This window comes from Cajanus cajan, chromosome 2 (assembly GCF_000230855.2).
Source record: "Cajanus cajan strain Asha chromosome 2, NIPB_CcT2T_4, whole genome shotgun sequence".
NCBI lineage: Eukaryota > Viridiplantae > Streptophyta > Magnoliopsida > Fabales > Fabaceae > Cajanus > Cajanus cajan.
This window is the reverse complement of record NC_138518.1, coordinates 28,340,785-28,412,873: the sequence shown is the minus strand read 5'-3', so window position 1 is coordinate 28,412,873 and position 72,089 is coordinate 28,340,785. Positions and strand designations below refer to the sequence as shown.

General features: G+C 32.9%; 4 protein-coding genes, 1 long non-coding RNA gene and 1 pseudogene across 7 annotated transcripts; 3 read left to right on the top strand and 3 right to left on the bottom strand.

The window, feature by feature from the left end:
* Positions 1-20,522: 20,522 nt before the first annotated feature.
* Positions 20,523-21,435, bottom strand: LOC109804363 (ERBB-3 BINDING PROTEIN 1). The gene is made up of 4 exons (XM_083069547.1): positions 21,217-21,435; positions 20,903-21,052; positions 20,625-20,778; positions 20,523-20,528 (listed from the first exon to the last, which is right to left on the bottom strand). The coding sequence occupies exons 1-4, from the start codon at positions 21,249-21,251 to the stop codon at positions 20,523-20,525; spliced, it is 345 nt and encodes a 114-aa protein (XP_082925673.1). The 5' UTR covers positions 21,252-21,435.
* A 594-nt stretch (positions 21,436-22,029) lies between these two features.
* LOC145954860 (two-component response regulator ARR5-like) lies at positions 22,030-24,456 on the bottom strand (annotated as a pseudogene).
* A 12,508-nt stretch (positions 24,457-36,964) lies between these two features.
* Positions 36,965-40,213, top strand: LOC145954216 (uncharacterized). The gene is made up of 4 exons (XM_083068085.1): positions 36,965-37,549; positions 37,635-37,796; positions 37,935-39,490; positions 39,615-40,213. Exons 1-3 carry the CDS (start codon positions 37,442-37,444, stop codon positions 38,004-38,006), a joined length of 342 nt encoding a protein of 113 aa, XP_082924211.1. The 5' UTR covers positions 36,965-37,441; the 3' UTR covers positions 38,007-39,490; positions 39,615-40,213.
* A 6,604-nt stretch (positions 40,214-46,817) lies between these two features.
* On the bottom strand, positions 46,818-47,761 carry LOC109793958 (uncharacterized). Its single transcript, XM_020353431.2, has one exon. It carries the CDS (start codon positions 47,723-47,725, stop codon positions 47,042-47,044), a length of 684 nt encoding a protein of 227 aa, XP_020209020.2. The 5' UTR covers positions 47,726-47,761; the 3' UTR covers positions 46,818-47,041.
* A 14,166-nt stretch (positions 47,762-61,927) lies between these two features.
* Positions 61,928-64,138, top strand: LOC145954215 (uncharacterized). Of its 3 annotated transcripts, none has more exons than XR_014431391.1 (3): positions 61,928-62,379; positions 62,878-62,936; positions 63,294-64,138. It is a non-coding gene; the product is annotated as an uncharacterized LOC145954215 (long non-coding RNA). The 3 variants fall into 3 exon arrangements; XR_014431390.1 differs by having other exon boundaries at positions 61,928-62,414; XR_014431389.1 differs by lacking the exon at positions 61,928-62,379 and having other exon boundaries at positions 62,421-62,936.
* Positions 64,139-64,567: 429 nt separating this feature from the next.
* On the top strand, positions 64,568-69,904 carry LOC145954859 (uncharacterized). Its single transcript, XM_083069546.1, has 7 exons — positions 64,568-64,726; positions 64,768-64,914; positions 65,355-65,474; positions 65,783-65,845; positions 65,958-66,056; positions 66,339-66,407; positions 68,963-69,904. Exons 1-7 carry the CDS (start codon positions 64,568-64,570, stop codon positions 68,981-68,983), a joined length of 678 nt encoding a protein of 225 aa, XP_082925672.1. The 3' UTR covers positions 68,984-69,904.
* Positions 69,905-72,089: the final 2,185 nt, after the last annotated feature.

Sequence of the window (72,089 nt, the reverse complement as noted above, 5' to 3'; positions counted from 1 at the left end):
CTAAAATATAATCTATATTTACAAAATAATAGATAAACTTTTTATGGGAATGTAGAGGTCATCCCTTTTACATGTTCATCTTTGTTATACTTTGTTAAGAAAAGAAAAAATCAATTATTTATTAAAGATGTGAGTAGGATGCGTGACTATGTGTGATAAATGTGTGAGTATGTGCAAAGAATGTGAGTGATTTAATATTAAAAAAAAGCTAAATAAGTTATTAATTATTGCTATATATTAATTTAATTTTACATCATGCACATTATCATCCTTCATCATTGTTTATTTTTTCTTTTTAGTTCTTTCCCATAACATGCATATTCCAAACATATATATTCATTTGTTCTTCTATTTTTTTTTTGTAACTTTTGAGCAAATGATGATGAGTTTAAAGTCCTCTATTAAGTTATACTCCATACCTACAAATACATTAAGTTAGTCTAGAAATGCTTATCACTTTCATCGTATGTTGTAACCAAATTTTTGTAAATTATCCAATCACAAAGACTTGCAGGTAACTTCTTCCAGCCAACCCTACAGGTGGCCAACCTTATATAAGTTATCGAATGAGTCAACAAAATCTTACTAAATATAACATATAAATGATCAACACATAGGAAATCTCAACAATCCAATACATAGAAAATCCTTAAACCGTCTAATTGTGTTATTCTATTTTCATAATATTTCAATAATTTCATTATTGGTGTGTTTTGTGTTTAAATCATCACATAAATCTTAAACTTGATTTGACAGGAAGCGTGCAGAGGGTGATACTTTTCTTCTTGACATCCATTAGTCAACGCATATCTAGTTTGTCATCTCTTCTCATTAAGGTACCTTAGACTCCTTAATTGTTTTTTAAAAAAAAATGTTACATGTCTGATTTGATGAATTTATTATCTAGCTGATGAAATGAGATGAATTATATTTTGATCTTCTACCTACTTAGAGAAATGAAATAATAGCTTCAAATAACATTCACTTAGTATATGATTTGCTATTGTACTATATAGAGGCACCATAAAAATTCAATTGTGTAAATAAATTTGTCCCACTGAAGAAGAAAAATGGACCATAGTTGGATGAATGCAACAAGAATCAGTCCTGAGTATCAAAATGGGGTTGAACAATTTTTGGAATTTGCTCAACGAAATCAAGCAGATTTAAATGGAAATTAAATTTTATTGTCCTTGTGTTAATTGTTTAAATGGGAGACGACATGCAATTGATGAAATACGAGACCATCTTATTTGTGATGGGTTTTTAACGAGCTATACAACATGGATATGACATGGTTAAGATAAAGAAACTTGAACAGTGTCTCGTACTGAGCAAGATGATGTAGAAATGGAAGATGAAATAGAGGACATGATTCGTGACGTGGGACAAGAGTCTTTCCAACAAGCTCATTCACATGTGTATGATACTTTAAAAAGTGACTCAGAGACACCCTTGTTTCCTGATTGTACAACCTTCACACGATTATCAGCGGTCTTAAGATTGATGAATTTGAAGGAAAAAAATGGGTGAAGTGATAAAAGTTTCACAGAGTTGCTTGAGTTGTTGAAGTTAATGCTTCCAAAAGACAACATGTTGCCAGACCGTCATTATGAGGAGAAAAAGGTTTTGTCTTCGATGGGTCTACAGTATAAGAAAATACATGCATGCCCTAATGATTGCATATTGTATATAAAAGAGTTTGAAACATTGCAAAAATGTCCTCGTTGTGGGCTATCACTGTACAAAGTGAAGGATGATGGTGGTAGTAGTGATGAAGTTGTAGTTGATAAGGGGGCCCCAACGAAGGTGTTATGGTATCTAATGCAACTAATGTAATGAACCTTACATGGCATGCAGACAATAGAAATTATGATGGCATGCTTTGCCATCCAGCTGATTCTCCATAATGGAAAAAAATTGATGGTTTGACAGGCCCTACAGACTTTCATTTCATGGACAAGACATTTTGTGAGAGATATTTCAACCACGGTATTGAAGTTAGCGGAAAAACACATAGAAGGGGGGGGGGTTGAATATGTGTGTGTATGAACAAAGGTATTTTAAAACTTTTTCGTGAGATTAGTGCTCTTCGTCCACTGCACTTTTGAATATCAGACGATTATGCAAATCTTTCTTAACTTACGATCAATGCATCTAAAAGGTTTATCGTCCACTAGGAAAATGTCTCATAAAAATATTAATTGAAGTTCTTATATTTTCCTGTTTAAGATAGTTTCGTTTAAGGATAAGTAGCAGATGAACTTTTAGTGTAATAAGTTTGTCAAGCAAAGTTAATCTCTTCATCTAAAATTTGTTTTAAAGATAAATGAACACTGGATGAAGTCTTTCACAAATGTTGAAACAATAAGGAAGATTTGTGTCTAAGTAAGTAAATGAATGAAATCATTTTATACTGGTTCACTCAACTGAGCTATGTCGAGTCTCCTTCAACTTGAAAGGTTCCACCAGATATAAAATGAAGTAAATTGAGTATTATTGTCCACTCCTGAACCTGAGTATTCTCAACCACTCATGGCCTTGAGTATTCTCGATCACTCCTGGTCCGTCGGCTTCACTCACCAACGCTAGTATTCTTAAACCACTTCTGATTCTCCAAGTATTCTCGACCACTCCTTGCCCGTTGGCTTCACTCACCAACGCTAGTATTCTTAAACCACTTTTGGTTCTCCAAGTATTCTCAACCACTCCTAGCCCGTCGGCTTCACTCACCAACGCTAGTATTTCTTATCAGCCACTTCTAGCTAGCAATGAGTATTCTTTGACAAGCCCCTCCAGGCTTTACAAGTATTCTTTCCCTAGCCTCTTTAGGCTTTACAACTGATAAATGTATAGTCGAGTTTGAGTGTATTGGGTTACTCTCACAGAGAGGATTGGGAAATTTCCTACACTCACTAAGGTTTGCTACCTTACTTTTACAGAGATTTTGAGTGTGTGGGTTACTCTCATGGAGAGGATACATAAGTTTATAACACTCACTAAGGTTTAGTTCATCACTAACATTTTCAAACACCTTAGTCTACAGAGATAAAAATACAATATTACATTGTACATATGGCTATGTATGCTCATCTCTAGTCTCTATCTTATGGGCTTGATATCACTCTTGCTTTCAATCCACGAGCCTAGGGCAAGGCATATAATCATTCTTTCATTGCTTCTTGCCTAACCTCTTTCGATTTAATATTGTTTCATATTTATAGGCTTGTAAAATTTTCCCGTTGCATATGTCCGTTGAAGCTAATATAGTCGTTCATGACTAGTTTGATCCTTTCATTTAATGCATTTGGTCTCGTATTAAATGTTGCTTCCTTTTCTTAGACATTGCATGTATTCTTCTCTGTGCTGTTGCTGCAGTGTTTGACTTTAGAAATTAATTCTCTTTTGCTAGTCATGCAACAATATAGTCGTTGTCCTTTTCTGAAAAAGTAATCACTTTTTCTCACACATGTATGCTCTACTTTTGCATGTTTCTCTTTTCTTTTGTTCCTTCGTACACATTTTACGTTGAAAGCTTTGGTATTTTCATAGAAGAACATTTTGTCTTGTTTCTTGAGGCGTGATTCTTTATTTGCTTGCGTGGCAGTCTTCATGTTCGTCTGTTGGTCCTGTGCATTTCAATCTTGACTTTTGCCTCAATGTCTGAGTTTAGTGCTTGAACATTTCTTTGGTCTGATTAACAATGCGAGTAGACAAACATTATTTCCTTTTGGAGTGTCTCTTAGTCTGTGTCGTCCTTCGTCTGATGCATGGTTGACTTTCTTTTAGACATATGTCTCGCCTGATTTGCACTTTATGATATTTGTACCAGACACGTCTTTGTCTGAGTATTTTATGATCGTCTGGCGCATATTCGTGTTCCATCTATTCTTTTCTTGACGTTCGATTTCCTACATCACTTGCTTTATCTGCCTTGACTTTTCTAGTCGTGTCTTACCTTGATTATTCCTCACAGTGATGGAATCATGCCTAAGAAGGCAAGGGGTGATACCTTGAAAGACCCAAGAGGAATGGGCTAGACATGAAGGTTTGGGTTCGGGGGTCGGTTACGTGTAGGGAAGGTATTAAGCACCCCTATAACGCCTTTAATCGGTACCCTATGATGAAGTTAACATTATAAAAAATAATAATATAAATATTGAATCCCCTTTTATTATGACTATTTACATGCTTGAAATTTAAATTACATAATTGACTCTAAAATGTCTACATGATTGCTTTTATTATAAGAATGTTTATCAAAGATAAGAAATAAAAGGATGAGAAGAAGATTGATTGAAATACCTCTTAAATGAGCTCTATTGAATCTTCAAATATGGGGACTTTTAGGTGATTTTTGGCTACCTTTCACACTACAATATGCCTCACAAAACTCAATAAATACAATAGGAGGGAGAGAGAGAAATTTCGAGCTCTAAGGAGTCTTGGACAAAATTTTGTGGCCTGAGAATTGTGCCCAAACTGTCTATTTATAGAAATCAAAAAGTTGTCAGAACGGCCCGTTCCAAAATCGGAAGGGCCCATTCTGGATCCAACCATTTATGTTAATTTTGTAACTGGAACGACTCGTTTTGAAACTATAAAGGCCCTTTCCAATAAGGTTTTAGTCCCTTTGTTAGGAGCTTGGAACGACCCGTTCCAGTTTAGGAACGGCCCATTCCAAATTTGCAACGGCCCTTTCTAGTTTCGCAACAGCCCGTTCTAGGTTACTAAAACCAGATTGTTTGGGTTTTTAGGCCTTCTGATGTCATGTCCTGTTATTTTCAAGCTTGGGAGCTCCATTTCTTTGATGATAGACGTCCATATCATTGGTTTTGTTGGTCTGGACGAAATTGGGTGTCTACAAGTGTTATGGTTGTGTATAATGTTATGAGTGGTAGATCTACAACACAACCAATGAACCTAGATTGGATTTACTGCATGGTAAGTGTGACACCCTCTACCCCAACGTTAATACACAATAAATGTAAGCAATAATTTCTTTTTCTTTTTGAGTAAATAAAATCTTTCATAGTTTAATAACATCTTTCATGTATAAAACAATTGTTTCAAATCTCATAAGGTAGAAGATTCACATTCGTAACTCATCAATCATAAAAAATCAAATATAAGTATTAAACTCAAGAAATCATATAAAGGAGAATATATATTAATTCCAGTAAAGGTGGCAGTGCCTCCTAGTTAGGAATTAATATATCACTTTCAAATCATGTAATAAAATAGTATGACAAAGATGTACATTTTGGTCTTTTCTCAAGAACGTTCAAAATTACAAAGGAAGAGAAAATTAAAGCTTTTAAAATAATAACATCCAAAATAAGCCTAGCTATGCCCGATGTAACATCCTATCAGAGCATGCCCAACTGAAGCCTTAAGCCTCATTACCAACATCCTCATGATGCTGATCACCTACAACATAATTTAAACATATACAAAAATAACAAGGGAGTGAGAAACATCTCACTCAGTTTCAGGTGCAGAAATAAAGGCTAGATAGCACACACACACACAACATATATAGATCACATGTAAACAATACACATAATAATCAATATCACATATATACTCATTTATCATGTTTGTGATGTCATGAACTCGACTCATAAATGCATGCATGTGGCGCCATACAGAAGCTTCACATATCATCACTGGTGACCCTAAGGTACACCTGGTTATATCATTGGTGACCCTAAGGTACACCTTGTTAACATCAACTGTCGGTGACCCTAAGGTACACCTTGTTAGCATCAACTGTCGGTGACCCTAAGGTATACCTGGTTAGCATATCATCAACTGTCGGTGACCCTAAGGTACACCTGGTTAGCATCAACTGTCGGTGACCCTAAGGTACACCTGGTTAACATATCATCAACTGTCAGTGACCCTAAGGTACACCTGGAGTAATATATGCATATGATGCATGTCATACAATCATTATTTCATGAACTCAACATTTAACTTATTACAAGATTTCATCAAGTACATCATGTCATTATTTTTCATATTCTTATTATCACAGCTTGTCTCAATAGTCCATTCTTAGGTCTCATAGTCCATTCTTAGGTCTCATGTCATTGTCCATATTTCCATGGTCATGTCATAAATACTCCTCATAAGGTCCGCATAGGTATTCACAGAGATTCAGAGAGCATTCTTATTCATATTAAAACTCATTTATTATTAACATTAATTTCATACTCATTTATTACTTCAACAAATAACAAGGTAGAGTAAATAGAAAATCAAACAGAACAACGACATCTTCAATAAAGAACAAAGTAGAGTAAATAGAAAATCAAACAGAAGAACGACACCTCCAACAAAGAACAAAGTAGAGTAAATAAAAAATCAAACAGAACAACGACAAGGGATTGGGGGCCAATCCGACAAACAAACTATCCAACAATTATCCCCACACCCTTGAGCGAGGTTTCTCACTCCCCCCTTACCTGGATAAGCGGAGTTGAAACTTGGGCAGAGCCTCCTCTTATGGATTCCCTCTTTCTTTCCCTCTCTTTCTTTCTTTCTTTCTTTCTTTCTTTCTTTTTCTCTCTCTCTCTCTTCTCTTTCTCTCTCTAAAATTTTCACTTCTTACTGAATATAAAATTTTTCACCCCTGGCCCCTATTTATAGGCAACCTGGCGCAACCAGAACGACCCGTACTGGTTTCGGAACGGCCCGTTCCGGATCCTTCAAACATGGGCAAATTTTTCAACTGGAACGGCTCGTTCCAAAATCGGAACGGCCCGTTCCAAAAAAGCAGAACGACCCGTTCCCAAAAAGCAGAACGGCCCGTTCTGAAACCAGAACGGCCCGTTCCAAAACCGAGCAGAACGGCCCGTTCTGCTTTCAGAACAGTATGTTCCAGGCCCGTTCTGGGACAAGAAAAACCACACATTTTTAATTCTTGGAACGGCCCGTTCCACTTTTGGAACAGCCCGTTCCAAGTTACCAAATTACCCCTATAACTTTAATAAATTTACGAAAATACCTTTAATAATAATATTATAATAATAATAATAATAAAATAATAAAAGTTGGGCGTTACAATTCTCCCCTCTTTTTAGAAATTTCGTCCTCGAAATTTACCTGAAAACAGAAATGGATAAACTTCTCGCATCTTGCTTTCTAATTCCCATGTAGCACTTTCTTCAAAATTTCCTCCCCAAACGACCTTAACCAAAGGGATTTCCTTTCCTCTCAGTTGTTTCACCCTCTTGTTATCAATTCTTAAAGGAACCGTTTCATAGGTAAGATTATCCTTCAACTGAATGTTGTCAGACTCAATGATATGGGAAGGATCATGGACATATTTTCTGAGTTGGGAAACAAGAAACACACTATGGAGATTTGAAAGAGATGGAGGCAAGGCAATTTGATGGGCTACATCACCGATCCTTTTAAGAATTTGATAAGGACCAATGAAACGTGGAGTAAGCTTACGGGATTTCAGTGCTCTGCCTACTCCTGTCCAAGGAGTGACTTTAAGGAATACATGATCACCTTCTTTAAACTCAAGGTCTTTTCTCCTCTTGTCATTATAACTCTTTTGCCTACTCTGGGTTGCTCTCATCTTCTCTTGGATCATCCTAACCTGTTCAGTAGTTTGTTGAACTATCTCAGGTCCTAACATAGCATTCTCTCCAGGTTCTACCCAACATAAAGGTGTTCTACATCTCCTACCATACAGAGCCTCATATGGTGCCATCCCAATACTAGAATGGTAGCTATTGTTGTAGGTAAACTCTATCAAAGGTAGGAAACTATCCCAACTACCCCCATGTTCTAAGATGCAAGCCCTCAACAAGTCTTCCAAAGATTGTATGGTCCTCTCAGTTTGACCATCTGTTTGGGGATGGTAGGCTGAACTCAATCTAAGCTTAGTGCCTAAAGCCTTATGCAAACTCTCCCAAAATCTAGAGGTGAACCTAGGATCTCTATCAGACACTATACTATTAGGAACTCCATTCAACCTCACGATCTCACTGATGTACAACTTGGTTAACCTCTCCAAAGGATACCTAATATTAATGGGAATAAAATGGGAAGACTTAGTCAATCTATCCACAATGACCCATATAGCATCCAAGTTCTTCACAGTCTTAGGTAATCCAACTACAAAATCCATAGAGATGCTATCCCACTTCCACACAGGCACATCTAAAAGTTGCATCAGACCTGAAGGTTTTTGGTGTTCTACCTTAGCTTTCTGACATACTAAGCAAGCATACACAAATTCCTCCACTTCCCTCTTCATCTTAGGCCACCAAAACATCTTCTTAAGGTATTGGTACATCTTAGTGGCTCCTGGATGAATACTAAGGCTACTCTTATGACCTTCTTCTAGGATTGCTCTCTTAAGCTCTAGCACACTAGGAATGCACAACCTATCCTTAAATCTCAAAACTCCATCCACTCCAATTCTAAACTCACTTTTCACACCTTCATTCAATTTCTCTACTTGACTCAATAAGAAAGGATCTGTCTTCTGACCTTCTCTAATATCATCTATCAAGCTATTAGTCACTCTCAAAGCTCCCAACTTAATACTCTTAGAAGTCAACTCACACCCTAAGCTCATATCCCTAAACTCCTCAATCATTTGCAATTCCCTAATCATCAAAGAAGACACTTTCAAAGATTTTCTACTCAAAGCATCAGCTACAACATTAGCTTTGCCAGGGTGATAATTCAATTGAAAGTCATAATCCTTAAGGAACTCTAACCATCTCCTCTGCCTCATATTCAATTCCTTTTGATCAAACAAGTACTTAAGGCTTTTATGGTCACTAAAAACCTCAAATCTAGACCCAAACAAGTAATGTCTCCACAACTTAAGCACAAATACTATTGCAGCTAACTCAAGGTCATGGGTAGGATAGTTTTGCTCATGAGTTTTAAGTTGTCTAGAAGCATAGGCTACTACCTTACCCTCCTGCATAATTACTCCTCCTAAACCCATTTTAGAAGCATCACAAAATACCTCAAAAGTCTTACTAGGATCAGGCAACACTAACACAGGGGCACTAGTTAACCTTCTCTTAAGCTCTTGAAAACTTTCCTCACACTTAGAATCCCACACAAAAGGTTGGTCTTTCTTTGTCAGCTTAGTCAAAGGAAGAGCTAGCCTAGAAAAATTTTCTATGAACCTTCTGTAATAACCGGCTAGTCCTAGGAAACTCCTAATCTCAAATACTGATTTAGGTGTTCTCCACTCTAACACAGCTTCTACCTTAGCAGGATCTACAGCTATCCCACCCTTGGATATCACATGTCCTAAAAAGTTCACATTATCCAACCAAAATTCACATTTTGACAATTTAGCATACAACTGTTTCTCCTTAAGGGTTTGAAGAACGATCCTAAGGTGCTCAACATGCTCTTCCCTAGTCTTGGAATACACTAGGATATCATCTATGAAGACCACTACAAATCTTTCCAAGTAAGGGTGAAAGATCCTATTCATGTAGTCCATAAAAACACCAGGTGCATTAGTCACACCAAAAGGCATAACTAAATACTCATAGTGCCCATAGCGGGTCCTAAAGGCAGTCTTAGGAACATCCTCAAATCTCACTCTAATCTGATGGTATCCTAACCTTAAATCTATCTTACTGAACACACAAGCTCCAACTAGTTAATCCATAAGGTCATCTATCCTAGGCAAAGGATACTTATTCTTAATGGTCACTTTATTCAGTTGTCTATAATCTATGCACAATCTCATGCTCCCATCTTTCTTCTTAACCAATAAAACAGGCGCTCCCCAAGGCGAAACACTAGGCCTAATGAATTGTTTTCCTTGCAGTTCCTCTATTTGTTTCTTAAGCTCAACTAACTCTGTTGGGGACATCCTATAGGGTGCGATAGATATAGGTGAGGTACCTGGTACTAAATCTATGCTAAACTCAATCTCTCTCTCAGGTGGTAAACTAGACACATCCTTAGGAAATACTTCTGGAAATTCTCTCACTAAAGGAATCTCATCTAGCTTACTATCAGTCTCAAGTGTTAAGGAAGCGAAGATCATGTACACTCTTTCATTGTCTTTTAAACAAGTTTTAATGTCGGCAACACTAAGAAATTCCGTACTCTTACATTCACCAAAAGAAATAGATTTCTCGAAGCAGTTTAAAAGGACATGGTGAGAAGATAACCAATCCATACCAAGAATTACATCTAATTGACTAAGAGGCAAACAAATTAAGTAAACTAGAAACTGCTTATCAGAAACTATCAAAGGACATTTCAAACACACTAGGGATGTAGTCACAGGACCATTAGTAGGGGTTTCAACAACTAAATCAAAATCTAGCAAAGACACAGGCAAATTCAATTTTTGGACACAAGAGACAGAAATAAAGGAATGGGTTGCACCAGAATCAAATAGTACAAAAAAAGGAATCTCAGCTATGAAACAAGTACCTTGTATCAAATTTTCTGACCGAGAAACTTCAGCACCACTAAGAGCAAATACTCTCCCTACAGTCTTTGGACGCTCAGTTTGCGAACCCGATCCAATAACACGTGTTTTTGGTGGTTCAGGACAATGGGTGCTGATGTGACCCTTACCCCTGCAATTGAAGCAAGTAACCTCCTTGTCATTACACTCAGACTGATTATGACCAACACGTCCACACTTCCAGCATCTTACTAAAGGAGTGGACACAGACCCTCCAACACTTCCAGTAGCACTAACAGTGGATCCTTTTGTAAATGACTTGCTTTTAGTAGCAATAGCTTTATTCCCTTGAAATCTAGTAGGAGCGGAGTAAGGCTTACTCCTACCCGAAGTACTAGAACTCACAGTACGGATAGGACCTCCAACACCTTTATAAAAAGCAGCACGATCACGGTTATCACGATCATAAATAATGCACTTATTAACTAGAGTGGGAAAGTGATATATCTCCTGATAGTTAATTGCAGTCTTTACCTCAGGACGCAGACCATTTACAAATTTTATGCATTTAGCCCTTTCACCACCCTCACCATGGTAGTGTGTACAATAACGAACCAAGGCATCAAATTTGGCAGCATACACTGCCACTGTATCATTCCCTTGATTCAGCTCAAGGAATTCCATTTCTTTCCTACTCCTCACATCATCTGGGAAATACTTCTCAAGAAAAGCCTTCTTGAAACTGTCCAAATTCAAGTGTACCCCTCTATCAATCATCCTCCGAAGTGCTCCTTCCCACCAAAAGTGAGCATCAGCAGTCAACATGAAAGTGGCCAACTTCACCTTCTGAGTAAGGGGGCAATCCATGACATTGAAGATCTTCTCAATCTCCGTTAGCCAATTCATAGCAGCATCTGGGTCATATCCTCCTTTAAAGGTAGGTGGGTGATTTCGTTGAAATTGCTCCAACAGTTAGGAGCGTCCTCAGCCCTATTGTTATTATTCATAGCTTGTGCTAATGCTTGAAGAGCATCAGCAATCGCACGATCATTTCTACCAGTCATAGTCTAAGAAAATAATACAATTAATAAACATAATCAATCATCATACTAGCATACCAACAAGTTCCACAATCAGTTCAATCCATCATTCATGAACCAAATAAGCATAGTAAACCAAATAAGCATAGTAAACTCAAAACTCATGGTCGATTGGATCGACCTGCTCTGATACCACTAAATGTGACACCCTCTACCCCAACGTTAATACACAATAAATGTAAACAATAATTTCTTTTTCTTTTTGAGTAAATAAAATCTTTCATAGTTTAATAACATCTTTCATGTATAAAAAAAATTGTTTCAAATCTCATAAGGTAGAAGATTCACATTCGTAACTCATCAATCATAAAAAATCAAATATAAGTATTAAACTCAAGAAATCATATAAAGGAGAATATATATTAATTCCAGTAAAGGTGGCAGTGCCTCCTAGTTAGGAATTAATATATCACTTTCAAATCATGTAATAAAATAGTATGACAAAGATGTACATTTTGGTCTTTTCTCAAGAACGTTCAAAATTACAAAGGAAGAGAAAATTAAAGCTTTTAAAATAATAACATCCAAAATAAGCCTAGCTATGCCCGATGTCACATCCTATCAGAGCATGCCCAACTGAAGCCTTAAGCCTCATTACCAACATCCTCATGATGCTGATCACCTACAACATAATTTAAACATATACAAAAACAACAAGGGAGTGAGAAACATCTCACTCAGTTTCAGGTGCAGAAATAAAGGCTAGATAGCACACACACACACAACATATATAGATCACATGTAAACAATACACATAATAATCAATATCACATATATACTCATTTATCATGTTTGTGATGTCATGAACTCGACTCATAAATGCATGCATGTGGTGCCATACAGAAGCTTCACATATCATCACTGGTGACCCTAAGGTACACCTGGTTACATCACTGGTGACCCTAAGGTACACCTTGTTAACATCAACTGTCGGTGATCCTAAGGTACACCTTGTTAGCATCAACTGTCGGTGACCCTAAGGTACACCTGGTTAGCATATCATCAACTGTCGGTGACCCTAAGGTACACCTGGTTAGCATCAACTGTCGGTGACCCTAAGGTACACCTGGTTAGCATATCATCAACTGTCGGTGACCTTAAGGTACACCTGGAGTAATATATGCATATGATGCATGTCATACAATCATTATTTCTTGAACTCAACATTTAACTTATTACAAGATTTCATCAAGTACATCATGTCATTATTTTTCATATTCTTATTATCACAGCTTGTCTCAATAGTCCATTCTTAGGTCTCATGTCATTGTCCATATTTCCATGGTCATGTCATTTATACTCCTCATAAGGTCCGCATAGGTATTCACAGAGATTCAGAGAGCATTCTTATTCATATTAAAACTCATTTATTATTAACATTAATTTCATACTCATTTATTACTTCAACAAATAACAATGTAGAGTAAATAGAAAATCAAACAGAACAACGACATCTTCAATAAAGAACAAAGTAGAGTAAATAGAAAATCAAACAGAACAACGACACCTTCAACAAAGAACAAAGTAGAGTAAATAGAAAATCAAACAGAACAACGACAAGGGATTGGGGGCCAATCCGACAAACAAACTATCCAACAATTATCCCCACACCCCTGAGCGAGGTTTCTCACTCCCCCCCTTACCTGGATAAGCGGAGTTGAAACTTGGGCAGAGCCTCCTCTTCTGGATTCCCTCTTTCTTTCCCTTTCTTTCCCTTTCTTTCTTTCTTTCTTTCTTTCTTTCTTTCTTTCTTTCTTTCTTTCTTTCTTTCTTTCTTTCTTTCTCTCTCTCTCTCTCTCTTCTCTTTCTCTCTCTCTCTTCTCTTTCTCTCTCTAAAATTTTCACTTCTTACTGAATATAAAATTTTTCACCCCTGGCCCCTATTTATAGGCAACCTGGCGCAACCGGAACGACCCGTACTGGTTTCGGAACGGCCCGTTCCCAAAAAGCAGAACGACCCGTTCTGAAACCAGAACGACCCGTTCCAAAACCCATCAGAACGGCCCCTTCTGCTTTCAGAACGGCTCGTTCTCCTTTCCAGAACGGTCCGTTCCAGACCCGTTCTGGGACAACAAAAACAACACATTTTTAATTCTTGGAACGGCCCGTTCCACTTTTGGAACAGCCCATTCCAAGTTACCAAATTACCCCTATAACTTTAATAAATTTACGAAAATACCTTTAATAATAATATTATAATAATAGTAATAATAAAATAATAAAAGTTGGGCGTTACAGTAAGTGGTTTGTAACCTTAATATGCCTAAAAATAACTTTTTATTAGCTTAATTAAAAAATTATTTATACAACCGAAATTGATATTCATTTTAGAGTAATCTGCAACAAGGAGATTACAAATGTGGATATTACGTGATGAATTGGATGTTAGACAAAATTGAAGGGGAAGTAACAAGTGATTGGATCGAGGTAATATAATTCTTTTATTTTTAACAATATTGATTAATTTATTTTATTGATTATGGTGTAACTAATATCATGATGTATGTTACAGATTTTTTTGACGATGTTGTACCATTGCCAAAAACAAAATTGGAAGACATTCGGAGTCAATGGGCAAAGTTCTTTTTAGAAAAATTTAAAAATAGTCATGATTTTTGACGATGCTGTATTTTGGTTTCTGGTTACGTGGAGGGTTAGATCACATTTTAGTTTCTATTTCTGGCTGATTTGGTGTTGTATTGCTACAGTTATTCATTACTATGTTGTACTGGATCAAATTTTAGTTTCTATTTTTGATTTGGTGTTCTACTAGATGTTCAATTTTATCAAGTCGTTTCTACTAAGCTGGCTGATTTTCTTGGTTGCACAATCTACCTTATTTTTTTTACTAGCATTCTCCTTAGCATGATTTTGCTGCAGGTTCATATTTTATTTTTTACTGATTGCATAAACTGCAAGTTTAACTAGTTGATGTTGGATGATTGGAGAAATTGGCCACATTTATTTTGATTTGTTTGTGGGTTTGGTTTAATCTTTTGATTTCATGCACATCTTCCAAAATCTATCAGAGAATTATATATGTGTTTATCACAAGTTAAATTAGAAAGAACCTAAAATCAAACGAATTTTTCAAAAAAAATAAAAAAACAATCTATATCAGTTCAGATATGAACAGATGTAGATGAGGGTTTAATTTTACATCAGTTCAACAAAAACAGATGTAAATTTATATACAATTTTGCATCGATTATGAGAGAAACTGATGTAGAAATGTATATAAATTTACATCAGTTATAATAAAAACTGATGTAGATTGACGTACAAATTTACATCGGTAAATACAAAGAACCGATGTAGATTTTATGATTAATCAACATGGGTTTTAAAACTGATGTAAAATTGTATACATTTTCTAAGTCACTCTCTTCTACATCGATTTTAGAACTAATGTAGATGGTGTTAAAGAACCGATGTAGATAACGTGTCTTGTAGTAGTGTATTACCCATCTTAATCCACTCAAGTCTGATCATGCTCCCATTTTATTGCGTTTTCATGCTAGTGCAACTAGAAGAACCAACAAACATCCATTCAGGTTTGAAGCAACTTGGATAGCATGAAGGATTTAATGATTTCATGCAAAAGGAATGGCAAGTGAACATACCCTGGGATCAGAAATTAGATCATATCAAAAGTGGTTGAAGAACTAGTACACTCACATCTTTGGTAATGTTTTTTGTGAGAAATGTCGTATTCTTAAGAGACTTCATGATTGTTGAAACTGGGATCGCAATGGGACGATGAAAATAAATTAAATACATGAAGTCGCCACCAATGTTTATTTTTAGGAAAAAACATTGAAAAAACCTTAAAATGGAAAATGGTCTACGAAATCAGATTTTGAGCAAACTATTATAACTTTTAAAATATTTATCTCACTCCAAATTAATAAAAATTAATGATGATAATCAAATATATTTTATTTAACAAGTGTATTTATTTTTTATAAAAATTAAAATTATTATTAGTGTTATAATAAAAATGAAAGATAATATCATTTTTTTTTATTTTTTTGGCTCGACAAAATTTATTTCTTGCTCCTACGTATCTTCATGTGTAATAGAGAATCAGAGTCACGTAACTCTTATTAGAAAATATTTGTGTGTTATAATTTTTATTAATTTTTGTTTATTATTAAATTTTTTTTATTAAATTTAGGATTACTGAACTGTTTCAGCTCATTTGTCCTAAAATATATAATTGACAGAGGTGTACACTAAAGTCAATTCAATAAAATATTTGATCTTGATTATGATTATTGTTATTGATATTATTATTATTGTGATACATATTAAAAAAAATTTGGTTAGATATTTTTTATTTTGGAGAAAAAAATTAAAGATATCAAGTTGTCACAACTTATATATTAAATTTAAAGGTTAAAAAGATGTCACATCTAATCAACCATTTCTCCAATAAAATCTTCAAATAATGACTTCAAATATTTATATTAAAAATTGTGATAATATTTTTGATATTTGATTATATTTTCAATAAGGAGAAATTTAAGATAACAAATTGTCATAAGCTGCACATTTAAGCTTTAAAATTAAGAGAATGTCGCATTCCAATAATCCTTTTTAAATGGTAGATATTATTAATGTCAATATTGATAAGAGAATATCACAGTAATTATTATTATTATTATTATTATTATTATTATTATTATTATTGTTTAAATGAATTAAAATTACATAAACATCTAACACATTTGTATTAAGAAACAACTTAATCAAACAAAATCAATTAAACTAATTTTGTTAAAAAAATAAACAAATACTATCATCTAAGATTAAGGAAATGCCTCATAATCTTATTATTATTATTATTATTTTAAAACAAATAGATATTATTAATTTAATATTGATAAAAATAATAATAATAATAATAATAATATTATTATTATTATTATTATTATCATAGTATATATTTTAGAAAGATTTGATTTGATATTCTCTATTGGAGTAAAATTTAAAGATATAAAGTTGTCTCAACTTGTATCTTAAACTCATAGATTAAAAATATGTCACATTTAATTAACTATTTTCCCACTAAAATCTTTAAATAATGACTTCAAATATTTTTATTAAAAATTATAATATTCTAATGATTAATCATATATGTTAAATTTAGTTAAAATCTTTAAGATAACAAGTTGTTACAACTTGCATCTATTAGCCCTATGATTAAGAGAATGTACATTCAAATAATCCTTTCTTTAAATGATATATATTTTATCAATATTCATAAAAGATATTATTCTCAATATTTTGTGAAATAATTATTAATTTTTATCATTATCATTATTATCATTATTATGTGAGAATCTAACATATTTAATAACTTAAATAATAAAATAAAATCAATTACATTAATTTTTTGTTGTATATAATTGTTAGCCTTAATTAGAATATTAATTTAACAGGTTGTAAGTTATACACCTAAAACCTTCTTTTCTTTTAAAAAAATGAATAAATAAATAAATGGGCTAGGCCTATACGTGAATTGAAAGAAAAAGGAAGAAGAAAATTTGGCCACCCAAGGAACACCATTTCAAATGGGTTTAGCCTACACATGAAATAATAATTAAAAAACAAAAGTAAAGAGAAGAAAAAAGAAAATATTAGAATCCTACCACATGTACCCAAACCGTGAAATAGAAAAAGGAATTAGGAAAACCATGAGAAACCCTTACCTTAGGGTTATGAGAAGAAGATGACGCACTAATGTTGGTCAGAAGAAGATTGACGCACAATACCACTGTGGTTGGTCAAGCGTGTGAAGCAAAAAGGGAAAATGGTAGTAAAAGAGAGAAACTCAAAGGAGAGAAGAGGGTCACCATTGGAAATTGCTTTTGACGGTGACACACGATGATTCTTATGGTGATTTGTTTGGGAAAAAAGAATAAGCAAACCCCACTATTGAAAATCGTTTTCTGTGGTGGTGGCTCAAGGTGGTTTTTGCGTTTTGGCCACAAACTCACGAAGCATGGTAGAGAGATGGTAGAGTGAGTGAGAGGGAGAAGAGAAAAAGAGAGAAAAAAAGGGAAGAACGCACTACGGCTGCTAGAAATTGGCACGTACAACAAATTGTAGAAGTTAGTATTCTTTTCTTTTAATTTGTCTTTATTTGCAATAAACCTAAATAATAAAAAAATCGATGACGCGCACACACAATTATTACTATATGCACGAAAGAAAATGTTAAATCATAGTGAGTGAAGATGATACCACAATTGTGAGGTTCTGGCTTGTGTTCCTTGTCTGAGCTTTTTCCTTTTGATTATATTCCAGTTAGAATTGTTTCTCTATTCTTTTTTTTGTTAATTTTTTTCATCCCCTTGTTCATCTTGTGTGCTGGTATTTATAGACATATGATTCTTTCAATTTGATTAATCTGATATATTTCTCTACCAAAATCCTTAAATTTAGGAATATGGCTTGTAAATTTGGAAATCATTCTAATTCTTGCTTGAGCAATGCTTTTCCTTCTTTACGGGTTGATGAAGTTAAAGAAATAGGAAGACCTATTGGTAATGATGAAATATACCAGGCTATTAAAAAGATGGGTAGTTACAAAGCTCTTGGGCCGGACAGGCTTCAGGCTATCTTTTACCAAAATCAATGGAACCTTATTGGATGTAATGTTTGCAACATGATTCATGAGATTGAGGATCAACCAGACAAAGTCACTGAGATAAATAACACACTACTGGTTCTGATTCCAAAAACAAAAGTGGTAACACATTTGAAACAATTGAGGCCAATTAGCCTATGTAATGTTTCATATAAAATAATAACTAAGATTATTGCTAATCGGCTTAGAAAGTGATGGGGTGGGTAAAATAAATGGACTTATTTTTTAAGTCTGTATCCGGTTCACCAAAATCCACGAATAATGGACCGGTTTGAGGGTCTAAATAATGATTATAAATAAATAAATTTTTAAAAAATAAAAATACATAAAATTAGAAGAAAAAATATTTTGTTTATTTATAAGCTAAATTTCATCACACTAAAATTTATCAACAGTTAAAATAGTTTAAAATACTAAATATTAAAATATTAAAATAAAAATAATCACAAATACTTATATAATAGTACCAAATTTTCAATAATAAAATTATCAAAATGTCATAAAAATAATTCAAATGACAAATACATACTAACTAAACATAGTTTTAATGTCATAATAATTTAAAAGATTAAATACACAACTTAATATTAAAGTCTTAATATCTAAAAATATTAATTAGTGAAGTCCGCGGACTAGCCCGCGAGTTCGCGGATTAAATCTACCAAATTTGCGGACTTTATGGACCGGACTCAAAAATTAAACATAATCATATAGATTTGAAAAAAATAGGTCCCTTGTCTACGAAGTTCGCAAGCTTACAAATCGGTCCACGGACTCGGGTCCATCTACCCACCCCTTTCATCCTAATCAAAGTTGCTTTGTTCCTCACAGGAACAGTAGAGACAATATCTTGTATTTGAAGAAGGAATGCATTCTATGAGATACAAGTCTAGCAACAAGGGTTGGATGGAAAGTAATAAGATAGACCGTGAGAAGGCCTACGACCGTTTGAACTTGAGGTTTGTGAGAGATACTCTCACTACTAGATTTTAATTCTTTAGCAACATTTTGTTGTTTACATTTATTAAAATGTTACTATATATTAAATAAATAGGTTATATTTTGCAACACTTTTTAAAAAAATATCATTATAGATAGAGTAACATTTTTTATTTCAATATTATTCTTTCTAATTATTTTTAAAATCAAAGTCCCATATTGAGTAAAAAAAATTCATATAGGTTATTTTGCAACATTTTTTTAAAAAATGTTACTATAATTGTTTCTAAAATCAAAGTTCCACATTGGGTAAAAAAAATATATATTTCTCTTATCTCTAATTGTTATCCATAGTTAAAGCCCTACATTGAATAGATTAATGACTTATAACAGTACTAGAAAAATTAAAATTAGAGAGGGAACAAATCCGTCACTAATCTTCATAAAATCCGTCACAAATAAATTAGTGACGAAATTTGTGACGGAAATGATTCCGTCACAAAATTTGGCATCACAAAATATTTAGTGACGGATTATTTTCTCCGTCACAATTAGTGACGGAATTAAGGCATCACAAACAATATAATTTCCGTCACTAATTTCTAACAATAAATGTTTAGAAATTAATAAAAATCTGTCGCAATTTGTGAGGGATTAAATCCCTCGCAATTTGAGAGGGATTAAATCCCTCGCAATTTGAGAGGGATTGAGAGGTATGTGAGTCCGTCACAAATTGTGATGACACAAAATCCCTCACAAATTGTGATGAACGAATCCGTCACAAACTGTGATGCCTATAATTGACTAGAATCCGTCACAATTTGCGACGCTAGAATTCCTCACAATTTGCAACGAATTTTATCTGTCACTAACTGGGATGAATCTCTCGCTAACTGTTTGATGACTAAATTTGAGGAAACTATTGTTTTAAGAGTCTGGTAATCGATTACCTATACATGTATTCGATTACCAGACAATGAAAATCATATATTCGAAATTTACTTATTAAAAGGTTCTCTAGTAATTGATTACCCATTTCTTGTAATCGATTACCAGAGCCTATTATTGAAACAATTTCAATCAAAACAAAAATATCAAGTCTTTTTTATGAAAACGCATGATATCATTTAAAATGAAGATAAAAGAACAATACAGACATCAAGAGGAGTTCCCAAGATTAATGATGTGCTTAATCGACAAGACAACACATGAAAAATAATGAATGACCTCTATCAGTGTAACTATGACAATAAAGCTTCATTGGAGTATATCCATAGCCATGATACTTTTCATCATTTAGAGATCAAAATCCACAAGGCACACATTTAGGCAAAGAAACCCCTTCAAACAATACACATGAAGCAACCTAATTTTACTAAGCTAGATTGCTTATATAGTGATGACCTTATACCTATCTACCAAACATACAATTAATAGAGGCAACATGTTCCAAATCAAATCATACAAAAATTCAAATACAGGGGAAAAAATTCTTAAAATTGATTACCTTGTTTCCCGGCCTAACAAGCCTCAAGGCCACCTCAGCAGCAGTATTTGCAGTAGCAATAACATCAGTTGCCCTTCCTGTTACAGGACCTTCCTGAAGAACATGAGTGTGAGCCACAACCGCGATGAAACCATCTATATGACAAGCCAAATCACTACAAACAACCAAAGAAACTACCATCAACTTCCCAGTAATAGCGAAAAACACAAATTTCATTCCCCCATCACTCATAACAAAATTCCTACTGAGAAAAAAAAAACCATGCTCAAAAATCTTACATTTTCAATATATCACCTTCTTCCAACACTGTCTCGTCACTGGCTAGTGGAGAGAAATGGCAGACCACATTGTTTACAGATAAGCAAGTTGGGAAAGTAACACCTCTCTCAATCTTCCTCTTCACGTTCTTGTACACATTTCCAGTTTGTCTGTACACACACATAAAACAAACTCTATAAGCTATAATCCAAAAATATTAAAAATAAATACATAAACAAAACAGCAATTCTGTATGCATATATGAACATGTATGTTAAAAAAGTATCACAATTCACAAATAATGCTCCTTCATATATAAATAATAAAACCTTACTCTCTAATATAGGAATCGTGTATGTTTACAGACATTCACGATTATTTTCTCTTGCTTGCCATGGTTTTTTGGGTGACAGGGGAGATCTTGGTGATGATGGTTGGTCTTCGAAGATTAAAGGACCCGGTTCACTATCCTGGCCATGGAGCAGAATGAAAAACATCAAAAAATCAACTGAAGTCGTCAAACAGTTTATAACAGAGCAGGATATTATAAAGGATTTCAAACCTTTCCACTATATATATATATAACAATCATACTAAAAATCCGAATTGATTCTAATTAACAAAATTAGCAAGTACTAATAAATGCATATAAATACAAACAAATATAAACACATATATATTTATATAGACATGATACAATAAATATGACACACAAATATTCCACCAAGAGTAAGAGATTATACAGAGATTATATAGACGTGAAGAACATTATAAGTATTAAAATATTTTTAAAAAAACTGACTCATAGGAAAACTAAAATTATAAGTATTAAAATATTTTACTCTTTTAATACCAAATAAACATAATATTTTACACTAAGGAAATTTAGTTTCTAAAAGCCAACTTTATTCTTTACCCATGAAACTATCTTTATAGTTACTGCATTGAAATTCCCTATTCATCACTTCTTTCGTGTGATGTTGCTAAAGGCAATTCCAGACGTGGGTAAAAAATTCCCTGTCCTTCCTACCCAATTTGTGAACTGATGAAAGATTAGAAAGTATATGTATGACTAAGTCACTATGCATTGAACTCATAGTTTATTGCTCATTATAATAATATTATTATGTCTCTACCAATAGAATTATCAGTAGTTGAGGATTTGTAGCTGTAAAAAAGTGGGATCCCATAATTGTCCTAATGTAATTCATGTGATGACAATAATTATACTTCTCATTGATGAGAAAATTACAGGGAAGAAAAGATAAAAATCAATTTATTTTAACAATACTTTATAACATTGTATACCTTTTCCCGTATGGCTATTTTTACATCTGCGCATTCATATGTCCTTTTCACCGAACGAAGAAAAGATAGTTGCAGGCTTAAAATTAGAGTATCATGATAATTACTTATAGCAGATTTACAACATATTTAATTTATATAATTATTTATAAAAATGAAAGTAAATGAACTATATAATTGATTTCATTCCACTGAAACAAAACTGAACAAAGTTAGGTAATGTATTAAACTCTTTATTTATTAAAAACTGAACAAATACCTTATCCTGCCCTCCACCGTTCTTAATTCACGAAACAGAGAGAGAGAGATCATGTCACAAGAAGCTAAACATGTGTCGTGATTTGCCAAAGCCCCGTCAAGTAACTAAGAAATAAGAGTCTCTTTCTATAGTAAAGCATTATATGATAAAATTATATATGCAGGTAAGGATTCCAATTAGTGAGTCAAAATACCAATAAAGAAATTCAAAACTAACACTGGAATTTGAGCTTATAACAGAGGGAAAAGAAAGCAAGCTACAGAGACGGATCAGCACGAGAATTTCTAAGTTGAATTAGATACCTGTATGTCCCCTCTGGTTGCTTTACAGCTGCATTGAGGAAAAAGGAAGCAGCAAGGCATCTACGAAATTGAAGCATATCATCTCCACAAGATGAAAGATTCAGACCCATTTGTTGAACATGACCCTGAATCTGCCTGCAAATAGTATTTTAGAAATGAGAAAGCATAAATGTCTAGACTAGAGTACATTATAAATAATATTTTGATATTTAACTTAAAAATAATAAAATTACCTATGAATGTCACGAGCATGTCTAAGAGACCGGTTATTAATAAAGTTTTCCTTGCACCAATTTCTATAAACCTTTTATAAAATAATGCAGATTTGGACTAATACTACCGTAGAAAGATCTTCAACACCTATAATGAAATTCTGTTAGAGAAAACGAGAGAAAATGACTAAAATTGTTAGAGAAATATAAAATAAAAGAGATATAATCGTTCTCACCGAGTTCAGCCAGAAAATCAAAGGCATCCAGCTTCCTAAAACCACACAAGAACCAAACAGTAAAACACTAACAATTCTAACCAAGATCTTACCTATCAATTCGGGTAAAGATATTCTCAGAAGACAACCACCACTGGAATCTCTCTAAATACAGATGACTCCTGCATAGATTAACAGAAGGAAAAAAATTAAAAATCAAGAAGAAAAGGGGGAAAACCCACTACTATTAAATCAACAAAACACTAACAATTCTCCCTTCTCTCTTCCATTCATCTACCATAACAAATTAAATTTAAAATAAAAAATAAAAAATCTGATTTCTCACCTTTATCTTCTTGAGTAATTCATATCCAGTCATCCCCGGCATAGAATAGTTTGTCATAATCAAATTAACCTTCACACCCTGTCACCACAGAAATCATACAACAACATAAGCATCACTTCCAAGTGCCAAGTAAAATCCCCAAATTATTAAACAACCCAAAAGCCAAATTTGCTTACATCAAAACCAATGGAGCTCTTATCCCCATCCAACCCCAAATACTACAGAGCCATGCTCCTACTCTCCACCACCGTCACTTCCAAAACCAAAAACCCATTTCCAAAAACCATCAAAACCCGAACCAGGTGCAAGAGAAAACACCCAAATTTTCCACCTTTAGTTACATACCTTTGCAAAACGAGACTTTTAGCAAGCGTTCAATGACCTTGCGGTCGACGTGGCGGTCATCAACGGCGAGCACGTGCATCTTTCTAACGCCCATTTCCGGCATGAGAAGATCAGCGGCGGCAACCATGTTCCCTCGGTTGAATGAAGAAAGAAAATGGGTGTGAGAAAAATGGGAGAAAAAAAGGGATTTGTGTAGGGTTAGGAAATCGGGGACGGTGATGCGGTGGTTGAAGGAAGTGGTTGGAGTGGTGTTGGACGAGGAGAGTTTATCGAGCGCCGTGGAGTCGATACGCACTTGAGCGCGGGACGTGGCGACGGCGAAGACGGAGGTGGAAGAGAGGGAAGAGGTCTTGGCCCCGAGTATGCTTTAACCTAGCGTGTTCGCGGTATGTGTAACAGCCCAATTTTCAATGGGCCGTAGGCCCAATTCGTTGCTCAGAACGGGCCGTTTCAAAAGTGAAACGGGCCGTTCTGGAATAAGTTAAAGGCCCAAAATTTGAGAATCAGAACGGGCCGTTCTGGAGGGAGAACGGTCCGTTCCGGTTTGGAGAACGGGCCGTTCCAGAGGGAGAACGGGCCGTTCTGGTTTGGAGAACGGGTCGTTCCGGAGGGAGAACGGGTCGTTCTGCTGGGATTGGGAACGGGCCGTTCTGGTTTTGGAACGGGCCGTTCCAGTTCAAAAATTTCCGTAGGTTTGAAGGGCCCAGAACGGGCCGTTCCGATTTTGGAACGGGCCGTAGTGGTAGGTGGGCGAAAAATCCTATAAATAGGCCTCAAATCCTCTCATTTCTACACATCTCTCATTCTCATTCTCTCTTCTCTTCTGTTCTCTCTTTCGTTCCTCTTCTTCTCTCTGAAGACCAAGAGGAACTCAGAGGATGAGGTTCTATCCCAGATTTAGTTCCGATCCTTGTTTAAGGAAAAAGAGGAGGAGGTTCTGTCCGAGTTCCTATTTATCCAGGTACGGGGGAAAAGGAGATTATTTATATGTAGAGTTACATGAGGGAATTGGGTAGGTAACATTTAAAAAATGTTACCTAATTATGCAAAAATGTTATTAAAAGTCTTTAGCAACATGGACTATATACAACATTTGATAATATGTTGCTAAAATAAATTAATAACATTTATACATAATTAAGTAACATTTTTCAAATGTTGCTAAAAACTATTTGTGTTGTAGTGTCTGCTTGATATTAGGTTTCCTCACACTACAACACAAATGGTATTTAGCAACATTTGAAAAATGTTACTTAATTATGTATAATGCTAATTTGTTTTAGCAACATATTATCAAATGTTGTATATAGTCCATGTTGCTAAAGACTTTTAATAACATTTTTGCATAATTAGGTAACATTTTTTAAATGTTACCAAAGTAGTATTTTTGTAACATTTTAATAATTTTTTGTAACATTTTAATGATGTTACCAATATTTTGTTAATCTTATAAAATAAAAATTAATTTTAATTTAAATATTACTATAAATTATTATATTTTTATGTTTCCTAAACTTCTAAGAGTTCCTTAAGTTTTTAGGGAAATACATTTTTAGTTAGTCACCACTAATTATATATAGAATATCAAATTTCATTTATTTTAAATATAACTATATGAGTATATATACTCTTTATAAGTCATTAATCTATTCGATGTGGGACTTTAATTATGAGTTACAATTAGATATAAGAGAAATATACTTTTTTTTACTCGATGTGGGACTTTGATTTTAGAAGCAATTATAGTAACATTTTTCAAAAAAATGTTGCAAAATAACTTATGTAAAAAAAATTTATTCGATATGGGACTTTGAGTTTGAAAACAATTAGAAAGAATAATATTGAAATAAAAAATGTTACTCTATCTATAATGACATTTTTCAAAAAAAAAATGTTACAAAATAATATTTATTTAATATATAGTAACATTTTAACAAATGTAAACAAGAAAATGTTGCTAAAAGATTAAAATCTAGTAGTGTCGTTAGCTCGTCAATCTTATTTGGGCATGCATATCAACCTCTAAATTTTGAGTATTATGGAATGGGAAGATGTTGAATGAATTCTCACCCTCTTATGGAGTTCGTCAAGGGGATCCTATTTCCCCATACATCCTCCTTTTGTGTTTGGAACGATTATTCCATATTATTAATGCAGCCATGGAACAGAAGCGTTGGAAGCCAATTCGTCTATCAAGAAATGGTCCTGATTTATCTCATATTGCTTTCGCAGATGATCTGGTCCTCTTTGTGGAGGATTCTCTTGATCAAGTGGAAGTTATTAGTTCTTGCTTAAAGATTTTTTGTGAAAGTGCAAGGCAGAAGGCTAGCCAAGAGAAGACTCGAATATTTTTCTCAAAGAATGTGGGTCATAAACTCATAATATTCGTGAGGAAATCAGTAATGTGTTTGGATTCCAGCGCACCGATAATCTGGGTAAATATCTTTGTGTTCCAACTCACCATTTTCATGTTAATCGTGCTACCTATCAAGGCATCCTTGACAAAATCCAACAACGTCTTAGTGGATGGAAAGTAAAGAATTTATCACATGCAGTCATGCAAATTCAGCTGCTAATAACTTCCGATGTTTAACTCTCCCAAGTTTGACCTGTATTCCTCCTATCCCAAATGCTATGAAGCTAAATGCGATATCGATGGCTTAGTTACAAGAAATGGTGAAGCCTATTGCGGAGGCATTCTACGTGATGAGTTAGGCAGGTTTGTGATGGCTTTTACAACAAAGGTTGGAAGAGGTTCTGTTCTCCAAGCGAAACTTTATCGGATTTGGCATGGTCTTCGTATCACTAAGGAGCAATTTAAAACTTCCAGAATCATGGTTGAATCTGATTCTATGATTGCTGTAAATCTCATCAATGATGGATGCATGAGATCTCATCATTGTTTCGAGACTTTTAGGGAGGTTATTAAAGAGTTGGTTGCTCATAATCAACTAATTTCATGTAGCTACATTTCTAGGGAGGCAAATAAGGTGGTTGATGCTTTAGCCAAGAGTAGAGTAGCTAATGGAGAGGAGCCTATTATTTTTTTCAATCCTCCTAGTTTGATTCTTCCTTTGTTACTTGCATATTCTTCTGGTTTGCTAAATTCTTGTAGTTAGTTCGTTTTTGAGCTTTGAGCCCCATTGAATACCAAAAAAAGAAAAGAAAAGAATATACTGGTCCATAAAAAATGAAGAGCAAATTAAAAGAAGTTACACAATCACCTATCTCCTTTATATATATATATATATATATATATATATATATATATATATATATATATATATATATATATATATATATATATATATATATATATATATATATATATATATATATATATATATATATATATATTACATTGTTAATATTTAAAAAATAATATTATTTTATGTGTAATATTAATATGGATGTTTTTATTTATCTTAAATTAAAACCACAAGACAATAATCTTAGTTAAAACTTTTTAATTTTTTTTTTATCAATTTTAGATTTGTTTGACAAATTTTTACTTATTTTTATATGCGCCAATTGTTTTAAAGTTAATGGAACAAACACGATTAAACCAATGGTTAAATATAATTTTTAAAATAATAATTAAAATAAAATAAGACTCATGGAAATGAACTTAATTACCTTAACAAGATTATGAAGGACCATAAATTGTGTATTGAACAAACAATGATCACAAAATTAAGAAGGGGTTATCTAATAAAATAAAATAGCAAACTAAAAAAAATATTAAGAGAAAAAAATAATAAATTTGTTGGATAAATTATTTTTCAAATTGGTCCACAATTTTTAAATGACTAAATTGGAAAAAATTATTATTCAAATTCCTTTAATAGTATTGTTTTTCTCATTTTCTGAATACACCATGATCTATTATCTATTTTAATACATAATTTATTTTTAAAATAATAAAACAATATTATAGTAAGGGTCATAAATTCTAGTTATAAAATATTTTTTTTAAAAATAATTCTTATATTTCTTTTTATATATCTCTTTCAATTAAAAAAAAGAAACATTATTTTATTTTAATAATTTTGTCATTTAGTGACCAAATCAAATTCGATATCAATCAAATAAAGAAGATTTAAGTAATTTTTTTTGTGTTTTGCGATTAAATTTATGATTGGTTGCCAAATTATATACAACTCGATTGTTAAAGGATAAACAAATTAAGTTAAAAAATAAAGTTGCATAGTGACTACCGGTAACTAATTAAAAATAATAACTAAATCTAGTTTGGTCGAATGTAGTAACGACTAATTAAATTTGATGAATATTTTAATTTTTTTAGTAACTTAAATTAAAAAGGTTGATATTGTGTTAATATATTTGTATAATTTTAATTTTAAACATAAGTTTTATACAATCTATCCAACATTTGTGAATTGTGACCATACTTAGCTTTTTGCTTCGTTCAACCCATCCGTATATTTTTTTTTTTTTTTGATAAGCCAAATAATTAAAAATAAAGGAAGTACAAGGGGTACTTCAACCCATTACAAAATACTACATGTGAACTAAAATTATTGTTCCACAACAAGGAACCTAAGCTAGACCATCACAACCAGCCCACAACATTGAAATAAAAATTGCAGAATCAGATTTCTCTAATAAACTCGTTTATCACCTGAATACATTTATCTAGGTGAGGCAAGCTGCTGGATTCATGGACCAAGAAGCAAAGTCGTACCTAAAATTTTTATGCCTTGTCTTTAACCAGTTCCAGGTTCTAATTTTAACCAAATCTACCATCTCCATTGCAGATATTTGAGTGGAAGAAAAGACCACTTCATTCCTAGCCAACCACACTGTCCATATGATGGCTAACCAAATAGATATCCAACAATCCTTTTTCTGAGAGTTACAAAAAGAAAGACCAGAGAATTGTTCCAAGTGCATTGCACAATTATTATTCATAACTGTGCTAACACCTAACCAGTTAAAACATTCCATCCAAACTCGATAAGATTCATGACACTCAAAAAACATATGTGATCTAGTCTCCATGTGGCCCGTGCAGCGAGAGCATTCGACATGTGAACTGTTCAAGATGCCTCTAATAAACAAATTTTGTTTAGTAGCAACTCGGTTAAGAATTACCTTCCAAGCGAAAGCTGTAACCTTTGTTGGAACTACTTGCGACCATACTTTTGAAAAGATTTTATTGGACGCAAAAATCCTTTCATTTCTAATCTCCTTATATGCAGACTTGACAGAGTAAATGCCAATAGGATCAGCAGTCCAACTCCAACAGTCTTCTACTTCAACCTTCAGATTTAGCTCACTGATTTCTGTTGTAATAGAATTCAATAGATCTTCTTCCCACTGAAATAACTCTCTACGCCATCTCCAACACCACTCAGGGCCTCCATTCCTCCAAACTAACAAATCTGAGATTTTAGCTTTCTTATTTTCTGTAATGAGATACAATCTATTATACCTTTGTGACAACCTACCTCCTTGCAACCAATCTTCCTCCCAGAAATATGTATTTTTCCCATTCCCAACCACCTTTCTACACCTATTTGTCATCCAATTGTTGGTAACCATATTATCATTTTCAATGCTACACAAGTCAGCCCACCATCTAGAACCTTTCACCCTTGACCCACTTGAAATGGACAAATGGTCTCCATACAAGGAATTAATTACCTTTACCCACAAACTATTAGTCTCCACTAACATCCTCCATTTCCACTTTCCCAGTAATGCCAAATTGAAAGCAGTTAGATCCCTAATCCCTAGACCTCCTTTGTTCTTCTCTCTATATACATCATCCCATGCTACCCAATATATTTTTTTATGATCAGCATCCCCATCCCATAAAAAAGATTTAAATAAAGATTCAAGTTGCAAAATTATTCCTCTCGGAGCCTTGAAGAAGGAGAGGAAGTAAATCGAAATTGAATGTAGTACAGACTTTAGGAGAGTAATTCTACCACCAAAGGACAGGGAATCACGCTTCCAACTAGATAATCTCTTTTGGATCTTCTCAATTACAGGTTGCCACGTATCTAATCGTTTCGGATTGGCGCCGATTGGTAGGCCAAGATAAGTAAAAGGTAGACTCCCTATCTGACAATGCAAAAACATTGCCATTGATTGTAGCCAAAGAGTATCCACATGAAATCCGAGTAATTGACTTTTAAAAAAATTGATTTTTAACCCAGATGCAAGTTCAAAAAGTCTTAAGATGGATTTGATAGCACAAATGTTTGACTCTTTTGCTTTTGCCAAGATGATAGTGTCATCTGCATACTGTAGAACATCCACCTGTTGGTTTCTCCCGACTTCATATCCCGTGAAAGTGCCCAACTGACTAGCTTTTTTGAAGAGCCCATTCAATCCTTTGGCAACAATTAGGAAGAGAAACGGTGCTAAAGGGTCTCCCTGTCTCAATCCTTTTGACATACTGAATTCTTCTGTAGGACTTCCATTTACCAAAACTGATACTCTAGGTGTTTGTAAACATTCTGCAATCCAATTGCACCATTTAGGAGGAAACCCCATAGTGAGCATTGTGACACCCTTCTACCCCATAATAGATAAGTAACAACAATAAGAATAATTCAATAAATATAACATCAAGAAGGGTCCACATATTTTAATAAAAACTCATAGGTTCACAAGTCTTGAAATAAATAGAAATAATAATAATAATAATAATAATAAAGTTTTACTCTTAAAAGAAAATTATCAAGGTCTCTAAAGAAAAATGAAAGGGATCCAGAATTTACAAATATAAGGTGAATATAAAACTCCTAAAAATAAGTCTCCTCAAACGACAAATAACAATTCATAACTAAAGCATCCTAAATTCATGCCCCAATGTCACATCCTATCAGAGCAGAACCCTTTCCCTTTAGAACTCAACACTATGAGTGCCTTCATCTTCACCTAAAAGAAAACCACATAAAAACAGGACGGTGAGAGATAGATAACATCATATATGAACATAGAGCTACCCAATTCCCACCCTACACCGTGCACCAAAATATCATCATTAAATATAAACAACAAATACATCTCATATGATTACCAAACATCATTTTTTTTTTCAATCATACAAGCTTTCATACACATGCTCACTATATACTCATACACATCTCCTCTCCTAAGAGTCTCAACTTGGCACTCCGCACAATGGGCGTACCTCGTCAATTCCCTTAGTTGTTGCCAATGCGGGCATACCGTTCTCACACCCTCCCAGGGCCGGTATGTTGCACGGTTAAACACCCAGCGGCCCGTGCAAAGGCAATCCACCCACCGTTAAACCCTCTGTGGCCAGTGAGCTGCGCAGTTAAACACCCAACGGCCCACGCATGGAATGCCTCCCGTCATGGTCCCCCCTGTCTCAACCCCTCTCTGGGCCCAGGGTCCAATGCAATATAGCCACGTCTGGCTTCTCAAGCACCACATGCAACTCATAAGTCTCATGCAACTCATGCATCCCACGTAACTCATAATTAATGCATCTCCATTATATAACATCATCACATGTCAATAACAATCCATGCAATATCATCCTCACATGCTAGGTACCTATCATTAAGTTATCAACATCATAGATCACAAATTTCACATAATTCTTCACACACATCACAATATCTATGACATTCAGTTAATAATTTAACCATAACTCGAGATATACATATCCTTTCTAAGTTATCCCAACTCCATTAGAATCCTAACATCAATATCTACAACTTTCATGAAGAACACAAATCCTAATAAAGTCGTTTAGGTTACCATTCAGGGCTCACAAAAATTGATGTTGTGGTTCGCACACAGATTGGAAGGCTCAAATTGCAACTCACATAACTTGATCAAATATTAATATTGTTACACGATTCTTGTGTCTAAATGGTAGCCCCAGATGTCTAGTTTCTAACAAAACAAACGGAACTCTATTTGGATAACTACACAGAAAGATATCGCAAAATTACAAACGTATGTCGGGGTCCCGACGCCCGACGCCCAAAACTGGCGCTGAACGCCCAAATCTCTGCCCAGACTCCCCTCTGTGAAATTAAACCTGCGTTTTACGAGTTCCAACAAGGTTTTTACCAATTTTCACTACTTCTACACCCCGTTGGTTCAGTTTAACTCCATTTATATTCTTCATACGTTCCAAATCAATCCATACACATCTCAAGCCTCAAAAATTGGTTTCCATTGGTTTTACAAAAAAAAAAATCTAAACTCTTCTTAACACATAAAATTCAAGTCATCAAATTTAAGGATAAAGAATTAACAAGAAAGCCCCAATGGAATTCAAAGACAATTCAAGAAATAAGTTCTTCCAAATGAATTAAGAATTTAGAACATCGATTGCACAGATAATCGTTCAGAATTTTAAATAGAGTTCCTAGAGGGACTTAGGGATTGCCCTCACTACCCGAACACCCCTATGTTCACATATGAAGAAACCCATCTCCCCCGTACCTGGATGAGCAGAAGATGAATGGTCTTGGTGTGATCTAAGATCGTTCCTGAGTACTCTTCCTTAGAGCTCTTTGTTTCTCCTCTTTTTTTCCCTAACCCTTCAGAACGCAAATGAGGCAGATAGGGTTAACACCACCTGACTCCTTTCTTAAAATTAATCCATTGGACTGGGTCAACCCAACCCATTTTCCTTCTCTTCTAACCCACTTCTAATTTTCCTCAAAATAATTAAATAAAATAAATACATGTATATTATAAAATATTTTTTCTCTATAATAATAATATATTTCTGACCCTAAATATAATAATATAATTTCAATAACAAAATATCATATAAAATCAACCTTCTCTTAAAACATATAAATATTTATTTAAAAATGTTAATAAAAATACTTATTTAATACGTACAAAATAATTGTCCAAAATAATAATTATTTAAAACGTACAAAATAATATTCTTCTATAATTATTAAAATAATTATGACCAAATACCATCTAATAATAATAATAATAACCTTTTTGAAAATTGGGGTGTTACAAGCATCATGTGTTGTAAAAAATTCCAGTTCACCGAGTCATAGGCTTTTGCAAAATCAACTTTGAACATCAAGTATTTTTTCTTTTTTTGCTTCACTTCCTCCACCACTTCATTAGCCACCAAGATACTATCTAGAATATGTCTGCCTTTGATAAAAGCAGACTAAGAATCAGATATAACACTTCCAATCACCTTTCGCAGCCTATTAGCCAAGACCTTAGACAAAACCTTATACATACATCCGTATATTACACTACTAGAAAAATTAATATTTGTGACGAATTTTGTGACGGAAAAAATAGCATCGCTAATAGTGACGAATTTTGTGAGGGAATTTAAGTTTTGTGATGGACTAGAATTTATTGACTTTTGTGACGGATTTTGTGACGGAATATATTCCGTCTCTAAAAATCCGTCACAAATTTCGTCACTGAATAAAAAAAAAAAAATTTGTGACGGATTTTGTGACGAAAAAATTTTCGTCTCTAAAAATCCGTCACTAATTTCATCGCTAAATAAAAAAAAATGTTTGTGACGGATTTTGTGACGGAATGAACTTCGTCTCTAAAAAATCCGTCACAAATTTCGTCACTAAAATGAAAAAATTTAGTGACGGATTTTTCCCTCTCAAAATTCCGTCACAAATAAGTTAAAATATTTTGTGAAAAATTTGTGATAAATTGTTTCCTCTCAAAATATTAAATTTTATTTATGAAACTTTTATATTTAAGAATTATGCATAATTAAAGAAAATATGTTAATTTTTTTTTTAAAAATAATAAAATTAAAAATATTTTATTTCATTAAAGGACTGAAAAAATTATGAAATTCATTTAATTAAATAAAAAATTGTCAATTTTGAACATAAGAAACTAAGACATTCATTAAAAATATTTATAAAAAAACTTGTGAAATTAAAAAAAAAAAGAATATTAATTTAATTTTGGCTTAATTACATTTTTGATCCCTCAAGTATTGTAATTGTGCAATTTTGATCCCTAAGATTTTAATTGGATAATTTTAGTCCCTAAAGGATTGTAATTGTGCAATTTTAGTCGTTTAATTTTTAATTGAACAATTATAGTCCCTCAAAAATCATAATTGTGCAATTTGAATCTCTCCCATTAAAAATTTAATAATTTTAAAATTTTAATATATATATATATATATATATAATAATAATTTAAAATTATACAATTATTTGCTTATTTAAGTTAACATATACTATAATTTTTATTAATGTAACAAATGATATATATTTATTATTACTAAATAAATAAAATATTTATATTATTAATAATTTAATATTGCTAATAAATTATAAATTGATAATTTGATAAATATAACTTAGTATATATTAATATACTTTTACAAAAATATAAATATAGTAGATAAGATATGTATATTTATATTTTTGTAAAAGTATATTAATATATAATAAGTTATATTTATCAAATTATTAGTTTATGTATAAATATACTAATAATATTATTGATATTAATTTATGAATAATATTATAAAAATATAATATATATATATATATATTATGTATTTATTAATAATAAATATATATAATTTGTGTGACACTCTCTACCCCACATACCATAACACAAATAACAAAAATTGAATAACATAATCTTTTTCATATTTAAAATACCAAACATGTTTAATTCAAATCAAAACTCATGTATTTGTGGAATTAAATAGATATTCATACATCTCACGCAACAAGGAATACAAGAGACCAATCAAAAAGTAAAATATAAACTTGCATAGTTTATTTGTTTCTCTCAGGATTCTCTTAAGAACCTACAGAGTACTCTAATCCATACAATAAATATCTTACTCATATAATTGTCTCTTACAATTGCATTCCCTTATGGTGTGTTTGGATGAGTAATTTTACAAATTCAAGGAATTTGAAATTCTTGGTATTTTAATTACTTTGATTTCAATTTCTATCATTGTTAAAATATTTTGTTTGGATAAGTCAATTCAATTTTTTTTAAATTTTAAATTGTTAATATGGATATGATAATTTGATTCTATCATGATAAAATTGCTTTTAAAAATATATTTATATGTTGAGATTTTTAAATAAAATTTTATAAAAAAAAATGTTAACCAATTTTTAAATATTTAATAATTTTAAAAATTAATTTAGATAATATTTAATAATTTTTAAAGTATTTTTAAATATTCAATAATTAAAAATATGAAGATATAAGATAAAATATATAAGTGAAATAAGGGGAAAAAATATGAGGAATTTCAAATTCTTACATTTTTGGGAGAATTTGAAATTCTATTATTTCAAAGAATTTCACAAATGCTTGGAATTCAAATTCTTTGTAAATTCTCCATCCAAACAAAGTATTTCACCTCAAAAATTTAAAATTCTTCAAACAAATGAATTACCCCATTAAAATTCCTCATCCAAATATACTTTTAGGTTTCTCATAGGAACCATAGAGATATTAAAATTATACATTTTTGATTATTAAAATAGTAATAATTATTAAAAACCTTTAAAACATTCTATAAAAGTCATTAAAATAACTATAAAAAGATAATGTCCACAAATATAAATAATTGATTTAATTACATTTTTGATTCCTCAAGTATTGTAATTGTGCAATTTTGATCCCTAAGATTTTAATTGGATAATTTTAGTCCCTAAAGTTTAGGAATTTAGATAAAACTGATTTAGGAAACTAAATAATAAATTAAGAGAGTATAAACTAGTATATCTAAACTATATCTTATAGAATTATCTTAACAATTTATATTGTTTATGATATATTATAAAAAAAAATTATATATATATATATATATATATATTAATTTCTTTTTTTTTATATTTTAAATTTCACAATGAAGATAAAAACATATTTAACAATTACTTTGATCTCTTGACTTGATTATGTGAATTTAATTTATTTAATTGAATGATCAATATTAAAATATTTTAAGAACTAACTCTAATCTTTTCAAATCACTCGGTTGTTATTTGAGAATAATAATCAATACTACCAGAGAGTTGTTATATGGTATACTTAAGAGTGATTTTTTTTTTAAATCTGTTGATCTAGATTGTGTTTGAGAGAAGACATTTAAGTAGCTTATTAAGTTATTTTAACTAGTTTACAAGCTAATCCGATTAAATAAGCTTGTTTAGTATGGGTGTTTATAATTTATTTTTATAAATTAATTGAAATAACTTAGTTTGTAAGTCTTTTTTTTTATTCTTTTTACTTTGTTATCCTTATTATTTTTTTGAAATTAATTTTTATTCTTTTTAATTTAAAAACTACTTTATCTTTCCTGTCATTTTCTCATCCTCGTTATAAGAATTATTTCTTGACATTTTATAATTATCAATTAGCCTACAAAAAACTTCCAATTCAATTAGCTAGTTCACAAACTTCTAATTTTTCAGTTCTTAACTAATAAGTTTTCAGTTTCCAATTTATAACTTATAAATTTTCAGTTAGTTTATGAGCCAATTTTACTAAAAACCTTTAATTAACTTTATAATTCTTGTAACTTTTTTTTTTTTTACAATATAACACTGCTTATTAAATAATTAGTAGCAAGTATTTTTTTTAATTATAGTCATTTTTCATTAGTAGCAAGTATTTTTTTTAATTATATAACACTGCTTATTAAATAATCCGTCACTAAGCTTATTAGTGCAGTTGTGGTGGTTCGTCGATGTCTGGAATCAATGTTATTCCTAATCAGCTGTGACTATTAGGGTGGAAAGAAAATTGATTTCAAGATGGTTTGATTGGCTAGGAACTAAAATTTGTAGTCCTTTTTCTTATAAACTGATTGATGAGCCGTAATTTAGTGCTTCAATTCATATCATTATGGCATTGATTACTTCTCACATTTAGGGTTAATTTCGTGGTTTTATCATGTTTGCTAATTGTCATTTGAATTATGGGCCTAATTGCAAAACTAATCAAATTTCTGTTTTTGGACAGTTTGACCTTCGCTCGGTTTTTTGGCTCTATCTGGAGCTACAGGACTCCGAATTGAGCAATCTTGGTGGCGTTGGAAAGCTAAGAGAAAAAGCTACAAATGTCTCCCTAATGTGCATCTCCTAGTTCGAAGCCTAAGATGGTCAAAATGGAGCCCGAAAATGACCCACGGAATCTGGAAACGTTTTGGGCCTTGTTTTGCAATGTTCAAATCAGTTTGGGCCCAATTTGACCCAAGCCTTCTAGAAGGGCAAAAGGGTAATTTAAGAAACCCTAAAAGAGGGCAGAAGGGAGCCCTCTTCACACATTCTCTGTCTCTTCCCCAAAACCGTAACCCTAACCCCCTTCCTCTCCCGCTCCCTCTCCCTCTCTGCCACCGCTCCTCCCTCCATCTCCGCCCTCTCCTTCCTCCGCCGCATCTCCCTCGCGGCCTCCCCCTCCCTTCGCTGCTTCCTCCTCCCCGCCACCCCCTCCCTTCGCGCCCTCTCCACACGCGCCACCACCTCCTCCCTCAACGACCCCAACCCCAACTGGTCCAACCGCCGCCCCAAGGAAACCATCCTCCTCGACGGCTACGCCTTCATCGAAGAGATGCGCCGCGAGGAAGGTCACGCCGCTGTGAACTGTTCAGCGGTAAAGCGAAAGAAACCATGCTATGTTTGCGGTGGTTTGGGACACAATGCAAAACAATGCACTAAGGTATGTCTTATAGTCATATTCTGTCATTTTATTGGAATATGAGGGTTTAATGTGTTTTGTTGAGATATGTTTTATGCTCCTACAGACGCAAGATTGCTTTATCTGCAAAAAAGGTGGTCACCGTGCTAAAGACTGTCCAGAAAAGCATGCGAGTACTTCTAAAAGCATTTCTATTTGCTTAAAGTGTGGAAATTCTGGGCATGATATGTTTTTTTGCAAGAGTGATTATTCACTGGATGATCTCAAGGTTGTTCTGTTTCTTATTGTGCTTTTCTTTTATTGTCAAATTTGGGAAATGTTTTTGGTTGGATTTGCATAAAATTAGTGGCTTCTGTTGGATTTGAATTGCTAAGTCACTGACTATTTACCTTTTCTGTTTAATTAGGAAATTCAATGTTATGTCTGCAAGAGGCTTGGCCACTTATGTTGTGTCAATTCTGATGATGCAACACCATGAGAAATTTCTTGTTACAAATATGGTCATTTGGGTCATACGGGTTTGGTAAGTTTTATTTATTTAATGGTTTAATTGTCTTGCCTTATTATATATAGCTCTTTTGCATAATCTAGTCTACTCTTACTGTGTGACTCTTATTCTCTCTTAGTAAGGGGGGAATTTGTTTGATTGTTTCTTTCTTTTTGTTGTTGTCATCTTTTTCATACCAGGCATGCTAAAATGTTTGCAAGATTTAAATTTTATTTAGTGGAAATAAATAGAAGAAAGTTGAAATAGCCTGAAAATGATATTTCACTTATTGCTGAATTGCTTGTTAACATGTATGTGAAGGAAACCAATCATTTTTCTAAACCTAAATGCATCAGTGACAGCCATTTTGAACTTTCTTTCCCTTCAAAATCATTAGTTATCCTTGCACTCTGTTAAAAGCAAATTTCATCTTGAAAACAAATGAATAATATGCTAGTATTCAAGGTATTAGCTTTCAGTTGCTTTGATATAGAGAAAGGAAAATATGGCAACTAATAGGAACTACTGTCTTGGCCTTTGTGTTCTGATTGTACTAATGGTTACCGGTGTTAAACAACCTTTTACTTGTAGAGATGTGAGTTTTCTTTGTTTTCATTTTCAAAATATCACATTTTATAAAATAAAAAATATATGGTACAATAACTTGATTAAACAATAGTTAAATCTTTAGTTGCCTGATTGTTTTCTTAGATTCTGTGGAAGTATAATTTTAGAGTAGCTTGGTTGTGGTGGAGTGTCATTTTTGAAAATCATTGAGGGGATTATTGTCATCAACTCACATTCGGGTCTTTTTAAATAAGATATATTGGCATATGTAAATTTGATAATCAATTGATGCAGGCATGTTCAAGGCATGTTAATTTTTTTGGTGTGTTGATAGTTTTAATGACTATTTTACTGTAAGGCTTAATTGTATGTGCATGTTTGTAACTTTTTTGGGACCTGGTCTCAATAAGGCAGACATGTTTTATTGTTTTGGGTTTACGATTTTGATCCTCTTGGATGTTCTAGAGTGTACTTGGTGATTTGCTTGTTCTGATCAGTTCACATAATACATTGCTGTGTTCTTGTTAATTTCTGGTCACATTGCGCTATATTGTATTTACTTGGATGTTTTTAAACACTAACTACATAATTTTTTTAAGTGGCTTTGGTTATCCTTTTGAATTGGCTCTACTATCCCTTGCTTTTAATTTGATTCCCTGCTTTTTAGAATTGTTATATTTTGGGTTTCTGATTTCAATATTGCTTTAGCTGAACCTTATTTTGATATTTTGCACCACTTTGCAGGGAAGTTCCCAACACTTGTATTAAGACTTATGCCCACATGATTTTTTCTTATATATATTTTTTAATTTGTCAGTTCATATATTTGCTTTGATGATGCTGGTTTTCCTTTAGTTTCCACTAGCCAGTGACGAGACAGTGTTGGAAGAAGGTGATATATTGAAAATGTAAGATTTTTGAGCATGGTTTTTTTTTTCTCAGTAGGAATTTTGTTATGAGTGATAGGGGAATGAAATTTGTGTTTTTCGCTATTACTGGGAAGTTGATGGTAGTTTCTTTGGTTTTTTGTAGTGATTTGGCTTGTCATATAGATGGTTTCATCGCGGCTGTGGCTCACACTCATGTTCTTCAGGAAGGTCCTGTCACAAGAAGGGCAGCTGATGTTATTGCTACTGCAAATACTGCTGCTGAGGTGGCCTTGAGGCTTGTTAGACCGGGAAAAAGGGTAATCAATTTTAAGAATTTTTTCCCCTGTATTTGAATTTTTGTATGATTTGATTTGGAATTTTCAACATGTTGCCTCTATTAATTGTATGTTTCGTAGATAGGTATAAGGTCATCACTATATAAGCAATCTAGCTTAGTAAAATTAGGTTGCTTCATGTGTATTGTTTGAAGGGGTTTCTTTGCCTAAATGTGTGCCTTGTGGATTTTGATCTCTAAATGATGAAAAGTATCATGGCTATGGATATACTCCAATGAAACTTTATTGTCATAGTTACACTGATAGAGGTCATTCATTATTTTTCATGTGTTGTCTTGCCGATTAAGCACATCATTAATCTTGGGAACTCCTCTTGATGTCTGTATTGTTCTTTTATCTTCATTTTAAATGATATCATGCATTTTCATAAAAAAGACTTGATATTTTTTTTGATTGAAATTGTTTCAATAATAGCTCTGGTAATCGATTACCAGAAATGGGTAATCGATTACCAGAGACCCTTTTAATAAGTTAATTTCGAACATATATATGATTTCCATTGTCTGGTAATCGATTACATGTATAGGTAATCGATTACCAGAGTTTTAAAACAATAGTTTTCTCAAATTCAGTAATCAAACAGTTAGCGAGGGATTCATCCCAGTTAGTGACGGATAAAATCCGTCGCAAATAGCGAGGGATTTAATCCCTCTCAAATAGCGAGGGATTTAATCCCTCTCAAATAGCGAGGGATTTAATCCCTCTCAAATAGCGAGGGATTTAATCCCTCTCAAATAGCGAGGGATTTTACATACCTCTCAATCCCTCTCAAATAGCGAGGGATTTTACATACCTCTCAATCCCTCTCAAATTGCGAGGGATTTAATCCCTCACAAATTGCGAGGGATTTAATCCCTCACAAATTGCGACGGATTTTTATTAATTTCTAAACATTTATTGTTACAAATTTGTGACGGAAATTATATTGTTTGTGACGCCTTAATTCCATCACTAATTGTGACGGAGCAAATAATCCGTCACTAAATATTTTGTGACGCCAAATTTTGTGACGGAATCATTTCCGTCACAAATTCCGTCACTAACTTATTTGTGACGGATTTTATGAAGTTTAGTGACGAATTTTTTCCCTCTCTAATTTTAATTTTTCTAGTAGTGTTAAGTGCTTTGATTTTCATTGTTTGTACTTATACTTGTGCACTGGAGGCTTGAACATAGGCAGTAGATGCATATGATTGCGTGAGTATTTAATTTCTGGCCTTTTGAATGAGCTTGCCTCCTTTAGTTTGATGTGGATATGCAACCGCTCTACTTTATGTGAAGTGAGTAACCTCCTTAAATCGTTTTTAACTTCTCGTAACCTCCCTACAACCTATCGAATAATTCTCTTTGCAACCTTTAAAGATTGTTTCGAGAGGTAGTTACTATGCGGATCCTATGTGATATCTAACTGTTCCATATTCCGTGGGTAACTCCCTTTGGATCATTTTATCACTCTCTATTCGATAGTCGAAATTTGTTTTCGAGGGTGTTTGTTGTGACGTAGTGAGTAGATTTTAGAGTTTAGTTGACTCTAGGGAGAAGAGTATATAAGGGTTTCTCTGAGAAGGGAACTTCATAAGTTCATTCTCAAGAAAACCTAGAGAGAAGTTTTAGAGAGAAGGGCTCTGGTCTGTAAGCTCCTTTCTCTCCCAATTTTTTCTGTTTGATTCCTCTTCTCTTCTAGATCACTAACTTCTTCTATCTTCTCTAGAATTACAGGCTAGAAAGCTTGCTTTTGGAGGATTGAAGTTCGCGAGTCGAACTCCGGAGGAATTTCTTTGCTTCTTCTCAGTTCTTGGCTATTCTGAGCCAATCTTCAGATGAGGAAAGCTAGAATGTATGTTGTTTGGTTGCATGCGAGTTTAGAAACTCAATTGATGCATGAAATTGGAGAATCCATGGCAGGATTGGAGGAAATTCTCATTTTTTGGGATTTGGAAAAAATGGGGTTTTTGGCGATTTTGATGCATCGGGTGGGTGCATGTTGAATCTGAGGTTGTTTTTGAGTTGTATGGAGCCTATGCATTGTGTTTCTTGGTTTGCATGTGGCTAGATTTGCTATTTTTCGGGTTTTTAACAAAATTTTCAAAGTTTTGGGGCTGCTATATGAATTTACGTCGGGCGCATATTATTGGCACCGGGATTGTATTCACTAGAAGCAGTTTCTAGATGAATTCACGTCGGGTGTGAACTGGCTGCGCCAGGTGTGAGTGTGCTTTCACAATTTGACTTTATGATCTTCATGAAAGTTGTAGCCTTAGATCTTAGCTTTCTAATGGCGTTGGAATCACCTAAAAAGGAGGTCTAGAACTCTAAATATGGATGTTTTAGGAAACATGGTCCAAGTTGTCAGCATTAGTTATAGCTGTTGCGGTTTTTGTAAGTTTTGACAAAGTAGATGATGGAATTAGGACTCGGTGTCTGAATAAGAGTTGTAGGAAATCCCCTTATCTTTCTTTTGAGATAGGTTTGGGCTTATTTGGATGAGTATAAATCTTTGGATGTTGTTTTCTTTGACAGTCGTCAAAGGGAGATACATGTTGTTTTGATGTGTTAAGTTGTTATCATGTCAATTAAAAAGTTGTTTGATACTATAATGTATAGTTGGTTCATATATGTATGATATATGATGTATGGTGGTGAATGATTCATATGTATGCTTGGTAATGATATGTATGAATGTTTGAATATGATATGACATGTGTATATGTTCATATGAGGATAATATTGATCATGATGGTGGATTGACCATGTATGATGTATGATGCATTATTGCATGTGATGCCTTATGGAATGAGTATGATTATTGATCATGATGGTAGATTGACCATGTATGATGTATGATGCATTATTGCATGTGATGCCTTATGGCATGTGTCTAGCCTAGGACTTGAGGAGAGAGAAATATTTTCAAACTAGAAGAGCTCACATAGAGTCTCTTGAGAGTGGTGCTTGGATAGGCCACTAATTATGAGAGTGGTGCTCAGGTAGGCCATTGATTTTGGGTGAGAGTGGTGCTCAGGTAGGTCACTGGTTTTGGGTGAGAATGGTGCTCAGGTAGGCCACTGGTTTGGGTGAGTCTAATCTAAGTCCTTAGCTAGTGTTGGAGCGGAATATGAGGTTGAGGGTTATTTCCTTAACCAAGTACTGGGGAAGGTGCGTGGTTCCTTGCGGATAGTCGTGGGCGAACCCCACAAGTGACTTGGTAATGCATGCCAAGGTCGTGGTAAGCCTGTACCCAGCTATGATATTCCTGACGGTGGAACTGAACTTCCAATTGTGTAAGTGACATCATTCGAGTAAACCCGAGTGAGGATTTATATCCTGTTTAGCTATGAACGAGCAGGCGCATTAGGCGTGAAAACAGTTGGGGTGGTTTCGGTAGGATTGAGATGTCACTTATACTGCTCTGCTGTTAGGGAGATCTCCTAGGTGTATGCGTGACGACGCATTAGATGATTGATATGCATTGATATCTGTCATGAGTTGCATGTATTGCATGACTGCTATGATGATGAAGTGTATGGTGTTTAACTTCATGTTTGATGAGTTGATGATTGATTGAGATGGAAGTTCCTTTGGGACTTGAGTTGGATGCATGTGTAGTATAGATTTTATTTTGTACTTGTATGGTTGCTTTTTGAACTCTAGCTTACCCTTTTTGTTTCCATGTTGATGGACTGCGATGATCATACTATGTATGGGAGCAGGTTAGGGTTAGATTGGAGTTGTTTGCTGTGACCGCTGCGGGACGAGGAGTTTTGTCCTAGTGTTCGAGTTACCTTCTTGGGTAACTATTGTTTGTGCTTGACCGACACTAGGAGGTTATTATTTTGGGATGACTGTACATATTTGGTGTTATATTTTTGTATATAGAAACATAGTTAGTATTATTATACTATATTTATACACCTGTATGTATGAGTTGTTCAGTCTTAATATGCTCTTAGTTCACTAGTAGTAGTGCGATTCCACTAAGTGCAGGGACCATGACGAGTCGTTACATTTGTATTTGTAAGGCAATCAATTTATGTAAAAACCCTACATTTAATGATCGCTCCGTTATATGCCACATGTATATCCTGTTCGAATTATGTGTAACTACTCTCCCAATTATCGAATCATTTCTTGAAACTATTTTGGAGCACATGTATAAATTCCTTACTAACACCCCATTATTTGTTTCATTGATAACTTTTAGTCCAAGTAATTTATAAAGTTCAATTTATGATTAAAGGAGAAAAAAAAAGAAAAATTAATACTTTCATCTTTATTCTTTTCGGTTTGATCTTCTATTTTTTTCTCCCATTTTTATCTTTTATCTCTTTTTTAATTTAATTTAATTTTCAATTAAAAATATTTTTATTTATAAAAAAAAGTATTTTTTTTGGCTCAATTATGTCCCTTTTTAATTACCACCACAACAAGAAAATTGAAACAAAACAAGAAAAACAATCAAAATGAAATTAAAAAAGTTAGAGATCAACTAACTAATTTTACCAAAAAAAAAAAAAATATTAGTCTATATCCTATGCAAATCTATCATTTTTAGTTTTCATGACAGAAAATGACTTTAGCTTTGAAAGTCATCGAACTCATTAATTACACGCCTTTTTTATTTTATTTTATACTACGTGATGTTTAAGTTTCTTAATTGTTCAATTAAATAAAAACATAAATTATTTCACCAATAATTTACCTTTCAATTAATATATATTAATCACAATAAAATATACCTGTTATTTGAATAATATTATATTAATTAAAATAATTTTAAAAGTTAAATTTAAATATTTACTTTTTATATTTTAAATCATATATTCATAAAATATGTTTTTCAGTTATTCTTAAATGTTATATTTTTTATGTTTATTTATTTATTTATAAATTCGTATAGTGCATGAATGAATTTAAAACGATAAATTATTTAAGAAGATGCGAGGAGTCGTGCCACTTGTAATTGTAAGTTGTCAGCGTAATCGACCGCGTTCATATTATTATCCGTACTCAAATCAAATGTGTGGGACAAATCGACTGATAAAGACATATCAACGACCAAAGTCAAATTCTATACTTGATTAGTAATTTATGTCGGATTATTTTTGAAAATTTGTTTGAAAGATTATATTTATATCATTTTATGGATTTATTTCATACATAATTTTATAACAGTAAAATATTGTATATATTTTGAATTTAAATTTTCATGATCTTGTTTTTATTATCATCTAAAAAAAATTTAATTATTAAAGTATATGTATATTTTATTAATTGTTATTTTTTTGTATTTTATCGATATAAAAATTTATTTATTACTCAACAATTTATAATACGAAATGGTAATTAATTTTTTGTAGTTAAATTATTTTCCCACTTAATCACTTGTTAGAATTTAAAGTTAATCTAGATTTTCAAGCAAGTAAAGGAAAAATAGCTCAAGAGAGTATGAGAATCTACACGTTATGGATCTCTCCCACTAGGAAAAAAGTTTGGTAGATATGAAACTTTATTCAAACACAAAAAGAGGATAGAGAAATTAATAAAATACTAGCATAAAAAAATGCAGAAAAGAAAAAGATGAAAATAGTTTATTATTTCTCCCATCCAGGCCTTTTACTCTGGCACATACTACATCTTCGCTGCCGTGTTAGGTTACGTACCAATATTCACTCAACTACCCCATGATTTCTCTCGTCTCTATTTAGGAAATTAATTGGACAAACAAAACTTATGATTATATCAAACATTTTATTTTTGTCGCCAAATACTCAAATCACAAAATAACCTAGATAAGTAATTTGTAATTCCACTGAAAATTCTTAAAAAAAATTAGCGAATATAATTTTATGTTGATTATACCTTTTTCCTATCTAAACTTTTTATTTATGAAAAAAAAATCACAAAATAACATATAAATGATGATATTTTATACCATTAACTATTATTTTTTTTAAGGTACCATTAACTATTATTAATCAAGTCTTTTGATCCAGTAATTATAAAGTCTCCCCTAAAATATAGAAAGTCGACTTAATGCTTTTAAGTTCGATTCTTATGTATACTAAAATAATATTTCACTCGCAAAAACTACATCCGATATGTATAGATTATATGTTAAAATAATGTTTCTGTTGCATTAGCAAGCACAAATTATGTGTACTATTAAAATCTCGTACCAGTGTCATGATTAAATTTATTAATTTTTATAATAATTTTCTTATCGTTAATATAAGTGATGATAGTTAATAGTATTAATGTATGAAAATGGTTTTAATGTGTTATACTTCGTAATTATAGTATTTATTTATTTATATTACGTAACTTATTCTTCCATATTAAATAACATCGGTTAAAAATGTCATTTTTAAAATAGAAAAATATCAGTGCTAATTAGTGTCTTAATTTAAGGCATTTGTTAAGAAGTGTAAATGAACTTTTTTTTTATTTTATTAAAAACTGTTTATGCATTTTTTTAATCTAATTTATCGTACTTTTCAATATTAAAAAAAAAAATTCTGTATATTAATTACTTGATAACAGAACTCTTAAAAATTTCTTAACCAATTTTTTAAGGCACCGATTATCAGAACTCTTTAAAATATCCACTTGTAATTAGTTTAAAACTTAATGTCGAAATGATACATGATCTAAATTTATTTCAATGGAGCTTTATCCCCTCATATCTTGATGAAACAGTTAAATCTCATGCGACGAAATTCCATGTTAGTTAAGGTGATCCAGTTTAGCAAATACTACTAAATAGAGACCTAAGACCTTCATTAACAACTTTCTTCTATCACTGCTTATCATCAGTATTTAAATTTGATGCAACTCCGTAGACGGCCGTAATATGACAATAATTTAGGATTTATATTTGATCCGAGCATATCACCTCAACGTAATTTAGGATTAGTTGGATATAGGTTGAGAATTATATATTGTAAATTCTTTATATCGAATTCGATTCCGATCGGAAAAAGAAGAAGAAGAAGAAATTAGCACAGCAAAACTATCCAAGCCATAAAATTCTATTATTGATAATTTGAAATACAAAGCAGCATTTTTTGTTTACCGTTTCACACTCATGCATCCATGATACTCATATCTTAGCCATGACACTAAACAAATCTACCCTTGCCGTAACTAAAGTGCAGTGTGAGCGTGGCAATGGTAGTAGCTACACTACACCTCTTATTTAGCATATACTTAATACACCTTCAATCATGGATATACTTCAGAAATCAGTTGGAGGGTACTTCGGGTGTGGTGGCTTCCCGTATGGTGGCTTGTGAACTGGTGGTTTCTCAACTGGTGGCTTGTAAACTGGTGGTTTTTGAACTGGGGGCTTGTAAACTGGTGGTTTTTCCACTGGGGGCTTGTACACTGGTGGTTTTTGAACTGGGGGTTTGTACACTGGTGGTTTTTCAACTGGGGGCTTGTACACTGGTGGCTTCTCAACTGGGGGTTTGTCATATTGAGTCTCATGCACCGGTGGCTTCCCATATGGTGGCTTGTGAACTGGTGGTTTTTCAACTGGTGGCTTGTACACAGGTGGTTTTTCCACTGGTGGCTTGTAAACTGGTGGTTTCTCAACTGGTGGCTTGTAAACTGGTGGTTTCTCAACTGGTGGTTTGTAAACTGGTGGTTTCTCAACTGGTGGTTTGTACACTGGTGGTTTTTCCACTGGTGGTTTGTACACTGGTGGCTTTTCAACTGGGGGCTTGTACACTGGTGGTTTCTCAACTGGGGGCTTGTAAACTGGTGGTTTCTCAACTGGGGGCTTGTAAACTGGTGGTTTCTCAACTGGGGGCTTGTAAACTGGTGGTTTCTCTACTGGGGGCTTGGTATAGTCAGCAAGGACATGTGGGGATAGAATAAGAGCTGCAAAGAGCAGCACTAGGGAGGTTAAGGAAGCCATGTTACTCAGTTTTTGAGTTGGTGAGTATTACACAACCCATGATAGGTATTTATACTAGTTGGGGGTGAACCAAAAGCTTGCCTAGGACACACAGTGTATCACTTGCTCCCAAATTCGATTTTTGTTTACGTTGAAATGATGATGTTTGATTAGCATAAACTCGTTGATACGGGTAAATCTAATGTTTTTACGCTCAATATTTTGATTTATGTTAAAATAATTATTCGGTAGAAGTCACACTCCTCGACTGAAAAATAAAAGAAAAAAACTATGTGGGGGTCAGACTGATAGGTGCGGGTCACAATCGAATTGTCATGCATGACGCATTGACGCGGTACACCCTCCGTAAAAGGTCAATCTTTGGTATGGATTTTCAATGATTCTTGTTTTGTTGTGGTTGCAAAGTTGGAAAATTTGAATGGGAACCTTGACAAGTCCATGCCGGTGTGAATATTTTTTCATTTTTCAATACACCGACACACTGTCTCCTGTAGAATAGAGTCTCATTGTCCGGAAGATTTCACTTGTAATGTGAATTTGCACCAAATAATTTAATGGTTTTACTCTATCATGAGTTTCCAAGTTTCCAAGTTGTCTCACGATTGCTAACTAACTGAGGAAATTAAGAGTTAGCACACGGGACAGTGATTTGTATAATTTAGTTGGATGATATCTACTATGATTGGCTAATCAGGTAGATCAGGGAAAAATACCACATTTGGATTACCTACAGTGCAACATCATACAAACATAACATGATATACAAGACATTAAATTATAGTATATTACTCCATTAATAAAATTTTAGCTTTTTCTAAAAATACAATAAAATTATAGTGTATGATTATTAATAATATTCTTTTGCAACCAAGACAATATTTCTCAGATAGATTTGGGTGTCTTTGGTCTCATCCACTGATCGAAGACAAATCCGATTTGACAAGAAATTAGCTAGTGTGTAATAAGCTTTTTTACGTATTCTTTCCAATACTTTTTAATTTATAATTAGACGCACTGATTTGACTGGATTAATCATGAATATATTATTAGTCAGTTCAATCAAATCACAAAACTACTCTGCCTAACTAGAATAAGATTTGGGGATTTTTTAATACCAATTTTAGGTTTTTAATTAACAAATATTTAACAAAACATATAAAAAATAAGTAGTTTTAATTAATTTTTATTACATATAATAGGTACTAATTAAATAAAAAAGTTCTATGGAAATAATTTGTATATAATAATGAGCAGTGTTGAATTCACAAAAATTAATAGCACTTACTTTTTTTTTTATGGAATTAATAAAAAATAATTTGTATATAAAACTTCATATACTATTAGTTGAAATTTATAAATTTTATAGGTTCTACTATTAAATTATTAAATTATGAGAGACTTATTAAATAAAATATAAAATTGGAGAACATATCATTATCAATCCTTACAATTTTTTTTTTAATCTTTTACATCGTATTTGGTTTAAGAAAAATGAGATGGAAGTTGAGGATTTTATAAGAGTTTTTTTGCTTTGTTCAATTCTAAGAGGGGAAGAGTAAGGGAGGGAAATGAAGGATAATTTTAGCTTCCCTTTGCACCCTAAAATTTTTTCTTATTCTCTCCGTTCCTTTAAAACAAATAAACTCTTAATATGTTAGTTATGGTCTCCCCTTTTTTTTAATTTGATATTTTTACACAAAGATTAAAAATACTAACAAATATATCATTTTTTTAATAAATTATTAAAATAATCTCATTTTCTCAATAAATGAATTACTTTTAATCGTGGTAGTTCAAAAATATGATAGGGAAAATTAAAAAAAAAGTTACATTGAAAATAAAAACACTAATTATTTTTTAGAATTTTTAAAATTTTGAAATTTGTGTTATTTTGAGACTAAAGGAGTAGTTGTTAAGAAAATCAAATAATATGAATAAAATATGCATAAAATATTGAAAGTACAATGTAAATTTTGATGAATCATTTGGAATAGGTTATTTGATTATTTTATAATTATAACCAAGATTTTCTCTAATATATTTTTTAAAAATTTTATCTACTAATTAAAATATATTGAAAATAAGTTTTTTTTATAGGTTTTCTTATAAATCATAATATAAACTTATTAAATGTGAAGTGAAATTAACTAAAATTTGTGATTTTTAATATCTATATATACAATGAAGGGGATATCATAGTTTGTAACTACTTTATGGTCGACCATTATGTCCCTCAAATATTATTTTTTCTTTAAAATAACTTCACATATATTCTTTGAATAACCTTCTACAACCATATAATATTTCGTTTGTATAACTATTAAAAGCATGAAGTGTCTCGATCTCTCTAGTAGTAGATAATCTTAGAAAGTGGTACTAACACTCATTTTATTATTATTATTTATTTTGCAACATGCCTATTTTTTTTATTTATTGATAATCAAAAAATTTCATTGAAGAGGTACAGAATGTGCAAGAGTAAATGATCTGAAAGTAAAATGAATGAATAAAACAAGAATCCCTACTTTTGTAGTCTATCTTCATAGGAAAAAAAATGCAAGATAATACAAAAACAATATAAACAAAAGAGATAGTCCACACTAAAAGGGGTAGGAATGAGACTATGCAAAGTTAACACTTGCTCTCTTTGGTTGGAGCTCCAAAATGATGAATACAATTTCTATAACCAATTAATTTTCTCCCATTAACTTGAATGAATTGTGTAGCAAGCCTTATAACAAATTTGAAACTATTGCACCATAATGTGTGTTATACACCATAATTTCCAACACCAAAGTCTAGTCCATGCAATTGAAAAAAAAAAAATTTCAACCCAGCAAACCATGTTCCATCTAGCAATGAACTAGCATAACAACTAAAGTAGTCATTACGATTTGCTTTCTGTCATGACAAAGTTGTCATTTTCTTAACCATTCTATTGGATTTACACATCAATTGAAATATGTTCTACTTGGAAATTTGTCATCTTTACTAATGAAACAACCATATGACATAATTTTTATTTGAGCTTGTAGTGCAATAGAATCAAAAGTAGCTCCTTGAAATGTAAACTTATTTCTCAACAACCATAAGACCCATACCACTACGTGTCAAATAATGTGAGTTACTCTCTAGTATTATTTTCCTTGGAGACAAAGGTTGTGGTGTAGATAGTGTTGATACCCATCATTATGTAAAATCCCAACACAGTCCAACCATAAGTAGACAACAAGCCATATCTTATATGATAGAGGCCAATTAAATAATAAATAATTATAGTCTTCATGATAAGAAAAAAAACACAAGAAGTGCCTTGCAGATCTGAGATAATACCATGGTGTTGTAGCTAAATTCTAGCAAGAAAATGGTCTTGTAAAAGTATCAAAGTAAAAGCTATAATTTTTGAAGGGATGGAGCATATCCATAGACGATTATACACATAACCAACAACATCATTGACACTTGTAGGAATTTGTTGAGATTGTAAGAGGTTATAGGAATATTTGATAGTAAATGTTTTTGAAATGTCCTCTAACCATACCATGTCTTTAGTACTTCATCATCCAGTTCTTCTGGAGCTAATAGTTTCTACAATTCATTGGCCAATTCTTGCTCCCATACAAATAATAGTCCTCTCCAATTCCACCTCCAAGACCATGAGTGTTGAAGTCTCACACCCATACCAGCAACAATTGTTTCTTTATCCATTGACACTTGATATAATAGGGGAAAGGTCCCTTTCAGGTGAATCCCCCCAACCTAATAATCATTCCCAAAGCTGGTTTCACTACCATTTCTAACTTTTCTGTGAATTGAATTGGAAAACCATAATTAATAAGCACTCAATCCAGTGTCAATCTTATTAACGTCATGCCACCACCAAGATATGTGTCTAGGAATAAATGTGACTTGAATGGGGGGCTTGTTAAAATGACCATATCTAAAGGATATAATCAAGGGGTGGGTATGCGGACCGGTCCGGCCCGTTTAAGGCCCGGTCCGCGAAGTCCGCATTTTTAACGGGCCAGATAAATCCGGTCCGCGAAATAAATGGACTTAAATCTTCAAGTCCGTATCCGGCCCGTGAAGCCCGCGGATAAACGGATAAGTCCGCGAACCCAATTAAATCTAAATTGTTTAAATGAATATTGACTCATATTTTAAATTTCTTTTCCTTTATTTAACCTATGAAAACATGAGGAAAAAAAATACATATAAAATGATATAAATATACTTCTAATAATAACATCAAACATTGTAAATAATAAATCAAAGTCTTAAATAACAAAGTTTACACATTCTAGATTTCTAATATAAATATTTAAGTCTCAATGCCTTTAAAATTTAAAGTCCAAGCATACCAAATATTAACCAAATATTAAAGCCTTACTACCTTAAAACTTTAAAAGTCTTAATACACAACCAAACAAATATAAAACATTTGTAAGTCCAAGTACATCAAAGTCTAAATATCTTGAAACATCAAAGTCTTAATTAATATCTTAAAAACAAACATAAAATATTTGTAAGTCCAATTACATCTATCAAATATAATCAAGCATCTTCAATAATAAAATTTGAGTCCACATTTAAACGGGTAATCCGCGGGCTCGCGGATTAAATCCGCAAAATCCGCGGACTAAACGGGCCGGACCTAAAAAGTCCGTATGATTATACGGATTAAAAACAATGGGCCCGTTATCTGTGAAGTCCGCAGACTTACGGACCGGTCCGCAGACTCAAGTCCATATACCCACCCCTAATAATCATACCATATGGCATCTTTCTCCACCAAACAATGCCATTTCCATTTAGACAAGATATTAATATTGAAAACCTCAAGGTTTTTGACTTCAAGGCCTCTTTTATTCTTTGGCCAGCACAATTTATCCCAACTGACTTAGTTTATCTATTTTTTTATTGATCACACTTTATCCACACAAAAATTTCTTTGAATAACTATTATTTTATTTTAATATTTTCTTGGGGTATTTGTAGAATAATTGAAAGTACAGTGGCAAGCTAGATAAAATAATGTTAATTAAAGTGATTTTGCCACCCAAAGATAAAACTCTTTTATTTTCTAGAGAGCTAGTTTTTTACACATAATTTTCACCTTAGATTCCCAAGTACTACAACTCCTTGGGTTGGCACCGACTGGCACTCTTAGAAATTTAAAGGGAGACTTCCATAATTGCAATGCAAAAACGTGGCGACAATGCTAAAAAAATTGCTCCAAGTTAATTCCATACAAATTTCTCTTGGAGAAATTCACCCTTAATCTTGTCAACAATTTAAAACCATGTAAGATAACCTTGATACACCACAAGTTATCGCATGAGGCCTCACATAATAGGATAGTATCATATTATTTGTATCTGTCTGAATGTATACTCGTAGTCTTCTAGGGTGTAAGAGGGCCGAACATGAGCTTCAGGTGGATTCTTCAGAGGGGGGAGGTACCTGCAAAAGGCACTCCGACGCTCAAGTCAAGACAAACACGAATCTCTAGGGTAATAATTGAACAGTGACATACCTCGTTACGTGTGACCTATTTATAATACCTAACATGGGCCTGAGCATAGTGAGCTTTTTTTGACACTTACCAAATTAGGTAATACAATGTTAATCAGCGGGTTACGCCTTAATCATGTTTCGTCTCTTATTAATCGGGATCGCTGTTCTAATTACTCTAATGACTTTCAGCCGGGCCGATACAGGATGTGGCCGAGACGTTGTGTTCGGCATCTTGCCGAGCCGATATGAGGCAGATGTGGATCTCAATCCTGTGCCGAGCCGGAATGACATCTGGCTTGCATCAATATCTGATAGGACATGACGTGCCGGTCCACGTGGCCGACCCACGTGGCCGGCGGGATCCTTCCGGTACAGAAAGAAAGAGAAAAGACATATACTAAAACTGTCATGTGTAAAAAATAACAAGTTTTGCCTTACATATGTAAAATTAATAAAAGAAATAAAAGCTTATCATCAATATATGATACATTGGTTAATGTAGGGCAAGTTATGATGCTGTATTTTGTGAAACACTACAAAAGGAAAAAAAATAGTTTGATTGATGGTCATGTCGCAAAACTCATTGTTTCACATATATTTTAAGTAAAGTTGTTTCCCCACATGATTAAAGGTTCCCCAACTTTTCATTTCTCCATTCATCCCACTTTATTTGACAATTTTAATAGGTAAGTTAAGAAATATAATTAATATATTTGATTTTATAAAATAAATTATGTAACATTTTAATATATCTTTAAACCTTTTAAATTCTCGCCAGTAATTCTAAACTATCACCAATAATTAAAGAATGTATTAATAATGATTAATAGTATTATAAGAATAACTATTTATTATTATATTGAAATTGTAAAATGAAAATTAAATTGAAACAAACAAGAATTACTAATACATTAAACAAAATGGAACGGAGATATTAATATATTATTTTACCTCCTTGATTACTCCATTTACCTTCCTCCCTCCTTATTTACTCATTCCATCATTTTTCATTTTCACTTTGTACCTCTTTATACCTCTTGTAGTTATAGAAAGGTTGGGTACCTCATTTTCTTCGATGATGAGATGCCATGAAATCCTTTTCTCTTTTGATATAGTTGTTAGCACCAATGATGAAGAAAAGTTTATGAAGACTTAATTTTAGCCTATCGTTAAGTATCTTTTTCTTTCTATGTTTCTAATTGCAATAGAGGTGTTTCTCTTTTAGACTTAGATAGGTTATGTGGGTCCTTGAAACAAAGAACACAGTTATCTATCATGTTTAAAACTTAAATAAGAAAAGTGATAAGATGTTTTATTAAGCTAAAAGTGAGGGTAATGAAAGTTAAAAAAATGTTTTCTTAATAAACATGAGTTTTGGGAAAAATAAAATAATCGATTATAATTGTGTTTAATTGATTAAAGTAGTTCAAACTTGATTTTTAAAAATCATGTTTTCCTATTTTAATTAATTACAACATAGATTAATCTATTACAAGAAAACTTTTTTGTTTGTGAAAAACATAACTTCTTATTTTAATTGATTATAGAGGTTTTTAATTGACTGAAAAACACTCATTTATGTTTATTAAATCTAAGGTGTTCATGTTTTAATCGATTACAAATTTATTTTAATTGATTAAATGAACTTAGAGTTATAAGCTAGGTTTTGGAAAAATGAATTAATTGGATATAATTTTATTTAATTGGATTAATCTAACTATATGGAAAACACCTCTTCATGTTTTAATCAATTATAGGAAAGATTTGAAAATAATTATGGAGTTATTATGATGGTTGAATTAATTAACTACAAATTAGTTTAATTGATTAAAGTTGTTACAAATAAGATTGTTATGAATGTCATCTTACATTCTTTTTGTAAAACTAGTTAAGAAACATTTCTAAAAGTTTTCAAGATTAGAGAGAGAGAAAGACGAAGAGAAAGAGATGGAGATTTGACAACTTCACTATAGATCATAAATTACCTTAGAGCTTTTCATGGTTTTTGTAAAAGTCAAGGTAGAAAGGCTACACATTAAGGTGCTATTTTTTTTCCTTTCACCTTTAGGTTGAAGGTACTGATTTAATTGTTGGAGAATGGGCTTATATGAGGTTCTAGCAAAAAAATGGATTAGGTTTTCAATTAAGTAAGATATAAGAACTTGCTATGTAAGACTTCTTGAATTTTAGTGAAAACATTTTGGTGGGTTGTTGAGGTCTGGATGATGAAACTAGGTTAAAAGTGATTGGTGTAACACCTTAACTAGCTCCATTTGTGCTCCCTATCTTATTTCATTGTTGAATCAAAGCTTCAAATTTCAAAATAATGGTGAAGGTGTAGTGATGGATGTGTCACTTCTTATAGAAGATAAGAAAGAAAAGTGTTGAACTTGTCATAAGGAGGAATTCCTTGATAAAAGTTCTTAAGGAGAGATTTTTCCAAGGAAGAGAACTAACACTTTTGGAAGAGAGAAAAATCAATGGTATATCTCATGTATTCATCAAAAGTTATGAGCTACTACAAGGAAAAGGCTATATAAACGAGTTAGTAGCTTGTGGTACAAGATAACGTTACTTAGGTTAAGATAATCTAAATTAGGTTAACTTGAACTCAAACTACTAACCCTAAACTAACCTATTTAATTTTGGCTAACCAAGGTTTACATGTCACTATCTTAGATCTAGAATGACCAACAAGAATTCACTATGTGGCACTGCAAGAAAAATGTGACTCATGTCACCATTGTATACACTACTAGAAATACACTATTTTACATCACCATATCTACATCGGTTTCAATAAAAACGATGTAAAATAAAATTATGGTGGTATTTTTGTAATTAAATGAAAAATATAAGTATATTTACATCGGTTTTACATAGAAATGATGTAAATATCAAATATTCTAAATCGGTTTACAAAAAAATCGATGTAGAAATGATGCGCACTACAGGAGGAACACATATCTCTTTTCAAACCCTCGAAGAACATCGTAGTACCCAAACCCTCGTGAGGGATGAAAATCCCTTTCCTTGTGCTCTCCTCAACAATCATTTTGCTACCTAGGAAGCCAACGGAACAATCCCTTTTCTCGCTCTCTCCCCGACGATTATCGTGCTACCCAGGAATCACATCATTCTCCTTGCGCTCTCCACGGTGAAACTCAATCAAAGGCAAACTTAGGTTTTGCTGGTGAAGCCCTATGTTTCAATTGTTGTTTTTCGACGTGAGTCTCTAAGGCCCTTTTTCTCTTCTCCTATCAAATCCTTTCTCTGTTTTCAAACCAAAAGGCATATTCTACATCATTAGCTCAAGTTAGTTGTTAAAAGTTTTAGTCCTTTTATTTTTAAGTAACATGTTATAAAACTTGATTCCAGGGTTACCATGTGTATTTTATTATTTTTTTTTATCTTAAAAATGATTATAACAAAAGTCACATTATTTTTACAATTTTTTACATTGGTGACATTACAAAGTATGAAGTCTTATTACTTTCTAATTGAACTCGTTTCACTGATGAAGGTTGCAACCATATTTTTTAGTTGCATATGAATTGTACTTATAAAGGATTTATTGATTTTAATCCAACCCAAGCCATTCTATTTGGTTGAAGTTTCCCACAATATTGAGAAGTTATGGAGTGGTTCAAGGAAGTGATGATGGAATAACACTAAGCCAAGAAGACCAAAAGGTGATATATTGAAAGAGGCAAGAGAAATGGGTTAGTGTTGAAAAACCATAGGAGGAGTAAGCCTACTTTTGGGCCTTAGCTCCTAAGTTTTTATAGCATTTATTTTTATTCCTATTTTTGCCCTTGTCTTTAATTTCCTATTTTACCCTTGTATTTTGGGGTATCTTAGTCATAGGATTTATTTTCTTTTGTATTTCCCATTTTACCCTTGTATTATGGGGTGCTTTAGATCATAGGTTTTTAATTTTGGGCTAAGGTATTTAATTAGGGAGCTAGACGTATTTTTGGTGGTGTTTGGACATGTTTTTGGACTTAGAAAGACTTAGGCCCAAGTGGAGGGCAAAGGTTGCATGGTCTTATCATGCACCTAGATATAGCCTTACTAAACCCAAAGATTCCATCCTTGGCCACCAAGTTGCATCTAGGGTTAATTTGGGTTTCATTTGGTGTGCATTTGGAACCCTAAATGCAACCCTAGATGCCTCTCACTCCTATAAATACCCTAGGCAGCACACCTTGTAAATACTTTGGATATTGAATATAAAGAGAGTCTTTTGTGCCTTTATATCTTTCCTTAGTCACCCTTGGCTAATTCGGCCACCTCCCTCCCATCTCCACCTTGAGAGAAACAACCCTAGAAGTGGCCTTCATCATCAATGAAGTGAGCCAACTGATGGAAGAGCATGGGCTAAAGGCCCAACCACTAGAGCTATGTCCAGGAGATTACAGGAAGACTTGTTTGCTTCAGAGCTTAGTGGGCCCAACGGGCTTGGTGGGCCTAGGGTGCTTCTCACATGGACATTACTTGAATAAACACCATGTTTAATTGTATTTTCTTAGTATAGGAATTCACTTTAATGTTGGTCTTGTATTTTGACCATAGATTAGGGTTTAAGTGTCTTGGGCTTAATTTTGGGCTTCTTGGGTTTTGGGCTTTTGATACCCAATATTGGGCTCATTCTTCTCCTTGTAATTTTTCCTATTCATTGTATTCATTATACCATTGTATTTTGGTCATTAGTTTAGGGTTAAAGGAGGATTAGTAGTTCATTTGAATTAGGACAAAATTAGGTTAAATTTAGGATGTATTTAAGTTGCATTTAGGTCACACTTTTGGCACCACCTTGGCTGCACAAGTGTGACACCGAAATGCAACCCTAAATACATACTAAATTCAATCTAATGTGCATTTAGCTCCACATGACCGGTTATGCACATGTGACACAAGGTTTGAATTCAAATTTGAATTTGAATTCAAATCTTGGCGCCAACGTGTGACCTATCATGTGGCGCCAAGTGTCTCCTCCTATTTTCGGTGCCTTATATGTTCCCTCCTAACACATTTTGTATTCACTTTGAACCTTATATGAAATTTTAGAGCCTAAGTGCCGAGTTTCCTTTCAAAGTCACCTTGAGAATTCACCTCAAAAACCCTAGGAAGTTCATCTTCTTCCTTCTCTTTGAAGTGAGTCTTCCATTGATCATTGAGCTTGGATGCTTCCATCCAAGGCTTGAGCCTTCATTCAACCGTGTTCCTTCTACATTCAAGTTCCATTCCATTCGGTTTGTGTCTCCATTGAAGAGGATCCGAGCTAGGTGAAGAATAGGAGAAGAACTTCATTCACTTTTCACTACTAGAAAAATTAATATTTGTGACGAATTTTGTGACGGAAAAAATAGCATCGCTAATAGTGACGGATTTTGTGAGGGAATTTTAAGTTTTGTGACGGACTAGAATTTATTGACTTTTGTGACGGATTTTGTGACGGAATATATTCCGTCTCTAAAAATCCGTCACAAATTCCGTCACTGAAAAAAAAAAAATTTGTGACGAAAAAATTTTCGTCTCTAAAAATCCGTCACAAATTTCATCGCTAAATAAAAAAAAAATTTTGTGACGGAATGAACTTCGTCTCTAAAAAATCCGTCACAAATTTCGTCACTAAAATGAAACAATTTAGTGACGGATTTTTCCCTCTCAAAATTCCGTCACAAATAGGTTAAAATATTTTGTGAAAAATTTGTGACAAATTGTTTCCTCTCAAAATATTAAATTTTATTTATGAAACTTTTATATTTAAGAATTATGCATAATTAAAGAAAATATGTTAAATTTTTTTTAAGAAAATAATAAAATTAAAAATATTTTATTTCATTAAAGGACTAAAAAAATTATGAAATTCATTTAATTAAATAAAAAATTGTCAATTTTGAACATAAGAAACTAAGACATTCATTAAAAATATTTAAAAAAAAACTTGTGAAATTAAAAAAAAAAATATATTAATTTAATTTTGGCTTAATTACATTTTTGATCCCTCAAGTATTGTAATTGTGCAATTTTGATCCCTAAGATTTTAATTGGATAATTTTAGTCCCTAAAGGATTGTAATTGTGCAATTTTAGTCGTTTAATTTTTAATTGAACAATTATAGTCCCTCAAAAATCATAATTGTGCAATTTGAATCTCTCCCATTAAAAATTTAATAATTTTAAAATTTTAATATATATATATATAATAATAATAATAATTTAAAATTATACAATTATTTGCTTATTTAAGTTAACATATACTATAATTTTTATTAATGTAACAAATGATATATATTTATTATTACTAAATAAATAAAATTTATATATTATTAATAATTTAATATTGCTAATAAATTAATATCAATAATATTTTTAGTATATTTATAGATAAATTGATAATTTGATAAATATAACTTAGTATATATTAATATACTTTTACAAAAATATAAATATAGTAGATAAGATATGTATATTTATATTTTTGTAAAAGTATATTAATATATAATAAGTTATATTTATCAAATTATTAGTTTATGTATAAATATACTAATAATATTATTGATATTAATTTATGAATAATATTATAAAAATATAATATATATATATATATATATTTTATGTATTTATTAATAATAAATATATATCATTTGTGTGACACCCTCTACCCCACATACCATAACACAAATAACAAAAATTGAATAACATAATATTTTTCATAATTGAAATACCAAACATGTTTAATTCAAATCAAAACTCATGTATTTGTGGAATTAAATAGATATTCATACATGTCATGCAACAAGGAATACAACAGAACAATCAAAAAGCAAAATATAAACTTGCATAGTTTGTTTGTTTCTCTCAGGGTTCTCTTAAGAACCTACATAGTATTCTAATCCATACAATAAACATCTTACTCATATAATTGTCTCTTACAATTGCATTCTCTTATGGTGTGTTTGGATGAAGAATTTTACAAATTCAAGGAATTTTAAATTCTTGGTATTTGAATTACTTTGATATCAATTTCTATCATTCTTAAAATATTTTGTTTGGATAATTAAGTCAATTCAAATATCTCAAATTTTAAATTATTAGGTTAGATATGATAATTTGATTCCATCATGATAAAATTAATTTTAAAAATATATTTATATGTTGAGATTTTTAAAATAAATTTTATAAAAATAAATATTAGCTAATTTTTAAATATTTAATAATTTTAAAAATTAATATAAGATAATATTTACTAGAAAATCTTGTTTTTAATTTTAATGTGTGCAAAATATTTTCATATGACAAAGAAAAAGTTTCCAAGACAATAAATTTCAAACAAATAGTCAATTTATCTGCTAGAATTGAGGATTTAGACAATTTTATAATTTGTCACACAATCTATTATATTTTTCATTTATTTCATTCATTGTCAATATAAATTTAATTATAACATTATTTCCAATTAAATTATTTTTATTTTCATTATTTTTTTCTTAAATTGTTATATGCATTATAATTTGTCACATACTATATTATATATTTTCATTTATAGTAAAAAATATGAATTTAAATTTTAACAAAAATATTCTTTTTTAGAATTTGTTTGACCTTTCTAGATTTGTTTTGATTTCAATTTCAATGTTTACTTAAATGAGTGATGAGTATCCTCGATTTCCATATTTCTTTTAGAATTAGGCTATAAATATAACAAAAAATTTAGAATTAGATTGATTTTTTGGATTTTATCTTCTGAATTTATTTATCTTGATTTCATTTTCAATTTTTATATAATCGGGTGATAAATATGAATAAAAAATTATATATAGTTAGCTTTAATTTTTCTAAATTTATGTGTTGTTATATATATATATTAATTTCTTTTTTTTTATATTTTAAATTTCACAATGAAGATAAAAACATATTTAACAATTAGTTTGATCTCTTGACTTGATTATGTGAATTTAATTTATTTAATTGAATGATCAATATTAAAATATTTTAAGAACTAACTCTAATCTTTTCAAATCACTCGGTTGTTATTTGAGAATAATAATCAATACTACCAGAGAGTTGTTATATGGTATACTTAAGAGTGATTTTTTTTTAAAATCTGTTGATCTAGATTGTGTTTGAGAGAAGGCATTTAAGTAGCTTATTAAGTTATTTTAACTAGTTTACAAGCTAATTCGATTAAATAAGCTTGTTTAGTATGGGTGTTTATAATTTATTTTTATAAATTAATTGAAATAACTCAGTTTGTAAGTCTTTTTTTTATTCTTTTTACTTTTTTATCCTTATTATTTTTTTGAAATTATTTTTATTCTTTTTAATTTAAAAACTACTTTATCTTTCCTGTCATTTTCTCATCCTCGTTATAAGAATTATTTCTTGACATTTTATAATTATCAATTATCCTACAAAAAACTTCCAATTCAATTAGCTAGTTCACAAACTTATAATTTTTCAGTTCTTAACTAATAAGTTTTCAGTTCTTAACTAATAATTTTTCAGTTCTTAACTAATAAGTTCTTAACTTATAATTTAAAAACTTCCTGTCATTTGAATTATGGGCGTAATTGCAAAACTAATCAAATTTCTGTTTCTAGACAGTTTGACCTTCGCTCGGTTTTTTGGCTCTATCTAGAGCTACAGGACTCCGAATTGAGCAATCTTGGTGGTGTTGGAAAGTTAAGACAAAAAGCTGTGCATCTCCTAATTCGAAGCCTAAGATGGTCAAAATGGAGCCCGAAAATGACCCACGGAATCTGGAAACGTTTTGGGCCTTGTTTTGCAATGTTCAAATCAGTTTGGGCCCAATTTGACCCAAGCCTTCTAGAAGGGCAAAAGGGTAATTTAAGAAACCCTAAAAGAGGGGAGAAGGGAGCCCTCTTCAACGAAAATAATTTCCCTCGCGCGCGCCCCTAAGCTGAAACCCTAAAAAGTCTCGCGCGCCCCTGGGATAAGCTCATGACCTTCCGCGGGCACCACATCCGGCCTTACGTGGTGGGAGACTAGTGCTTCCCGCTTCTACTGCAAGAAGGTTCTCCAATCCTACACTGAAGTCTCCGACATCGACGCCATCATCGAGCAATCCAACGAACCCCTCCCCGCCGCCTCCACCACCCTCATAAGCCTGTCAGTCTTTCTCCTCTTCCTTCCGCCAATGCTCTGTAACGTTTCTCATCTTGTTTCATTTGTTTAGTGCTGGAACACATGTATCTTTTAAGGGTGTTTGGGTGGAACACGTTTCTTTGCACTAAATTTATCATGAGATAAAAATTATGCTATTGGCTTCTTTTTGCTCTTTTTCTGCTTCTGCCCAGCACTGTTTCGATGGAATGGAATGCCATCTCCAATGTGTAGAGAGATTGGGACACCTTGTTTTATTCATTATTCTTTTTATATTTATTTTCCTTTTTTTAATGCTTTGGATGATACCTTTCCTCCTTTGTTGTACTTTCCTTTTCCCCCCTCATTAATAGTTTCTTTTGTTTAAAAATAATTATTTACCAAAAAAATAGTATGCCTCGATAAGTGCATGGTCTTGCTGTGATAGATATTCTGGAATTTAAATTTGTTTTTACTTTTCGTGTTTGCATTTTGAATTTCTTTTAAGATAGCCATCTTCTGCAGGAATGTCCTTATGAAAGAATCACAAGAGGTGCAATTACAACAAAGGTCAATTGAAGAAGGTTTTCCTTTGATTTAATATTACAGTGATTATTTTTTAGCCTATAATTATACTCTATCTAGTTTAACATAGAATCATGTACTGGCGGATCTTGTACGGGCATATTTTTGTGATATCTATTATCTAAGTTGATAGAAAAATGTTAAATTGCTATTATGTTCTTGATTAATTTTTTTATTATAATATGCAACTCACTACCAAACATTAAGTTAATTTTTAATGAAAAGAGAATAGACAAAGAAAATGGGGGAAAGTGCCTTGTTTAGCATGTATTTCAAATCAAATAGTCATACATATCCGTTGTTGTTCTCTGTGGATATAAGGTACTGATATTTTGGGTTTGGGTCATCTTTTGCAGAACCTCATCCAAGAATTGTCAAATCTCCAGTATTTTTGAAGTCATGCTCAAAGACTATTGTCCTTGTTTGTACATTCCTTACCTTCAAACTCTTGAAGTAAAATCTTTGTTTCAATAGTGATCATTTTCATCCATGGGTGTCCAAGTGACCTGGTTTGCTTTAACCATTTCAGCTGATGATTTTGTGAAGCAGGCATTAGTCAACTGAGATACTTCAATTCATTATTCATCACCATAGAGTAAATAAATAATTTGATCAAATGAAATTCTGTCATTATGATGAGTTCGAATAATGGAAATGATCAAATAATATTGATGAAATAAGAGAATAACAGGAAATAGAAAGCAAAATTTGATAGAAGAATATCTATCAGCCCAAGCCTAATGGCCTCCCACACCAGAGAAGATTCTCGGTGATCTCACTTTCTCCACATAACAAAAAATAATATCCCCCCACTCACCCTCACCTCCCTTATTCCTTATAACCAACTCAATACATGTCATTTACTCCCTTTTCTGCCAGCTCAGCCCCCCTATTCTGTTTTTTACGTCTCATATAATAAACATGCAAAACCTTGGGTCCATTTTCCACATTTTCGTATCAGGTGGCCCAAGTCTCCCTCTTGATTCCTATCACATTATGTGTTCTTTTAGATATTGTAAAGCTATTTTCACAAAAAAAAAAAAGATATTGTAAAGCTGGTTGGCATGGCTAAATGTTATATTCCGTGTATGGTTAGATATTTTATGCAAAATAAATCATTAGATGCATGATTCCAGCTAGAATTCATTAAAATAGTTTGACTGTGTGTGGCCTTCATCTCACCCCCCCCCCCCCCGCCCCCTCCCCTTTTTTCCTCTTTAGGTGGCCAGTGCAGGATATGGCTTGTACCACACTGTTGCAGCTGATATTTTTGAAACTGTAAGGTCCAGGAATGGATTAACAGTTGCCATAGTTTTGAAGCCATTTAGATTTGAAGGGCTTAGACGACAAGATGAGGTATCTTTGATGCTTTGATTTATATACTTTGTTATTGTAATGATGTAAGAAATCACAACTACAAAACAATAATCTTTCATGTTTTTTAAACATTTCCACTTGCAATATGATAAATATTTATGTGGGTTTAACATCTTATCAATTATGATTACTTAGGAAAATTCCATTGAAGGTTATTGGCTATCTTAATTTTTTTAACTTTATGATTGCCTAAGATTCCTTGACTAATGTTAATGTGTTGCTATTAAATCATTTTTTAGATCATTTAGTCTGTATGAGATGTTTATCTGGTGCCATAAATTCTCAGGTGAAAGTCTTGATGCAGAAACTTAAGGAGAACACCAATTTACTTATTGGTGAGTTATGCTTCATATGCTTGCTTGTTAAAAATATTACTGACAAACTTCTTATCTGGCTCATTGGTCCAGGAATGGTTATTGTTGTCTTTTAACTGAAGGAAATGAATTTGTGTAGGTTGTAGAGACCGCATTGGCTTTGCAAGAAGCAGGGTGCTTTGCTGTTGTTCTGGAATGTGTGCCTGCACCTGTTGCTGACGCAGCAACAGTAGCCCTTCAAATTCCTACTATTGGAATTGGGGCTGGACCATTTTGCAGTGGACAGGTCAGTTGGCCTGATTGCTCTTTTGGCTAAAGGATGAGTGCAGCCTACATTGGTGGCAGTGGCACCAATTTTGTATAGCTAAATATGCATGATCATTGTTTTATTTGTTTCATCAAATTGTTGTTTTGGACTTTCTGTTTCGTGATTAATTGTTTCTCTTGAATGATATTGCCACTTTCATATGTATGCGTGTAGAAATTATTGAGTTTTGAGAATATTTTAAGATTGATCTTGAGTCTCTTTAGTCTTTACTGCTTATAGCAAGGGATGGAATTCTAATGTGGTTACCCCTTAGTCATTATTCAGATAATTGAACAAAGCATTGCTTGTGAGTTTCAATTCTACTTTACACTTGTTCTTCTGGTGAAGAGACGAAAGAAATCTTTTCTAGGTAAAGCTTAAAGCAGAAGATTTCTAATTTAGTTTCATTGTTCGTGCAGGTTCTGGTTTACCATGATCTGCTTGGTATGCTTCAACACCCCCACCATGCAAAGGTATTTGTAGCATACCTTAACCTTGTTCTTCTTTCAAACATCATAGGATTCATTGCTAATTTTAAGGTGACGTATCTTTTTCAGGTTACTCTAAAATTCTATGTTAGTCTGACTACATTCCCTCAAGCTTTTTTGATAAAGTTTGGCATCATATTGTCATCAATATGGTGCTTTTTGGTCTTGCTATTTAATTTTTTTAGATATCTGATTTACCATTAAAAATATTAATGAGCAATAGTTACAATTCCACAATGATAAATCAGGAGTTAATAACAAGCTTGCTTTGGTTCCCCCTGTCAAGCTCTTTTGCTTGTGGAATTGTTATTGACATTAGGTTAAATATAAACATTGATTTATTAGTCGCTTCTCTTCAGAGAGTAGCAGATGAGAGGACAGCTAAAGCCACAGAACTTGAGCAGAAGGTGGCACTTCTTGAGGTACATGAATAAATAGTTAACGTTTTTTCCTTTTTGAATGTGAAGGCTGATTAGTGATTACTATTCTGAAAGAAAAATCTGCTAAAATGTTTTTGGTAACATCTATTATCAGGTTGAATGTGCAACTTTAAATCAAGAACTACAAGACATGGAAGCCCGTGTGCGCCGGGAACAAAAAAAGTCACCAGAAGAGGCAAATCAAGTAAAACAGGTATTTAAACAGATTATTGAGAAGAAAGTAGGCCATTTTTTTAACTTTATTAGGTTTCCTTATATTTCATACTGTCTACAAATTTTATCGATAAGTGTATAGCATATTTAGAGTCAATGTCGTTTGTTGTTTATTGCCACCAATTCAAAGCACTTTCGATTTTCTGTATAAATATAACTAGAGCACATATTTTGATTATTTTCTATCTTTTATGCATATTAAATGTCACTGTTTAGAAGTAGACCGTTCCCATTATTGATACGTTTGGTTTCTCTGTTTCAGGCTGAAATGCAAAAAATGAGAGTTGAAATGGCTGCCATGAAGAGGGATGCTGAGCATTACTCACGTCAGGTAATAATTATGTGTTCCTTTAATATTCTCTTGAATAAAATTTAAATTCACCAGTTGGATATAGAAATAAATAAAACCTCCGTGTTTCTTTGTGGGCAAAACTTAGACTTAATGGTCATACTGCTGCATTTCCAGTGAAATTTTCAAGTAACGTCCTCGTGTACTGCATCATTTTCTGTAGTTTTTATCATATAAGCTGTCTTGTTTCTAATTTTGGGGTTAAATAACAGTAAAAACACTTGGTAAAACCATTTCTTTGCCTAAATGTGTGCCTTGTGGATTTTGATCTCTAAATGATGAAAAGTATCATGGCTATGGATATACTCCAATGAAGCTTTATTGTCATAGTTACACTGATAGAGGTCATTCATTATTTTTCATGTGTTGTTTTGCCGATTAAGCACATCATTAATCTTGGGAACTCCTCTTGATGTCTGTATTGTTCTTTTATCTTTATTTTAAATGATATCATGCATTTTCATAAAAAAGACTTGATATTTTTGTTTTGATTGATATTGTTTCAATAATAGTCTCTGGTAATCGATTACAATAAATGGGTAATCGATTACCAGAGAACCTTTTATATAAATAACTTTCGAACATATGATTTCCATTGTCTGGTAATCGATTACATGTATAGGTAATCGATTACCAGAGTTTTAAAACAATAGTTTTCTCAAATTCAGTAATCAAACAGTTAGCGAGGGATTCATCCCAGTTAGTGACGGATAAAATCCGTCGCAAATAGCGAGGGATTTAATCCCTCTCAAATAGCGAGGGATTTAATCCTTCTCAAATAGCGAGGGATTTTACATACCTCTCAATCCCTCTCAAATTGCGAGGGATTTAATCCCTCACAAATTGCGACAGATTTTTATTAATTTCTAAACATTTATTGTTACAAATTTGTGACGGAAATTATATTGTTTGTGACGCCTTAATTCCGTCACTAATTGTGACGGAGAAAATAATCTGTCACTAAATATTTTGTGACGCCAAATTTTGTGACGGAATCATTTCTGTCACAAATTTCGTCACTAACTTATTTGTGACGGATTTTATGAAGTTTAGTGACGGATTTTTTCCCTCTCTAATTTTAATTTTTCTAGTAGTGTTTCCTACCTTCTCCATCAATTTTGGTATCAGAGCAAGGTTTCTTCAAGGAGATAAGTTCTTCAAGTTTTTGTGTCCGTGTTTGTGTCTTGTGTTCTTGTATTTGTCTTGTTTGAGTTTTCAATTTTCGGATCTATATTGTAGATGTTCTTGTGTTCATAGATCCATTGTTGATTGTTTTTGAATTTCTTCTTCAATCAACTTGTTTAGGACTTATTAGCTTGTGCTTATTTTTGAATTTTCTTTGAGTCTCTCCATTCTTGTATGTGTCCGTGATTAGACTTCATGCATTTGCATTAGATTTTTGGTTTTTAATCTTGTTTTGTCTTAGAGTTTGTGTGTAGTCCTTATATGTCACAAAATTCCTTGAATAGCATGTTGATCTAATTTTTGTTTTGAGTTCATTGTTCATTAATTTTTGCTCTCGGTCATTGTTCATATGTGCCTACCTATATGTGCTTTTTCTTTTACCTTATTGTGTTCATAATTTGCTATTAGTCCTAGCAAGTTTCTTTAGAGTTAGGTTTCCATTGTGTTCTTAAGTTTTCAAATCACTTTCCATTAAAAAATCTTATAAAAATTGTTGACTCAAAATTTCAAGTGCTTAATTCTACTTCTAGTGCACTCTTTCTTGTGGATTCAATTTTAAAAAAAATTAGAGGCTGAAAACAGAGTTAAAACAGAGCCTAAAACAAAAGAAAAGTCTTAAATTTCAAAAGAAAAGTGTGCAAAAAGAATTCAATACAAAAACCTAAGACTAGTGCACTAGTTTCTCATTTTCACTTGAATTTTGACCTAATTTTTGGCTAACTTGTAGTCTCGGTTTCTATAGCTTGGAATCATAAAAAAATTTGAAACAAAAGACATTTACCTTCTCTGGAACCTTAAATTGAATATAGAAAAAGAAAGAATAAAAAAAAAATAGAGAAAACAATTTAAAAGGAAAAAAGCCGAGAGGTGTACAAGCTGAAAAATCACTTGATTCCTTGTTATTGTTTTGACTACTACTTGTGCTATACTTATCCAATTGCTTTCAAATTTTTTTTGTTTTGTTCATCTACTCTAGTACCTATCTAGGAACATTCCTAACTGAGTGCTAGCTTTATTTTGGAGTCTTAATTTTCAGTTTTACTTGTTGAACTTCTTTGTGTCTTGTCATATACACCTATTACTCTTTACTTTTGGTATAAGCTTTCCAAATTGTGCTTTATTGCTTGTCTAGTTTTCTTTCATTATTTTCCCTGTGCTAGAAGTGGCCTCAAATCCTTGCTCAAGGATCAAGCATTTCTCAACAAAGAGTAGGAAAAGTTTGGACACTAAGACCACAAAATTTGACCTAATTTAGTGACCTAGCTTTTTCTAAACTTCCTTCACTTGAGTGACCATTCCTTTCACCTTGTGAGGCAGCCACCATTAACCTCTTTTGTTGTGATTCTTTGCAGGTTCAGGAGCATCAAATTTGAAGGATTAGTGGCGGATTAAGACACTTAAACAAGTGTTAGAAAAGTTGAAAAAAAAAAAACCGTCACTAATTGGTCACAAAGCCGCCAATATTTGCTTTCTAGTTTAGTTTAATTTTTGTCAATTCTCTTGTATTTTTTTAAACCAATTTGTAAAGCTTGGAGCTGTAGACCCCTAAAATTGTCCGGGTCGGAAATAAAGCTTGAAGACTCTCGAAGACTGAAGGAAGATCAGCCAGAAGGACTTCTAGAAGGCCCAAGGAGGGTTCTCTATAGGTCTAGAGGTCTTAGGATAGCTAAAATAAGAAAAGTGGGAGGAATGAAGCCCAATACGGCCTCCCAGAGGTTCAGTACGGCCGTATTGAACATTTTGAACTTCAATACGGCCGCACTGAACTCAATACGGCCGTATTGAAGTTTCTGGACTTCAATACGGCTGCATTGAATTCAATACGGCTGCACTGAACTTCAATACGGTCGCACTGAACTTCAATACGGCCGTATTGAGGTTTTTTGAACTTCAATACGGCCGTATTGAATTCAATACGGCCGTATTAGTTCAAAATTTCAATGTTGACCGTATTGACCCTCATAAACCGTATTGAGCCTCTTCCCTATAAATATGACGTCAATGGGACGTCATTTGACACTTTTCCAGACAGTTTTGACTCCCTTCTTGAGTATTCTGGGGTTTTTGAGCAGTGTTCTGCCCTAGAAATCTCTCTGGGAGTCGATCCGACGAAGTTCTGGAATTCCGAGCATTTAGCTTGGAGATTCGAACTTAGTCGAAGGGAAATCCTCCGGATTTCCATAGTCAAAAATTATTTTTAGGAAGGAGTGAGCGGGCTTGTAGAGCGAGGGAACGCCAAAAAGCTTCCCAGTTTTACTTGAATATAAAAGCACGCTTCAAAGGTTTCTTCTTAAGACCTTCCTTTTACTGCTTTCTGTGTGCATATTTAAACTGTCATCATGTAGATAGTTAATTTATAATTACTTAGAATAAATAGGGGTAATTTAGTAATTTCGCACTATTATTTTTAAATAATCTGTCATAGGGAACCCGAAAGGGGCGCTGTGGGGTGCTAACACCTTCCCCACGCGTAACCGACTCCCTTACCCGACTCTGGTTGTAATGGCCGAAGTCGATTTTTGAATCGATTGCCTTAAACTTCTTTTTCCAATGTTTTGAGTAAAACATTGGTGGCGACTCCATGAACCCTTCCTTTTTATGAAAACCGCTAATCCATGGAGGGTCCCGCTTGGGATTAACATGGATTGGTGAGCCTTTTAATAAAATTGCTCGTTTGACAAGGTCTCAGTTTGAGAATAAGTCATTCTAGCAATCCATATTTTTAAACAAATAAAAGAGTCCAACCATCCTTCGCGAATGCCGAAAGCCCGTTTCGGGCCGGTGGCGACAGATGGCGACTCCACTGGGGAAGCCTCGAGAGTCAGTCCCATTTAGTGACAGATTATTTTTAACAAATAATAGTTAAAATTACTTTATTACCCCTTGCTTGTATGATAACATGTTTATCTATTTGGCTTTAATAATTGTTGTATGTTTAATTTTCCGCAATTGTTTGAAATAAAAACTGCACACAAACCTTTGCACACAACAGTTCCCTCTATACCCGGGGGCATGAGTGGTAAGCCATAGGGAGTGGATGTTAGTACGGCCGGTTGTCGAATGGGTCTATAGGTGCCCGTAGACCGTTGTCGGAAAGCATCACTCAAGGTGATAACCATGAACTCGAGTCCGACAGTGCGTTGGAGCTTTCCATCGGCTTACGACGAGAGGAATTGGGTCCCTATAATGGGGGCACCTTGGGGGCCTCAGACCGGTGAGAACAGTTAGAACCACCTTGAATATGTACCTTTCTGCAGGAAACCCCTACCTCGTGATTCGCTCGTGACTGTTCGTGGATGAGTGAATTGTTTGTGTAAATGCTTATGTGCAATTGTTTGTGCATTAATAAATAACCTCGTGATAAGGTCTAAAGAATAATCCCCATGCATGAAAATGTCATGACATGAGAGGAAAAACCAATGTGTGAAAATATAATAAAAGTAAGGAGCATAGGCATCATTATCAATAATACCTCATGCATCCTCATCAATTATTCATTTTAGGATCACCAATACCCTCTCGATGTGAGTAAAAGGGACCCATGACTATTGAGATTCTCCGTTGGGGAGAGATCATAGGCTAGGGAGGGTGATAAACCTTCATCTTAAAAAGGCAGCGCCTTAAAGATGGAGTCTTATCAAGCTCACATCGAGAGCGTATTCATACCATGAATAAACTAATTAGAATAAAACATTCATTTTAGAAAGTGGCTGGTCATCTCTCTGTCCTCACACGCGCGCAGAAAATCAAGAAGATGGAAGCGCTGGAGGACCAAAATAAGAAGCTTACAGCCGAGCTCTCACAGCTCAAAGAACAAATGGCGCAAATGATGGAACTCATGCGTCACCATAATGTACATGGGTCTCACCACAGTGACCATGAGTCCCATCATCATGAGGAGGAGGAACATGAGGAAGAACCTCCACGAGCTGTACCCCTTGGGGCGGGGATCATGATTAAAGAGCCCGAGGTTTCAAAGGAACAATTCCATGCTCTTGAGGATCGGCTAAGGGTTATGGAGGGGCATGATTTTGACATCAAAGATGCCGCCGACATGTGCTTGGTGAGGGACATCCAATTCCCTCCCAAATTTAAAGTGCCAGATTTCCCAAAATATGTGGGATCGACTTGCCCTAAGAGTCATCTCACCATGTACTGTCGCAAAATGGCTGCATATGCCACAAATGAAAAGCTCTTGATCCATTGCTTCCAAGAGAGCTTAGCCGATACTGCGCTCAATTGGTATATGCAGCTAGATGGAAATCTAGTACACACATGGAGGCAGTTGGCCGACGCCTTTCTCAAGCACTACAAATACAACATCAACCTAACACCCGATAGGTCAGATCTTCAAGCCTTGAGTAAAAAGAATGATGAATCTTTCAAGGCGTACGCCCAACGATGGAGGGAGTTGGCGGCACAGATAGAGCCCCCGCTGTCGGATAAGGAGACGGTGTCCTTATTCATCAACTCGTTGAC

Excerpts from the sequence above, each read along its gene's own strand:
- LOC109804363 (XM_083069547.1), bottom strand. The coding sequence starts at position 21,251 with ATGTCTGTAAACATACACGATTCCTATATTAGAGA. Across the intron at positions 21,053-21,216 it reads CACGATTCCTATATTAGAGA|ACAAACTGGAAATGTGTACA; the intron begins GTAAGGTTTTAT and ends GTGTGTGTACAG. Across the intron at positions 20,779-20,902 it reads GAAGGTGATATATTGAAAAT|TGATTTGGCTTGTCATATAG; the intron begins GTAAGATTTTTG and ends GGTTGTTTGTAG.
- LOC145954216 (XM_083068085.1), top strand. The coding sequence starts at position 37,442 with ATGCGCCGCGAGGAAGGTCACGCCGCTGTGAACTGTTCAGCGGTAAAG. Across the intron at positions 37,550-37,634 it reads ATGCAAAACAATGCACTAAG|ACGCAAGATTGCTTTATCTG; the intron begins GTATGTCTTATA and ends ATGCTCCTACAG. Across the intron at positions 37,797-37,934 it reads ATTCACTGGATGATCTCAAG|GAAATTCAATGTTATGTCTG; the intron begins GTTGTTCTGTTT and ends CTGTTTAATTAG.
- LOC109793958 (XM_020353431.2), bottom strand. The coding sequence starts at position 47,725 with ATGGCTTCCTTAACCTCCCTAGTGCTGCTCTTTGCAGCTCTTATTCTA.
- LOC145954859 (XM_083069546.1), top strand. The coding sequence starts at position 64,568 with ATGAGATGTTTATCTGGTGCCATAAATTCTCAGGTGAAAGTCTTGATG. Across the intron at positions 64,727-64,767 it reads GGCTCATTGGTCCAGGAATG|GTTGTAGAGACCGCATTGGC; the intron begins GTTATTGTTGTC and ends GAATTTGTGTAG. Across the intron at positions 65,475-65,782 it reads GATTCATTGCTAATTTTAAG|AGAGTAGCAGATGAGAGGAC; the intron begins GTGACGTATCTT and ends GCTTCTCTTCAG.